This window comes from Alnus glutinosa, chromosome 6, assembly GCF_958979055.1.
Source record: "Alnus glutinosa chromosome 6, dhAlnGlut1.1, whole genome shotgun sequence".
Lineage (NCBI taxonomy): Eukaryota > Viridiplantae > Streptophyta > Magnoliopsida > Fagales > Betulaceae > Alnus > Alnus glutinosa.
In genome coordinates this window covers 12,113,950-12,186,038 of record NC_084891.1, presented here as the reverse complement: position 1 = coordinate 12,186,038, position 72,089 = coordinate 12,113,950, and the positions used below count along the sequence as shown (strand labels likewise).

The following is a 72,089-nucleotide window of genomic DNA, read 5'->3' as shown; positions in this document are numbered from 1 at the left end:
CCCTAACCCTAAACCCTAAAAAAACAACAATCCAAAACCCTAACCCTAACCCTAAACCCTAAACCCTTAAAAAAAGAATAACGCAAGCCCTAATCCTAAACCCTTAATAAAAATAAAAATAAAAAAAAACCCTAAATACTTCAAAAAAAAATATAAGTTAAAAAATAACACCTAAACCCTTAAAACACACACAAAAAAAAAAAAAAAAAAAAAAAAAAAAAAAAAAAAAAAAAAACAAACAAACAAACAAACCCTAAACCCTTAAAAAAAGAAACACGTAAACCCTAACCCTAAACCCTTAATAAAAAAAAACCATAAATCCTTCAAAAAATATAAGTTAAAAAATAACACCTAAACCCTTAAAACACAAACAAAAATCCTAACCCTAAACCCTTAAAAAAAGAAACACGTAAACCCTAACCCTAAACCCTTAATAAAAAAAAACCCTTAAAACACAAACAAAAATCCTAACCCAAAACCCTTAAAGAAAGAAACACGTAAACCCTAACCCTAAATCCTTCAAAACATATAAGTTAAAAAATAACACCTAAACCATTAAGAAAAAAAATAAAACCCTAACCATAAACCTTAAACCCTAAACCCTTAAGAAAAAAAAAATTACAAAAACCATAACCCTAAACCGTAAACCATAAAACCATAACCATAAAATTGTAACCCATGTTCTTTATTTTTTTACAAGTTTATACTGTAAGAAGTATGATTTGTCTTGGTCTCTTAACCCTATACAGAGAAATATGGACAAGTCTTGGATGTCAGCACGTAGGGGTACGACACAGTATAACGACGGGTGTAGGGCGTTTGTGGCATTTGCCGTTAGTAACTGTACGGTCGTCGATGGAAAAATTTACTGCCCATGCAAGTATTGTCGAAATAACCAGCGTCACACTCCAGATTACGTTCTTGCCCACCTGACAGGAGGTAGGGGGATGAATCTGAGATACAATTTGTGGTATATGCACGGTGAGACAACGACCGGGTCCGCTGTTCATGGTCAGTGTTCGAGTCATCATAGTGGCACAGATTCCGCTGCCTATAGCACTGAACAAGGTGAATTCACAGAACAGGGGTGTGTGGCCGTGGAACAGGATGATGACATGCACGCCATGTTGCGTGACGCCTTCGGCATGCACGATGTTGCTGAAGCCGTCAGTACGGATCCGCAACAAGTTGACGAAGGAACCTCTTGCAGGGACGCATTGAAGTACCAAGAGTTGTTAAAGACTGCCAAGAAGCCCCTTCACCCTGGTAGCAAGCATAGTAAATTGAGTGCTACTGTACACATGTAATTTTAAATTGCGTTGGAGGTATTAGTAACAAGATTTTTTCAGACATTCTCGAGTTTATCAATCAGTTGTTGCCTCCTTGCGATGAGACATTGCCAGATAATACGTATGAGGCGAAGAAGTTCCTAAGTGTCATGGGTCTAGGGTATGAGAAGATTCTGGCGTGCCGTAATGACTGTATGTTATTCTGGAAAGACAATAAAGAATTAGATTCATGTACCGTATGTGGAGAATCTAAGTGGAGAGCTGATACACATATAGATGAGGATGGTGAGGTCATATCAACGAGAAAAAAACGCCCAGTGAAGATGTTGAGGTGGTTTTCACTCATCCCACGGTTACAGAGGTTATTCATGTCTGAGCATACTACGCCCCATATGAGATGACATGCAGAAGGCTGCACTAGAGATGGCGTATTGAGGCACCCGGCCGACGGTGAGGCATGGAGATCGTTTGACATTTTACATCCAGATTTTATGGTAGAGAGTAGGAACGTCCAGCTTGGTTTGACAGCAGATGGATTTAATCCTTTTGGGAACATGAGCACATCCCACAGCACATGGTCCATAATGCTTGTGCCGTACAATTTGCCACCTTGGATGTGCATGAAACAGACGTCGTTCATCCTGTCACTGGTTATCCCTGGTCCGAGCTCACCAGGTATGGATATTGATGTTTACCTTCAGCCATTGATTGATGAGTTGCTAGAACTGTGGAATGTAGGTGTACGAACATTCGATGCTTCAAAGAAGGAAAATTTTAATATGCGATCCCACTTGATGTGGACAATAAACGACTTGCCAGCGTATGCAGATTTATCTGGTTGGCCTAACAGGGGTGTGAAGGCATGTCCTTGCTGTATGCAATCGACACGTTCTAAACACTTAAAGAATGGATGTAAATTTTGCTATATAGGGCACAGGAGATACTTGCCAACTGAACATCTGTGGCGGCTGAATAGAAGAACATTTGACGGTACTGAAGAATTAGACAGCGCGCCGATTGTGCCATGCGGAGACGAGATCCTCCAACAGTTGGACGGAGTTGCGTTTGGGGATGAGATCGCGGGTAAGAAGAAGAAACGGAAGAAGCGGAAGAAGCGGAAGAAGGGTGTGGGGAGTTCCGATGTTATATGGAAGAAGAAAAGTATTTTTTTCAGATTACCGTATTGGAAAGACAATTTGCTTCGGCACAATCTTGATGTTATGCACATAGAGAAAAATGTCATGGACAATATACTTGGCACTATTTTGGATATCAAAGGGAAAACAAACGACAACCTGGCAGCTCGGTTGGACTTGCAGGAAATGGGGTTGAGACCTAAGTTGCATCCGTTCACGGCCGCAAATGGTAAGACATATATTCCCGCTGCCTATCACACGATGTCTAGGGAGGACAAAGAAAATTTTCTGAAGGTTCTTCAAAATGTGAAGGTCCCGGACGGATACGCCTCGAACATTCCACGATGTGTTCGGCTCAAGGACCATACAATTTCTGGGTTGAAGAGCCATGATAGCCACATACTGATGCAACAGCTTCTCCCAATTGCATTGCGTAAGTCATTGCCAGATAAAGTTGTTAGACCTCTTGTGGAGATTTCAGCATTTTTTAGAAGCATATGCTCAACCAAGCTATCAGAAGAAGATATGGACCGACTGCAGGGTGACGTCTGTATCACTTTGTGCAAGCTAGAACAGGTATTTCCTCCAGGGTTTTTTACCAGCATGGTCCACTTGGTCGTGCATCTTGTGCGCGAGTGTAGACTCGGCGGACCCGTGCAGTATAGGTGGATGTACCCGGCAGAGAGGTAAAATTTGGCGTAATATGTACATATATATTTTGATTTAATTGTAACCCTAATTGACGACAATTCAAATGTCGTGTATTTGTACACACCAGGAGTCTTGGGAGTTTCAAGTCTAATGTGCGCAATAAAGAGGCTCCTGAGGGGTGCATTGTAGAGGGGTACATAGCGACCGAGCTGGTAATGTTTTGTTCAAGGTATCTGAATAACGCACCAACATTCCACAACAGACCTCAGATAAATCCTGATGGATCCAAGGGGGCGGGCACGTGAGTTACCCTGAACCGGTTGACAATGCACCAGATTCATCGTTATATTGTGTTCAACTCTGAAATGTTTCACAATTTGCGGATGTAAGTAGTGTTTATATATTTAACAGAATTCGAGTAAAATTATTAATAACAATTATTACATAATTGTATACGCTGAATGTAGGATGCACAAAGACGCGCTTAGGCGATCATGCACTAGGGCTCGCATTACAGATGCTCTTATTGAAGCACAACATCATGAGTAGTTCTGCGAATGGTACCGTGCATATGTAAGGAAATAGTGGTAATTTTGAAATTGAAAAAATTTATGCGGGTTCAATGTAATTAACCAATGTGATGTTTAATATTTGTAATTATAACATAGGTCGATGGTGTGGACGATCAACGTAGGGAGGAATTGGGCCACAACTTGGTTATGCGTTGTAGAGGGCTAAAGGAGACAGCGGTCAAGTACAACAGGTACGTGGTAAATGAGAAATTGTTTCGCACGCTCGCCCATGATGTGGGAAGGAGGATTCAGAACAGTGGCGTATGTGTTCCAACCGTTGAAGGCGAAACGTACTACGGGCTAACTAACCGATATAGTTGAGGGCGAGTACTATAACAGGACTACGTACGTCCTATTTAAGTGCAATTGGGCAGACCTCACGATGGACAGAGGATTCACAATAGACGAGTATGACCTAGTGTTTGTCAACTTCAATCACCTCGTCCACAAGGGAGAACTGATGAAGGACGAGTCGTACGTGCTTACATCTCAGGTAGATCAAGTATTCTACGTCGAAGATGGAAGGAACCCAAATTGGGTTTGTGCAGTTAGGACCAAACCGCGCAACGTGTACGACGTTGGTCAGGGGGAAGGGAGTAATGAGGCAGGTACAACCTACCATGAGTGCGTACCGCTTGTACTAGCCACTGATGACCTACCCGATACGAATGATAAATTCGAGTACGATAGGCACGACATTGATCCGATCGAAGCTCCCGTGATACAATGACTGATATATTTATTGTTCGTACAATTCACTTGAATTCAATACAAATTTTTTTTATTTGCATAAATTTCGTTGTATAATTTGCATATTCATTAAAAATATATAAAATACAAATTTTAATTAACTTGTCTACATTTGTTCACAGGGGGATGCAGATGCCGGCTGTGGGGTTGGGACATGTGCCAGCACAGGCAGCGATGCAAGGCCAGATTATGGGGTTCAGACAGATGCCAGCATCGACAGCGAGTCAGGGCCCGAGGCCTGGAGAGAGCCAGATGCCTTTATCTAGTGAGAGTCAGGTGCCACTTTCGGGTGAGAGTCAGATGCCAGATCTAGGGGGGAGCCAGAGTACCCACGAGGAGGACGTTGCGATGTTGGGTACCGATCAGTTGGCCCCCGATAGCCCCCAGGATATGCTTTCAGATGATGATCAGCAGCCTCCACCAGCGGGAGGGGTTGGCAAGGAGGTCGTAGGCGACCCAGCGACCCAGCACATAGAGATTGAGCAGATTCGGTTGATGGGTAAGTACATATTTAGACATCCTTAAAACTCATATTATGTTACCAAAAATAAATATTAAGTTTGAATGAAAAATAAATTTTATGCACAATTTGTTGATATAATTATGTTTTTTAGTGCTAACCAATTAAATGTTGTATATTTTTTTCATTAGGGTACAATCCAGACGGAACCATATATTATGAGGTGATTAGGGATCCAGAGAGAAACTGGGTGCTCCCAAGGGGGAAGAAGGTTGTGTTGCAGTACAATGCTGCTCTACAACCTGTAGGACGAGCTTGCAATCGTTTTAGGCGAGCTGATGGAAGGCTTATCAGGAGCGGGTCCTACATACATATACGGGACGAATGGGCGAGGGTAGATAAGCAGATTAAGCAGGCAATGTGGGACGCGCTCATGGTATGTTTTAAAAATCTAATTTATTTATTTATTTGAATTAAACTTAAAATTAAGTTTTTCTTGAAGTATTTAAACCTATAATGCTTAAATTGAATGTGCAGGAGTTCTATCTACCTGTATCAATAGACAAGCGCAAGGCACAACAGGAAGCGTGGAATGATATAGGTCGGAAGCACCGCTCGTGGAAGTCGAGGTTCAAAACCAAGCTACATATCCAAGACGGTGACACGCCCGAGATTATCCGTGAGAGAGTGCCGGACAATTTTTTTGCGAAGTATGACGCAGCAGATGTAGAGTTCCTACTGAGCGATTGGTGCACTGAGCATAAAAGGGTATGTAGGCTTTTAATTGTATGACAAAAAAATGTTGTGGTTTTTTAATAACAGTTCATTTAATTTTATTACTACTTTAAGTGTGTCAATGCAAACATTTTTATTTTCATGTTCAATGCGTAGGCGACCTCTGAACGGATGAAGAGGCTGCGGGAGCAGAATGACCTTCCCCATTGTACGGGATCCAAAAGTTATGCCAGATTTAATCACGAGGAGGTGTGTAAAAATATATGTTTATGTTTTTAATATTTGTTGGTAATTGTATTTCTTTTTCTTTACACTATTTTCTTGCTCTTTGTTTGTTATATATTTCAACTGGATGACGACAGACATGTACATCTGGCACGCCCCCCTCTCGCGCCGCGTCGTTCGTAAAGACCCACACAAGGAAGGACAGCACTTACTTGAACGAACGTACACGGGTCCTATGCGTATGCTACTGATCTAATTTACTAATATTTCTAAATTATGTGTGATATGTCATTATTCAGTATATGAGTTTTTCATGTTGACAACGTACAGGAGAGGATGACGCAGGGTTTATCCAGTGATCCAGCCGCCACGCAAAGCGTCTCAGCAGACACGGTGCGTTGGGCACCGAACGACGCGTACGAACAGGCGGTTGGGAGGCCTGAGTACGCGGGGAGGGTTCGGCAGGTTGGGCCGAACATTACACCTGTTCGGGGGACATGTTTCTCATACAGGCCTCGCTCACAGGGGGGACCATCTGAGGGCACGTCTCGGGATTGGGCCGAACACGCCCGGAAGGTGGAAGAAATCCAAGCGGAGTTACAGGCTGAGCAAGAGAGGAATGACGCGTTGGAGCAGCGCATGCAACAGTTCGACGCTATGGAGCAGTGCATGCGACAGTTTGAGGTCTTCATGTCCTCCATGGGAGTATCACAACCATGTCTTTGTGCTCAGTCTTCACCTGCACACGTAGGTAGTACATCGTCTGTTAATAGTGCATCTGCAGGTATGATTTATATTGTGTATAGGACAAAATTAATTTCAATTTGTTTTCATTACCCCTTTTATTTTGCAAGTAATATTATATACTTTAATTGTTTATATTATTTGCAGGTAATTTGACAACGGTTGGTACGTTGTCGCCTGTTGGACGACGGCTGAGCCAGCACTCCCCTGTCGCTACACCTTCGCCCGCTACACCATCCCTTGCGCAGCAATCGCCGGTTGGCGATAACACGCCTGAGACGGTACCTCGTGCTTCGCAGGGACGCCTTTCAGATTTGTAGATATTTTGTGTAATTATTTTTTGTTTGTAAAGATTTGCATAGTTAACAAATATGTTATTAATTATTGCTTTGTGTAATTTCGTTTTGTGATATTTTTGGGTAAAATAAATATTGCGTTATTTGTGGTCGGAAATAATAATTTTTTTAAAAAAAAAAAAAATTAATCCAAACAAATTTAAAAAGACAATAACCAAAACTAAATTGAAAAAAATTTTCAAATTGTATTTTCTTATTTAATTAAATTAAAAATACAATTAAATAATTAAATAAAAAATTTAAATAAATAAGAAAATACAATTTGAAATTTTTTTTAAAAAAAATAAAATAGACACGTGTATTGAAATACACGTGTCGAACAGCTGGACACGTGTATGTCAATACACGTGTCAAAATGTGCAGTTAGTGACTTCCACATCAGACACAAGGCGCACGCGTGGCGAAACGCACGTGGCAACCTGTTCGACACGTGTACAATGCCCGTACACGTGCCGAACTGCACGTGGCGAATTTCATCTATTTTTGTAGTGGCTTCAAGAGGGGACACGTTGCAAGAAGGCAACTTTTCTTCTAAGTATCGAAAGTGATTATGTAGCAATGATCAAAGAGGAAGATGATCCATCTGAGGTCTCTGCTAAGGACAATGCCAGTAGTGACAATTAATTTTACAATCAAACATTTAGATAATTAGCTGGTAGGATAATTTGGCCACACATATGCACCTCATCAGTAAGTTAGGCTTGCATTCTGGTAGTTGGATGCTTCATTTTGTGGAAAACAACTGATTTGGGAAAAATGAATTTATAATCTTTGACAGTCTATTGTTACATACCGTTTTAAAATGGAAGTTCTCTTTTGACTAAAATTCTAATTGACGTGACAAGATGTTTAAATATAGGGAAAATTACACTTTATCGCCCGGTGTTTCACTCAAATTGCAATTTTACCTCTAAAGTGGAAAAAGTTGCAATCGACCCCAACAAAGTTTCAAAAATTTGCAACGTAGCCATTCTGTTAGCTTTTTCTGTCTTACCTGATGAAAACTACCACATGTGCGCCGCACGTGCGCTTTTTGGACAACACTTGACAAAAAATGGCCTCATTTTTATTTAAAACATCTCGTTTTCGTAAAACACTTGAACTCGTAGTCTTCTTCCTTTTTCTTTATCCCAAAGTCTCTGAACTATTTGCTCCCCGCAACGTTAGTGTCTCAGTTGGCAACTTTGTGTGAGCAGAAGTTGAAGAGTGAAGATGACTTTGTGAATCTCTTAGACATTGGCTTTCCACTCTTCTACGCTCTCGGTTTTACCTTATAGGTAAATAATTGTACGTTTTACTTACATGTGCACAAGATCAAAACAATAGTATAGAAGCCAAATACGAGATCATTCCCACGAGGATTGGTATAAACTATGCTTAAAGATATTTTCCTAAATAAAGGATCTTGAATAAGATGACATAAAATATTAAATTGAAATAAAAAGAAGAAAATGTAGAGCTTCGATATCGACCGCTTAATTAAGGTTCACAATATGCACAATACTACAATCATAATATGATGCTTAATGTTTACTAACAACAAGGGCATGATATCTACTCCTAAAGCTATTGATTTTCTTAAGCAATAACATGGTATCTACTCTAACTCTTTTATTTCTTGAAGGATTTAACATGGTATCTACTAAGTTGTTCTTCAAGAAAGCATAAAACTATGAAAATTGGTAAACACACTCAAGCTTGAACACTCAGGTAAAACTATTGCAGTTGTCTTCATGTTGATTAATCCAAGAACCTATAATAGGGTTCTTTTGTTACTCTATTATGCTCATAACTCAGTCATCTAAATTGACATAAATAACAAATCCATACCAAAAGCATATGTTGACCTAACATAAATATGCGAGGAATTCAAAAAATTAGAATTAACCAAGTTAAGCATCAATATGTGAATTGTAGCTATGCAATTCAAAAACTTAAAGAGATATGACTAGGGCTTCAATCAAGCCCTAACTAAAGTATTATTTACACATAATTTGGATGGAAATCATCCTCATAAGAAAATAATAAAGGAAAAGAAAAACAAGAGAAAACCTCATTCTTGAACTAGCCTTTGATTCTTTCTAAAGCTTCCGTGTGATTTTCTTCAATGGTTAAATGGCTATTTGTAGGGATTAAAGGAACTCTAGAAGCCCTAAAAATCCTAGAAAAATCGTAAATAAGCCTTTTAGTGCGAGTAGAATAAGAACAACTCTTTTCCTTTTTTGAAATTTCAATCCAAGTTGAAAAATGACTCCTGCCGTATGCAGTACGCTCGCATGCGCTAGAACCCAAGGGAAGTTTCCTCGAGCATATGTGCACTCGAGTTTAGGTGATGATGCGGTCAAGTGCAGGTGCGCTCGAACCTAGGTGGTGAGGCGCTCGAGCATAGGTGTGCACGAGCCCTTGTTCTAATGCGCTCGATCCCAAGGCCTTCAGCATGCTTCTAAAGCTCTTTTAAGTCCAATTCCTACTAGAATTTCTGTATGTATCATATAAAGCCCTGAAATATGAAAACAAAGCAAATTAAAATTAAACAAATAACAACATTAAGGAATTAACTTATGCTAGTTAAGGGGTTAGAATGTGCAGCATTCGGCTCTTATCACATATAAGCCTAAAAAGAGTAGATATCTTGCCAATCTCACGGTAAAAGAAAGTTGGATTAAACTCTTTTATGATAGAATTCACTATTGTATTTAATCATGAAAAGTTCTAGATGCTACTAATTTGCAGACTATAATAATGTTTTTGTATGTGTATGACACAATCGATCGTTGTAATATACTTGTTTAATTGGGTTAGTTGAGCTTCCATGATTCTTCTGCTCTTTCAAATTGACTATATATGATTTGGATATTGATTATGAATATAAAGTGATGGAATGATTCTATTGGAATTTTGTTCATGCAGTTTCACATTCTTGAAGTTGATTTTATTTGTGTCAATCGCTTATGCTGCTGTGTAAGGGAGAGAGAGAGAGAGAGAGAGAGAGAAGAATTTTCTTCAGTTTCACATTCTCGAAGTTGATTTTATTTGTTTTAATCGCTTATGCTCCTGTGTAAGGGGGAGAGAGAGAGAGAGAGAAATTTTCTTCAGTTTCACATTCTTGAAGTTGATTTTTTTTTTTTTTTTTTTTGACATGTTCTTGAAGTTGATTTTATTTGTTTTAATCGTGAGGCCTTGTGCTGCTGTGTAAGAGAGAGAGAGAGTTCTTGTCTTTTTTTGTTTGTTTTATTTTTTGGGTGTAGACAATGATTGATTTTTTTTTTTTAATTGTAGTTGAAGGGATAAGTATGATAAAAGGAAGAAAAATATATAAGAGCATTAGTAGTAGCTTCCCTTAAACCACTTTTTGCTACTCTATCTAAATGTGAGGAGTGTTACAAAAGAGTAATGATTCTTGCACAACTCTAACTTTTTTTTTTTTTTTATATATATATATATATATATATTCAACTATTAGATTTGTTTTCCTACATTTGAGCCATAAATATTCAATGGTTGATCATACAAAAAAAATTGTTAGAGTTGCGTAAGAATTGTGCAAGAAACATTACTTGTTATAAAAACACTCCTTACACACTCACCCTCTCACATAGGGTGGCACTCACACCACATAGGCTCTACCCCATGTAAGAGGGTGGGTGTGTAAGAGATATGTAAGGAGTGTTTTTTTTTAATTTTTTCCCTTTAAATGTACTCCACAGTAGTTTTATTTATCTTTTCCTTATACTATTTAAATATTCTTTAAATTAAATGATAGGAGAAAGAGAGAGAAAAGAGAAATCTTTCAAATATTGTTTCAAATAAATGCCAGAGGAATAAGAGAGGAAAGATAAAGTATTATATTAAAATAATGTTAAGGAATCACTTTTACTTCTTTGGATCTAGAGTACAACTTTTGGTTCCCTTAATTTTTCCTTAGTTGAAGGAACAATAAAGGAATCTAATTCAATAATTTTTTTAGGAGTTTTTCCTATATCTAAAGAAGGAAATGAAATTTAAAAAAGCTCCTCCTAGTGCTCTAACGTATTTGGAGGTTTGGAGCATTACTGATGTGGTCTCAATTATTAATCTAAAATATATTTTTTTACTTTCAAACCTGCAGCTTTGAATAGTAAGCAGATGGCAATTCTGTCGCACTTATAAAGAGGTTGCGAACAAAGCCAAAAGGGCTAGCTGTAAGAATATATACAATGCAGCAAGAATTTGTTTTTTTCCTTTTATTTTTAATGCATACGCGGATTGCTTTCACAAAAGAACAGCAATATTCTACTTTTACAAGGAAGTAGCACTAGATACGCTAATGCAGTCATTTTCTATGTAACCAATACTTTTTCAGCTAATGCATGTGTTAACAAGATTTCTCAGTTTAATCTCTATTCGTTACCCTCTGTTTTTGTAACACTAAAAAAATTTCTTAGGATAACAAAGAATATTTTGGTATTAATATTGGTATTAAATTAGATCAAATATATTTGGAAAATATATTTTATGTTTAATTTTATATTCTTAGTTTAGTATAAGATAAGTGAATAGTTGGAACTAGGCTCAATGAGAAATGAATAAAAACAAATAAAATATAATAATAATAATAAATAGATAAATAATAATAGATTCCAGATTTGTATTATGCTAGAATTTGGTAAGTCCACGTCTAAGTGGATATTTTTTTTGAAGGGCACGTCTAAGTGGACTTGATTCTAGAGAAAGTCCACTTTAAGCAACTCACCAATGTTCACATAAGCACTAGAATAAATTGGATCTGCAAGGTGTTTCTTTTTCACCTTCACATTTTCACACACTGCAGCATGCACTTGTAAACTCTAGAAAGGGTAGAAAAATAATCAAACGGCACTTGTAAACTCGAGACGGAGTAGAAAAAATTCCACCGTTTCATTTCTTTTCCTAAAATTCCAGATTTATTCCAAAGGTTTGCCTATAAATAGCCAAACCAAGTGAAGCTATTTTTTCATTCTGGAAATTATTCCCTCACATACTAGAGTACTGCTAGAGTTAAAAAAGAAAAGAAAAGAAAAGAAAAGAAAAGTGAGAAATATTTAGAATAGTAATAAGCTTTGGAACTACTTGAAGTGGGAGCGTTAGGTACGTATAATTCTTTTATCTCTAATTTTTGTCAATTCTACTTAGGAAAGTGTGATTGAATATCTAGGAGAAGGATATTATATTTAATCCTATATCATTTTAGATATTACAAATGCATGGTTGTACTGCCTAAATATTATTACGTATTTTACAATAGCGCGATTGTAATGCCCAAGTAATGTCAAAAATTTTAGATAAATATTATACTAGTGTCGTAGTAATGCCCGTGTGAAAATACATGGTAAAACTACATAACCGTCATGATGTCCAAATGACATTATGACATTTTAGATATGTGTCGTTATGCTGTCTAGTTTTAGACAGAGTATAAGAAAAATAATCAATGGTCTAGATATTAGCTTTTTTAATTTAATATTAGACTAATATACTATCGCGTGTGGGCTCAATAAATTGCAATGACTTATTAAAGACAAGAATAGCGTTTAGACAATCTGCGAAGTGGTAACTACAACTACTTACTGAGAAATGATGCTGATATAGGTAATACCACAATTACGTACATAGATGTTGATATAGGTATAGAAGTGGGTGAAGATGATCCATATGCCTCTCTAGGGTATTATGAATAAGGTTTTCTTGTGCCATAATTTGTTATAGATATCCTGAAAATGTTTATCTCTTGGAGTGTACCTATACTTAGATATGTTCTAAGTATTTTTGACTTGTATTGTTTTATCATGTAAAGTACGTAAGAATCTATATAATATAGAAGTCATAATTTCAGTTCTGACGTGTTCTCTGAGGGTTATCTTATAAAAAGTTAAAAAATAAAAGAAAATAAAATTCCTGTATGAGATATATGAACTCCAAAGATATTAAGGTTGAGATAGTAGTGCTTAGTGGAGATTAGAGATTTTCACTTTCACCTTTCATCAAGTAAAGATTGGGCTTTGCAGTTTTGTTCATAATTACTATGTTTTAGTAGTCTATGTATAATGTGTTTTAATATTACGTTTATTTGTTAGTCTGTATCTTGTTCACAACTACTATGTTGTAGTGGTTTAAGTCAAGTATGTTTGATCTAATGAGTTGATAATATAAGGCGAAGTAACGATGTTATTAGAGATCAATGAATGAATAGATTGAATGAATGTGCTTGAGTGAGATGCTTGTGCTTGAAATGGAATTTCTCTGTTCGAAGTGTGATTCATCATCTCTTAGGTAGTGAGACTCTGCCAATAACCTGTTGTTGGCTAGTGAAGTTCTGTTCAACATGGGATCTATCTTTATTTTCTGTTGACCTTCATTTATTTTATGTTGCCTTTGTCCGTGCTGTCATAGGCTATAATTCTTAATGAGAAATAATACGCATACTCTCACTTCCACACTCTCAAGCATACACTCTTTGACGTGACATTAAAAATTACCATTAAATTTTGGATCTAATAAAAATTTTTAATGTCACGTTAAGAAGTGTATTGATAGTGTGACAGTGAAAGTATGTAGAATTTATCATTGGTAATTAAAAAAATTAAGAATGATATTTATCTTTTCAACTTTCGAGTCGTATTATATTTGACTTTCAACTTAAAAAAAATACATAAAGGATAGTCTAAGTAATTCTGGGGCATAAATCGAAAAAAAAAAAAAAAAAATCAGATTATACCACAAAACATACTAAAACAAGGAATAAGCCAAAGACAAGGACGTAGAAAAAGGAAGGACTCGCGGGGTCGATCCCACCTCCAATACCAGGGATGATAAGGGACAATTAGGTTTAGGGGTTTCTGGGTCGGGTTGAGTTTCTGGGTGATAAAGAGTAGGATTAACCATAACTCCAAAAGGAAAACAGTAATATAAAGATACAAAATTATGTATGTGACTTGATTAACATTGTAAATGATTCATATATATAAGCCTCCAAGTTTACATGCCAATGAGTAGGTAGGGAAGAAGACGAAGATTTGCAAATTCCATAAAGGTATCTTTGCTTGTGAAATGCTTCCAGTTCCAGACACATCTATTTGTTGGTGAAATATTTCGTTTTTTTTTTTGTCTGCATTGAGAGCTTGGAAGGCCATGCGAATATCCTATTTTAATTTCAATTTTCGTTTTTTTTTTTTTTTTTTTTTTTTTTTTTTTTTCAAGTTCGGCTACATAATAGATTTCTAAATATATATATATAAACATATTTCCATTTTAAATTTGACTCCGTTGGTTTCCACATAAATGGTTTTCTCAATATCAAACATTTTCAACTAAACTAGATGAAATTATTAACATTACAATTTCTAAAATAATGCTTACTTAATTAGTCTAAAAGTCTACTCATCCTCATCCAACTAAGCATATCCAAGGACTTCCGTGCGCTTGGAAACATGTATACAATAGACGGGCCGGCTCAAAAGATTTTGAGGCCTAGCTAAGATAACAAGTTTAAGTGATGACATTTTTTATATTTAAATATTAATTAACTTATATTACATTTTAATGTTTATTTTATATTTTTTATTTAAAAATTATTCTTCTTGCCTTTTGATAATATGACAAATTCATTTAATATTTCTTGTGACATTGTCGATATTAGGTATGATATTATCAATTTTAATTTTGAAAAAATTCTTTTTCAGAAGTAACTGTAACATGTATTATCAATAAATTTTATATGCGATACATGCATTTGGAAAAAAATCAAGTCTTTTTGTATAATTTAATATGTCAATTTGAGCAGTTTCTTCTATTTGTAAAATTTATTTTAAAACTCTTTTACTATCACTTGTTAGATACAAAATACCTTATCACTTCATTCAAGAACCTGAAATAATAAGGCTTAAAAAAATATAAAAGGTTATAAAGAGTGATTTATAAAGAATATGATATGGAAAAGAATTGTTAGACGTTGAAGATTCACTAAGAGGGTAGCTCTATCTGTAATGCACAACCCAAATAATGGAAATTTATGCACCGTAAAGACTTTTCATAGTCTTCTAAGCATTTAATTCAAATGGATGTTTGGATAAAAAATTATGCAGGTTGGAGACTAAAGACTTGCCATCTTCTTCTAAACATTTAATTGAAAAATTTATGCATGTTGGAATGTAAAAATCAGACTTTCAAAAACAGGAAACAAATGTAGAACTTTTTAAGAATTTATGTACGTGGAGACTTTTCATAAATGTGAATAATGAGACTTTCAATTAATAATTACTTCTATCATAATTGGCAGCTTTAATTAGAGAGTATTTATTAATTTTTTACCATATTCGATCCTTCATGTTTTTTTTTTTAAAAAAAAAAAACAAAAAACAAAAAACAAAATTATTATTGTATAATTATTAGTTGGGGGCTTTAGTTCACCGCCTAAAAAGCCTAAGGCTTGACTGCTTGAGTTGTCCCTGAGGATAGAGCTCCCCAACAACACGCAAAAGACGCAACCAAGGCAATCGTATTGATTATCATAATTTATAATTTTTCAATCTCTACAATAATAAATAATTTTATATTAGATAACTCCCAAAAGAATCTCAAAATTATAAAGAAAAGACAAATGAGTCAACACCACCGTACTCGTCTGCCACATGATTAGATCTCAAAGAGCTTAATGACTCAAAGTCAAATTCACCTACTGTAATCAAACTCAAACTCTGCAACCAGAACAACCAAAATGTAACATTTAGCCATACAATAAAGCAGTCAAAGTTCAATGGAAAAATAAAAGAAATCAAACATTGCCAATGTAACCATACTCGCCCTCTTTCTTAGCATTTTATAAGATTTTCAATATTAAGCTTTGTGGATTGCCGACATTGAAAGAGTAAACCCAGAGTTAGGTACGCGCGTCTATGTTGGGGTGGCGGATTGGAGAATGACTCCAATGGAGGTACTAGTCAACGGAACAGGTGGAGTGTACAATAGTGTGGGTATCCGGCCGCCATAAAACAGGTTTTACAATTGATCGAAAATGGTTTTCAAACACAACCAACCACCCCAAAATACTAAAAACAATCTACGACAACTGTTTTATTTCGAAACAAATAGAGCCAATGTTTTACAAGCGGATTGCATAATTGTTTTAAAAGTATCGAGCTTTGAATGTTCATGGATGTTCACATTGCTCAGGATTGGGAAATGCTAATGTCTTTGTATAGATAGGCAAACTGTCATTGTTTCTTCAGCAAAGACGTGCTTGTATACTAGAGCTCCGCTCGAATGCACACATGATCGAACTGATGTAGCAAAGGTACTAAGCTTCAATGTACTTAGATACGGTGTTACCTATTCCTAGAAATGCTACTGTCCTTGTATAGTTGGGCAAGACGCCATTGTTTTCTTGCTCAAGGCCTATGTGTACGCGCGTGAACCCGTAACGGAGTAATCGTGTGCACGTATGTCTGAGCTACTGATCATAAAAGTATTATTGTAGATAGGTTTATATGGAGATGTTTCCAAGGTGGGATGATTGGGACTTCGACATATGTTCACCGCTGTATAGTATGCTTTAATATTTTCTTAAAAGTCGGTGTTTACCTTATCAGCTATAAGTGTTCTCAAGAAACAGATTGAAAATAAATATTGACTTCTAAATAACCAAGCATGTGTTCGTGTGCAACAAAATATCTTAAATGGGGAAAATAAAAGAGACAAGATATTTGTTGATAAAGTGAAAACTCTGTGAAGAGAAAAACCACTTCGGGGCAGCCAAACCCAGGAATTCCACTATCCAAAGACAAAGCAAGTTACAAAGCACTAGTACTCACAAAACCTATTGCAGTAGTCATACCTTTAACTGTAACATGAAGCCCATCGTGAACGATTCCCAACCAAGTCTCCTACTTGAATGGGTCTTTGATGGATTCCTTTACCTTAGGGCTGACCCCTAAGATAGACTTCACACGAATTGTTAAGCACACAGGGGCAACGACTTGAGAGTTAGCGGATCTTCAATTCTCCCTAAACACCCTCTCTAAGCATTATGGAATTCTATGCTGAATTCTTACAATTAACAAGCCTAGAGCCCTCTATATATAGGCTTAAAGAAAACTTAATTTTGCTCAAAATCGGACTCTGGCTGTGGAGTGTCCGGACGGAAGAATGCCTCGTCCGGACAGTCTTCTGTGACAGCCTTCCAGATTAGCGAAATTTCTTCCCATATCAAGTCCATGTCCGGACAGCTTGGCCGAGCGTCCGGACGGTCTTCGCTATAACTCCTTTCTGCGCTTGTAAAGGAAACCTGGAATATTCTGGAATGCTGGACAGCATCCAGACGTGTTGCCACGTCGTCCGAACGTATTGCAGAAACTTCCCAAATAGTGTCAAGTGAAATCCAACTCCGTGTAGAAATTGGAGAAGATTGATCTAGCGTCCGGACGGTGTTGCCCTGACGTCCGAACGTCTTCAACGCTTAAGCTTCTAGACACTGCAGGGCGTCCAGACCCCTTCAAAGGCCTGTCCGGACGGTTGCACAGGAATCGGCTTCAACTGACTTGAAAAATGCAAGGGATCTTCATAGACATCTTTTAGAAACTTATGACATGGCTCGAATTAAATACTTGTCCATAATACATGAAGATTCTGAATAAGACTGATAATCCTGTTTAAATAGCAACCTTACATAAAGTGTTTTTGTCATCCAGAATGTAGCCAACATAAAATACTAACACAGATGTTTATAAAATAAGTAGTTGTTATTATAATCGTAAGACAAAAGGGAAGTCGGTTCTTTGTGAAAACTCAGTGATTATTATACTACTGAGGTCTCATTATATTTTATACTGAGACGATGAACTCATAATTTCACCTATACGGATGTGGCTACCACTACAATCGTATAGATGTTGTTTCTTTGGCTGCAGGTACACCTGAGGTGGATGATGATCCAGTAGCGTTGTTCTTGGGATATTACGACTGAAGCCTGACACAACAGTTGTGATGTATTGGACCATGGGTGTCCACTCTTTTGTATATTTGTCTATGGCTTTGTGTCATTTGTGTCACTTGTTCTTTTGTATAAGCCATTCTTTTGTTATATGATGTATATGTTGATAAGCCTTAGACAAATAGACTCATGATGGCTCTTTTGTATAAACTACAAATGATGCTACAGAAGTGCTTTTCCGCTCATATCGTGAATATGTCTATGTGTTTTCTGCTGTTAGATGTAACTCTGATTATCAAGTACATGTTATGTGGCATGTGCCATATGTTGGCTGAACGACAAGTAGATGTGCCACTGTGATGACACATTTTCATGTTTTTTTTTTTTAAAAAAAATGGATCGTCACAGAAATAGTCATCAATGATTCTAGGGGAGAAGCGGAGGGCCCATGACAATGGTAAGCATAATAAGCTAGAAGAAATCATAAAGGAAGGCTACCAGAAGAAGAGGAAGAATTTCTAGGGAAATACTGCTAATAGAGTGTTAAATGACGGCAATTTGCTGGAAGTGGAAGATATTGGAAGCAGTACCAAGATGGTGAGGAGAGTGACTGAGAGTTCAGTGACTAAGACACAATTAGGCGGAGTGGCTATGGCTAGTGACCAGCCCCACTGCTCATTATGAATCTTATAAGTTGGAATTGCCGAGGGCTTGGGAACCCTCAGACATTTCGTAACCTTTGCCAATTGGTGAAGGATAAGAGGCTCAATATTTTATTTCTCATGGAAACAAAACTTCAGAGAGATAAAATGTCGTATCTGCAGGGGAAATAGGGTTTTGATAGTTTGTTTGTGATGGATTGTATAGGTCAGAGTGGTGGCCTGGTGTTTTTTTTGGAAAGAAGATATTGATCTGGAAATCCAAAACTATTTCGTTTGACATTTTAGTGCGGTTATAAAAGAGGTGGGACAGGACTTTCAATGGAAATCAATAGGGAGGGTTTTACATTAACCTGGTAACAACTCGTGGAGGGGAAAGGTGGAGCCTTTTGCGACATTTTAAAAAAATTTCTCCGCTACCTTGGCTATGTGTAGGGGAATTTGATGAGAGCATTGAACATTTTGAAAAGCATGGTGCTGCCTTACAACCTAATAGACAAATGGAAGCCTTTAGAGAAGCTTTGGAGGAGTACCAACTCAGAGACCTGGGATTTATTGGGTCCAAATTTACCCGGTGCAACAATAGAGAGGATACTTCTTTTACAAAGGAATAACTTGATACATTAGTGGCAAATCCGAATTGGTGGGAGAAAATTAGGGAGACAAACATGTTTGTTTTGGCGGCTAGAAGCTTGGATCATTGTCCTTTGTTACTAAATATTGGAGTTGATGAGGCGGAAGATATCTGTATGAATGACACTTTTAAATTCGAAGCCACCTAGATGGTCAATGATGCCTACTCTTCAGTAATTAAAGATGCTTGGGAAGGTAGGACGTATGAGGGGGACCCACTTGATATTCTTTTGAGCAAACTTGAACAATGCAAACAACAGCTGATGAGGTGGAGCAAAAGGTGTGGTAAAAGAAAACGAGAGTCCTGGTTCAAAAAGAAAATAATGCGGATAGAGATACTGTAGAGTTGAGTGGATCCATAGACGATGGGTGAGATCAAGAAAAATCAAGCGGAGATCGATGATATGCTAGAAAGAGAAGACTTAAAGTGGAAGCAACGGGTGAGGGTGCATTGGTTACAGAATGGAGATAGGAATACAAAGTTTTTTCATATGTATGCTAGCCAAAGAAAGAAAGCAAATCGCATCTGTGAGATTACTAATGCCGATGGAGTTCGATGCGCTAGTCCAACTGATATTAGCAGCGCATTCCTAGAGTACTACCAATCTCTTTTCTCCTCGTCTGGATCGATAAGAGTGAATGCATGTCTTAAGGTACTGGAGGAGAGAGTTACACCAGAGATGAATGCTCAACTTGCTAGTGATTTTACCAAGGATAAAATCCACACTGTTATTTCTCAGATGGCACCATATAAGTCTCAAGGTTCGGATGGGTTTGCCTCGTGCTTCTTTCAGAAATATTGGCTGATGATTGTTGAGGAGGTATTTCAAGCTATCCTTTTTTGTTTCAACTCAGGACGATCTCTTGAAACCATCAATTATACCAATATTGCGCTCATTCACACGAATAATTAGAGGTGTGCGCGGGCCGGATTGGGCCGGATTTACATATTTTCCACAACCCGCCCCGCAATGAACGGGTTTGAAATTTGGAATCCGCAACCCGCATAGTGAATGGTCAACCCGCTGGACCTCGGGTAGCACGGATCGAGACGGGTTCATGCGGGTTCGAGTATTCCTTTTCTTTTTTTTATTCTTTCTTTTCTTTTCTTTTTTTTTTAAAAAAAAAATTTGGGCCCAGAACTAGGTGGGATGTGAGTCGAAGCCTTTATTTTGGGTTGGGTTGGGTACTTCTCCTTGGCAGTTCAATTGGATTGATATTCTAATTTCTAACAAAAAGACACAGACATCACAAGATACAACTGGGAATGACTTCTCGGCAATCGGAACTATAAACCCCCTATTTTCTCCTTTTATCTCTAAGGATGTTACTGCTCATCTAACACATATTAACACAAATCTTGGCCACAAAGACAATCCAATGACCCATCAACAACGACAGAAGCCCAAAAAGCATTAGCTCTACTTGCAGATAACAACCAAAATTCCAAAAGCTTCAAGAAATAATAATAATAATTATAGGATGGGGGGCAATCAGAACAACACCAGATTTTGCTTATCAGATTCGTCCTGAACACCAACGGACTTCATTTCCCCAGACTCATCATCCGAATCAAATCTTTTCTCCTCAATCTCGTGCTCGCTACCACCAAAACCCTCCTCTTCGAGAATCTCACCTTTCTCCACGTCTTCATCAAGATGAGTAATGTTAACAGCCATTAGAGGAGGAGGAGGAGGAGGAAGGTTGATATCCTCACCCTCGCGCTCACTCTTCTCTTCGTGCTTCTTGCTGCGGTGCTGGTGATGGAGGTGTCGGTGACGGAGGATGCACGGCGCTGATGGGAAATGTGCGGCGCTGCCTGGGACTCTTGCTCTTCCTCTTCTTATTTTAGGTTTTTGTTTTGGGGCAATATGGTTGATGGATGGGTGGTTGCTTGGTTGGGATTCAGATTTGATATTTCAGATTCTAGGCTAAATTTCAAGTTCGGGGTGGGGCGGGTTTGCGGATTGGGAAATACCAATTTCCGCAATCCGCCCCATAAGGCACAGGTCTTCATATTTAGTACCCGCTAGTTACAAAAACTAGGTAATATCTGAAAATTTCGGGTCTGATTGGGACGGGTTGGGGCAGATTTGTGGGTGCAGGTGGGTTCTGCCCACCCTACAAATAATCGTCTCAGGTAATGGACTTTAGGCTAATTAGTTTATGTATTGTGATTTACAAAATTGTGTCTAAAGTTCTAGACAATAGACTAAAAAGAGTTTTTTCCCCATATTATTTCTCCTGATCAAAGTGCCTTTGTTGCGGGGAGACATATTACTGACAATATTCTAGTTGCCTATGAGATTTTGCACACAATGAATACCAATTTGAAAGGGAAAAAGGGTTTCATGACTCTAGATCTTGATATGAGCAAGGCATATGATCGAGTTGAATGGAGTTTTCTTGTTGGGGTAATGAGCAGATTGGGATTTGAGAGTAGATGGATTAACTTAATTTTGAAGTTTATCAGTTCAGTGTCGTATTCAGTCCTGATCAATGGAGAGCTAACGTTCCGTGATCTAGAAAGTTTTAACAAAAGCATTGTTGGCGAATCCTTCAGAACCCTGAGTCTCTCTTTGTGAAAATCTTAAAAGCTAAGTATTTCCAGCAAGGTCCATTCCTCGATGCCAAGCTAGGTAGCAAACGTTTTATATTTGGAGGAGTATTTGTTATGGTAAATAACTTCTTAAGGTGGGACTAGTGTGGCAAGTTGGGAATAGTGAACAAATTCAGATCTGGAAGGATAAATAGCTCCCTCATATTGTGGCACATCAAGACCTAATTCTTGGTGGAGGATCTAATAATGATGCACAAGTAGCAGAACTCATTGACTAGGAATCTAAAAGGTGGAAGTTGCATTTGGTTCGTGAGTTATTTGGAGTGGATATTGTAGTTGCTATCACCCAAATCCCTATTGGTTCCATCCATAATAGTGACAGATAGATTTGGAGTGCTACTGCGAATGGTAAGTTTACAGTGAGAAGTGCCTACCATTTAATGAAATAGATAGTAGAACCTATTAAGGGCGAATGTTCACGCACTGGCCAGCATAGTCTACTATGGAAAAAGGATGAATACTCCTCATGTGGTGAAGGTTCGTATGTGGCGGGCATGTCATAATACCTTGGCTATGAAAGCAAATATTTTTGGAGGAAAATCAGTGAGGATCCATTATGTCCTTTATGCAGTGTAGAGGTAGAGACTTCGAGGCATGTCCTATGGGGATGTCCAACGACAAAGGCTACATGGAGCATGTGTGGTAGGAAAATCCAAAAAAAGGTCTATTGAGCACGAGGCATTTGTTTCTATTGTGGAAGAGCTTAATCGACATTTGGATAATTAATGAGTGCCAAATATTACATATGTGGACCCCTTAATTTGCATTCGCTAAGCCTTTAGTTTCGCTATTTTCTAATATTTTTGGTTAGTTTTAGTATCTTAGTATTTTGCAAGTTATTTAGAGAAAATGACGGTCTTTATGTGAAATTGCAAAGAAGCGGAATTATTGGCAGCACCGAATATCATCTTTTTCTTTCCATAATAAGTGCAGCATCGACTTGAGCTTTTGTATTTTTTTCTCTTCTTGTAGTCACGTGTATGTGTAGCACAAAATTTGGAGAGTTATACGTGAATCCCTTGAGTGATTTCTTCCCATACTTAGCAAACCTGATCACGCATGCATGCTTTCTCTCCAAAACTGGGCACCGACTTGCACCAAACCTGGCGCGCAAAAGGAGAGACACCACGTTTCTTTCCTGATTCGGCACCCTTACAAGATTCTTGGCAGCATAGAGTTTCCCTTAATAAGGAAATAGAAGCACCAAAAAAAGGAAAAGACCTAGCAAATTAGTCTATATATATGAGTCTTTTCTCTTGTAAAAAAGGGTAGATGGTAGCAGAATTTCAGAGTCCTTGCTTTTGAAACGTTTTCTTCTTGTAAGTCTTTTTAATTTTGATGTTTTTAATACAAGTTAGTATGTTATTTTTAGTCATGAGAGGCTAAACCCTCAACTAAGATTGAGGGTGAGGCCTCACATATGATTAGCAATACTATTCTCATGTGATGTAATATTTTTCAATTTTAATGAGTTTGATTTTCCAATTGTTTTACTTCAACTCAATTTTGTAGAATGATTCTTGGACATCTTTTGTGATTCAAAGATACATTTAATGATTTAAGATAGTTTCATAAAATTGTTTGTGCTTGGTTTTCTTTGTTAAAAAAAAATTAGATATCCTTTGTGATTTATTCTACGGATACAATTGATATTTTGATTTAAATTGGATATCTTGTTGTGATTTATTGATACATTTGATGATTTGATTTAAATTGGATTTCTTTTGTGATTTATGTAAAGAAAGGATACATGTGATGTTTTTGATTAAATATTTGAAGCAAGAGTAAAACATACTTAAGAATTTATTGTAAAAACTTTGGAAAATATTATTGATCATGGGGATATGTTGCTATGAATTTGTGAGTGCTAATTCTGATACTTTATTGCTTTTTTTTACTTGATTACATTCACTTTAATTTTGTTTATGCTTTTGATTTTATTCACAAATACAATCTCTCAATTTTTTTTGGAACTAGTGATTAGATTGATTTAGTCATAAATTTTGTTTTCAAAAACACAATTCGTTGTGGGATCAACCTTGCACTTGCAATCCATTAACTACAAACAATTCATGCACTTGCAAGTACAATTAAAATTCACATCAATAATGATGACATGGATCTCGTGGTGGTAGTAGCTCGAAGTTTGTGGCTACAACAGAATGCAGTGGTTTTTGGGCAACCTGTTAGCTCCCCTTCCATAGTGGCAAGTAAGGCTGTTGAATCACTGGAGGCTTTTCGAAGCACCAAAGCTCGACAATATTCAAAAGAAGCAACGACAGTTTCTAGGAACATCAGGTGGCAACCCCCTTTGAATGGTTTCTTTTAAGGTAAATTGGGATGCGGTCGTGGATAAAGAAAACAGTAAGATGGGTGTTGGTGTAGTAGTCCGAGATAGTATGGGAGAGGTGTTGGCATCTTTGTCCACACCCAAAGACCATATCATTGCTCCTGATATTGCAGAAGCTATGGCGGCACTGCGCGCTGCAATTTTCCGTAGAGAATTGGGACTATAGAGGGTGATGCTAAAAAGTGATACTCTCTAAATAGTGCAAGCATTGTATAAAGAAGGAAGAAATTGGAACAGATATAGACATCTTATTAAGAATATTAGATGGGCATTGAAATGATTGTCCAAATGGAATGACAACCATGTCAAGCGTAACTTAAATGGAGCGGTCCACCGCCTAGCGAATGAAGCCTTACCCATGTCTTGGAAGAAATCGTTCTAATAAAGAAAGTCTCCCATTGTATTTTGGATATTATTTATTTTCAGCGATGTGTTTAATATGTTTCTTGAATAATAGATTCGCTGGATTCATCTTTATTAAAAATAAAAATAAAAAATAAAAAATAAAAAAGGGATGCGCGTCCTAGTGGAAGTCTTCTCTAACCCGGTTTCCCCAATAAAATGATGATTATGGTTTGAATTTAATAAACTTTAGGCACAGAAAGCGTAAAACAAAGACAGCGTGATTTTACCCCGGTGTTGACGACACGTACTTTCTGAAGAAGCTAATAAGCATTTTCTTGTCGTACTAATAACGCGGTGCGAGAACCGCGTAAATCTGAAATAGCTTGTTTTCTTTTTCTTATAAATCTACCCGATCCTCGTCTTTTTCCTATCGTTCTTTCCAATCTTGCAGTTAGGGTTCGTTTGGCCTTACTCTCTCTCTGCCTCAATTTGATTCTTGAGCTAGGGAGGGGGGGTTTGTTGAATAAGGGGGCTGGACTATTAATTACAACAAAAAGAACTTGGCTCTGATGGAGGTTATTGGGGACGCCCTTCGCCAAGCGTTCATGCCGAAGCACGAGTACGAGACCCTCCGGGATGAGGACAAGGCGTGGGGCAAGCTTCAGAGACCTCTCGTAACGGCTTCCATGGCTGTCATTTGGCTCCTGGTGATTATCTGTACCACTATCAGTTTGAACATCGTTTTCCCTAGCGACAGTGGGAAGAGGCCGTTTTGCAGCGACGAGAGGCTTCAGCCTCTGTCTATGAACGCCAAAGGAGGCGTAGGCGGAGATTCCGATCTGTTTCCGGGCGCCTATTATCTCACCGACCAGGAGACTGTGGATTACTACTTGACGGTTGTCTTCTTTCCCTCCATGCTCATTTTCTTGCTCTCGGCTCTCTATCTTGTTACAGGTAAAGGCAAATTTTCGGCTTTTGTGTCTCGTTTATTACCCTTCTTCGAGTTTTTTTTTTTTTTCGAATGATCATATTATTTCAATTCTGGGAGCTTCATTCTGTTTATATTGGAACATCCCTCTCCTTTTCTATTAATTCTAGGTTTTCATTCCATTTTAAGAAGAGTCGTATATAATATCAGATATAGCTGCAAATTTAGGGTTATATGAGAAATAGGATACGAAGCTCTTACGTTATTGATCTTGGTATGCGCTGTTTATAGTATTTGAGAAGTTGCAAGATCCTCAAGTACGGAGGATTTAGTGTCTATAATTAGATCTTGATGCCAGAAATTAGTCCTTTGCGGTTAGTAATTTTTTACAGTTAACAGAATTAACCATACTAGATGCATTTTAGACCAAATAGTTGATTTGTGCACTATAGCATGAGGACATGCTGTCTGTGCAACATCCTAGATTCAGATCATAATTACTAGAAAGGGAATCCAGCTCAAAATATTTTTATGGCTTATATGTTAGATTGAGAAACGGCTGGGAGCCCAATTGGAAACTTTTGGGTTACCTTCTAAAAAACTTTTCTTCTAAACAAAGAGGAAACTGTTAAGTAGTTAGCTTGGAAAACTGAGTTGGAAACTTTGTAAAAGAGCTCATGCTAGGTGAAAGACATACTTGGATTTTCATTAAATATGAAGTTTCATGGAAATAGTGAAAGGGGATAACTCTCTTCTTGTGTTTTAAGTCAAGAAAGCACTAAACTCTCCAAACTACTAATACAATTAAAAGCAATTTCAAATAAGTTTTTGAAGTATTTCCTCAGCATGTTAGAAAGGACTAGTGCATCTTTAGAAGTCAGTGAAAATGTGATTATGAAATTGTATCTTTCTCTCTGGCTAGAGACCTAGAATTTTTGTAAAAATATATGAAGTTTAGTTGTGTGTTTTTATTGAAGTGTTATCTTTATAGTCTTTTGCTCTTTGTTTCAGATATTGGGTTTTCAAAATTGATGATTGAAGTATTTAAAGTCACTGCTCTGCAGTGTAAACTGACATTTGTGAAAAGAATGAAGGGTCAAACACCTTTTACTGTTTGCTCAATGTATTTATCTATGGGTGTCTGTTACTTGCAGCAATCTTGTTTACCTGAAAGAAACTGTTACGTACCTAGGGTAATTAGAATTAGGTTATAAATTAGGTAAGTGTCATATTATCATTTAAGAAAATAATAGGTTTATTAGTATGGTATTAGTCGTATAATAAATTAATTAGGAAAATGAGGAGTCTTGCTCATAAAGCAAGAATCCCGAGATTAAGGGATTTATATCCCATTATATTAGGTTTTTATTACGAAGAAATAAAGGAATTATTTATTCCTTTAGGGTTAGTAATATTTATGTAATATTTATTTAATTATTGTTTCCGTAGTTCAAGCTTTGTAACCCTATAAATAGGGTATTGAAGAATGAAATAAAAAAAGAAGAAAAATTATAATTCAGCTCTCGTAATTGATTAGGAGTTTTTTAGGGTTTCCCGAATAACCCTAACCTTAGGAGGCCCAGGGTACCTCGAATACCCTACTATCCCACGCACCCTCCATCCCCAATTATCCACCGTTCATCCCCCATTACGCAGGACCGTAACAGAAACTTGCAGTATTTTATTGCGTATTAGTTCTGATCCTTCAGTTGTACCCCATCCAATATAAAAATCGTGTTCCGCATCAATGTTAATTTGGTTGCTCTGGGATCAATTCCTAGGAATGTTGTTTCATTGGATACTTTTTCGCATAGGTTCCAAATGGTTTATTTGTATTATAGCCATGTAATCTACTGCTTTCTGTACATTTAATGATTTTATGTTTTCTCATAGTTCTGATTTTGCTGTAGGAATCATTGTTGCTTTTGCTGCTCCAAAAAGGCATGAGTGCTTGAAGGTAGTCGAAAATAATTACTGTGCTTCAAAAAGAGGTGTGTTCTCTCCTTTTTTTTTTGTCAATTATTGAAGATGTCAAACAAATTTGTTTTTTTCAAATATAGTGGGAGTGATCCTTTCTATTGTATTTTAGGAATAGCTGCACTTGTTATTGGGATGTTGCAATGAACTCTTCTTAAAATCCTTGCTAGATTGTTCTCATCTCTAATCCTGATTATGGTTTAAAAGCTGAATATATAAACAATTTAGCCCACCAAATGTTGGTCTGTGAAGTATTTCTCCCTGAAGTGGCTCTGTTATGCTTTGTTTGGTTGCCAACATGAGTGTGAAGAACAGAAAATAGTAGGGTCTTTCAGCTTCTAGGTAGTCCAGACACATTTGTCTGGTTGATTTGAGGCAGATTTAGATGAATAATCCACAAATTTTTGGCTTGGAACTACAGAGTTTATATTTTGTATCTTCTTGCATTTGGAATAGGAATATGAGGTATTTTGTTACAATTTTTGATTAAGCCTTGCTAGTATATCATTAGGATTCTGTTTTGTCTTATATAATTTTTCTTCTAGTAATAAAAATCAAACAGTCTACTTGGATTGAATTACATGTTGATTACAGAAAATCATCTGCAACTGGATTTTCAAAAGTTAAAGCCAGAGACATCCTTCCTCTTTGTTTGCATTTTTTTTCTATTACTTTTTGTGCAAGAAAATGAAAAGGAAATTAATATAATCATAACCACGGACATGTTTCTTGTACAATTTACTCAGTTTTCATCATATCTTGTTCATATCTGATAGGCTAAAAGACTTGGATATTGCATGAACACCTCAAATAAGTGGAGGATTTGAAGCTTCTTTGTTGTAATCTACAGGTGGGGTTCGTTGTCTGTCTGTGTTGAATATCGTCTTTGCCATCATCTTTGGTCTTCTTGCATTATTTCTTGGATCAACCCTCCTCACATTAGGGAACAGCTGCTCTGTACCCCTGTTTTGGTGCTATGAGATCGCATCGTGGGGGCTGGTTATTCTATATGGGGGAACTGCATTCTTACTAAGAAGGAAAGCAGCTGTGATTCTTGATGAGGGAGACTTTAGTGGTCGAAACCTTGGGCTGGAAATGTTGGAAGCGAATCCCTTGGAAGTCACACCAGAGGTGGAAAGGCGTGTTAATGAAGGGTTCAAGGTATGGATGGGGTCATCCCTCCTATCCTCTGATGAAGAAGATGAACCTGACAGTTACCAGGAAGGGCCTCATGCTATTCGCACCAATTCTAACAGGCAAAGAGTGTGATCTTCAAGTTAGACGTTCTGAATAACACATCTTCCTTGCAATTTCTTAATGACTTGAGCACTGGGAGTGGATGGAGTTTTGGATTATGCACAAGCTTCTTGAACTGATGTCATGCAACGAGTTAATGCTATTTGGCTGGGGATGAAGTCCATTGTAGAAGGTGTCATTCCATTTGTCAACTTAGGTAATGTAGCTTGTGAATAACTAACGACTTTTCTTCTTTTTCTTCTTTTTCTTCTTTTTTTGGAGGGCGATAGGAAAAGGAAAAGGGGGCTCCAAGTCATGGACAAGCAAGACTTAGTTACCCTTGCTGAGTTTTGTATCTAGTTTGGAAGATCACTTATTACTGATAAATACTTGGAACTTGACATATTTGTGCTTCTGTCCCAACATGTCAAGAATTTATAGTTGTGTCGTCACAGAAATGTGGCTTGGTTATCACTTATCAAAAAAAAAGAAAGAAAAAAAAAGAAATGTGGCTTGGTTATCAATTAATTGGTCTTAGGACAGTGCGCGGAGCTAGCTTTGTTTAGCTTGCAGCATGGTGTTGTGAATATTTTGTCCGGCTGCGAATATAGGTGGTGGTGAATGGTGATGGTATACATGCACCGAGGTTTTGTGATTAATTTAGAATGATTTCCTTACTATGGATGTGCATCATCTTCAGTCGACAGAGCTCAAGGTAAAATGCCCCTCCGGCAGAGCATCTCTTTTTCAAGGAATTGTTAGTGGGTAGGATGTTCAACTCACCGTTTGTTGCTTAAAGGATTGAGTTTTCTTTCGATGCCATTCGCTATTTCTTACTAAATATTAGATTCTCGACTTCAAGTTTGTTGTTTTGTTGTATTTCTGTATTATTTTTTTTAATGTATTTTCTGTTGTTTTTTTTGTTTTGGGTTTATGTCTCCTTGTATTTTCTTGGTCTTATCCAGTTGTGGAGACCTCTTATCCAATCTTTGTGTTGGTCCCTCTCTCTTCTTCAATCCCTACTTCGGACTTAGATAGTGCATTTACCGCTTCAGCCTCTTTCTAATAGTTATTTTTAAGTGGGGGTGCAGATATTTGTGCCCTTTTTGTTTCTGTAACTGCTTCGTGCAACCCCGTGAGATGATTGGGTCACTTGTTTGATCAATTTCTTAACATTTGTTTGTATTTTTGCATTGTTTTCTTTCGATTTGAGTATGTTGTTGGGAAACTTACCCTTTTTTCGGTTTTAGTTCTCCTACTCTCTTTTCCTTTTGAATTAGGAGTGGTAAGGATCTTCTCATAGAATTATTTTTCCTATTTAATTAGAAAAATTTTTTAAAAACAAAAAATTACAAAAATAGCTATGACACAAGGGATAATCATCACTTTTAATTTTATTATGCTTTTCCCCCATTCATATGTGTTTTTTTCCTCCTTTTTCTTTTAGGATTTGAATGCGCTAATCTATGAGATCAGAGGATTGAAACGAATAGGGTAGAACTTTGAGCAAAATATAATGGAGGACGTGATTCTTGATAGAGTTAAATGGCAAACAAGAATTCATGTAAAAACATTGTTGATACAGATGACTGCACTCTGGTAATCCGGCCAAGTATACCTGCAAAGACGAGTAAAAGCAAAACATGGGTAACTAGTCGGAGAATGCCGGCAGTAAGCACTCCAATACTTAAGTCAATAAGGTAATCTCAGGATAAGTAGGAGGGCTATTAGAGAAAGGGTGAATAGTGTGTGTAGCTCATCTTTATAGAATTGTCATAAGTAAGGCAAGTGGGCTTGATTTGGAAAACATCAGAGGTCAAGGGTCCAGTATGGGAGGTGGCTGATTCCTATGAATGCCTTTCCTTCTGAATAATACCCAAGTGGATCACTACCTTGTAGAGTCAATCCTTCCTTATATAAGTCTGAATAGGCAAGGTCGTTAGTGAGGGATACTTTTCCGTCAGTCAGAGTTCCCTTATTTGGGGAGTTCCATGCTGACGCGACAACACTCGGCTCATCCGATGGACAAACGTGCCTCTATGGCCCCAAGGCAAATAGGCCTTAACCGGCTTTAATGGCCCCCAATGAACTTGTGATGTTTTATATTGCCAAACACTAATTTTAGATTCTAGTCCAAGCAGTCCGTGAGATGCGTTGACAACAAGAGCACATTTGATATATAAATAGTTATTTCACTGAGAAAAAAGAATAGCGTTTTTTTGGGAATAGAATAGTTATTCATATTCTTTCTTTTTTTTTTTCTCTTTTTTTGTATGCAAGTAGTTATTCATATTCTTTAATTTGATTGTAAGACTTGTAAAACACTGGATTTGTATTGTATTCTTTGCTTAGTACAGTGAAATATATATATATATAGTGGAGTACCAAATATCATATACTATTTACAAGCAGAACGTGTTGTATTTTTCCATCAATAAAAATTGATTCCAAATTTTTTTTTTTCAAGAATCATATGATGTTGTATTTTTCCATCAATAAAAACCAATTCCAAAGTTTTCTTTTTCAAGAAATGCTAGCATCACAAAATTTTGCAAAATTTCACAACAAATTTCATCGATAGTTTTCATATTCCCATATGTTATGCTTCAAAGTTCAGTCAAGCTGTCGTATTTATCTTCTCGTTTGCAAAATATCATCTGTTTCTTCTATGCTTAAGAGTTCATTAGGTACACAATTTCGCCAACCTAAAGTGTGATCTTATATAAAATTGCAAAAACTGTATTATTTGAGATGCGTTTTAAAAATTTTGATATTTGAGGATGTTGACAAAATTGTTTTTTTCAAATCCCAAGCAAATTGGTGCGTTTTTCAAAAAGCACGGTTTTAAAGGCTAAATTATAATTTTAAATTTCAAACTACAACTTTACCAAACGCTTGACTACGTTTTTAAAAATTATAATTTCAAATTGCATGTTTTGAAATCACAAACCCAATCAGATAGAAAATCAAGAATCATACATTTGATATGAAGAACACAAATAAAAGGCCAAAAACATACATATAAAATAGAATATTAAAGAGACAAGAAAATTATTAAATATGTCAAAATCCAACTTTTGAATGACAAAGGACAGCGATCACAAAAGACAAACTGAACATTGAGTCACCAATTGACATTCAAACTCTTTATATTATATGCTCTTCTCAAGTGTATAGTCCTGATGTGATGTTGACTGAATCAATAATAAAAATAATTACTTGTGATAAGATAAATTTTTATAGGATAGGTCTATGTAAGAGTGTCAAACCTCAATAATTGTTGGTTGTTGTTAAGTTGTTAAAATTAACTTTAATATAATTCAGAAAATATATTTGAATTTTGTTTTTCAATTTAAATTAAATTAAAAAAAATGTAATTGAAGTTGTAAAATAATCAGAAAAAGCATAGGGGATTAATCTCACCTCTAACCTCATCATAATAGTAAATTGCATTTAACATGAGAATTTCACGTACATGAATATTATGACTCGTGTGTATGTGTGTGTCAAGCACCCAACGATATTGTCAAGAAAATTCTTTTATTAAGAAATAAGTATAGTTCATCTTTCGGTAAGGTATGAATGCTCTACCTAAACTAGAATGTAGAACAATTCATTCTCCCTAAGTATGGGCTATCAAATATCTTAATTGAGAGCTCCTTCTGTTCGGTCAGGGCAGAAAACATTGGTTTTATGCCCACCAATAAGAGATTGACACATCAGCCTATAACAAGAAAAATAATTGTTTACAAAACATTGAATCTAATCCCTTTTTTTTTTCCTTTTTTTTTTTTTTTTTTAGTAGGAAAAAAAAAAAAAAAAAAAAAAAAAAAAAAAAAGAACTCCCAACCACAGCCACCCTAGACGCCGCCATTGCCGCCGCCGCCACTACTCCACGCTGAAAACCGTTGTGCGGCCACTTTCCAGTGGCCGCACGGCCGCCCCATGCACCTGGGGTAGCTGCGCAGCCCAGTGGCAGCCACCCCCAATTCCGGCATGGCAGCGGCGGCTGGCTGGGATCTTTTTCTTTTTTTTTTAAAGACTAAAAGAGTGAAAATGAGGGTTTAGATCTAGTGTTTTGTTAGGTTTGTTAATATTTACTTTTCTTGTTTAATGATGACGTGTTAATTTCTCATTGGAGGGCAAAAACCAAGAGGTTTTTGCCACTGCCTGATTGAAGTTATTCCCATCCTAATTAGTTTACACGTAATCAAGGGATAATCATAACTCATATTTCGGCAAGGCAAAATTGATTTACCTAAATTAAACTAAGGTGTAAAGCAATTTATTTTTTCTAGTCATGGCCTATCGAACCCTCTTGATTTTGTCTCCATTAAAACCATTATAAAACCATCGTTCACATAATCACAGAAAATATAAACATTGAATTCAATCAAAATAAATAATTTTCTAAGACAAAATAAAAAATTTATCAAAATCGAATATAAACAATAAAAATAATCTCAAAATTAAACAACTAATATTCATGTTCATAAAATTTCTAAAAGAAAACACAATTATACCATTACAACTTGAAAATAGCTACATCAATACCCTACAGAAGATTTAGCTGCTCATGGAGATGCTAAAAATCATATTTGTCGGAGAGAAATCTATCATAAATCGCTACTGGAAAATCTTCATTTTTTTCTCCAAAACCTTAGCGCCTCTAATCCTCTCGATTTCTATTCTTTAATGTAAACTAATCTCTATATCCTCTAATCTGGACGAGTCTAGGCTATTTATAAAAAGTACAAGTGAAATCTTTCACGGATTTGTACATTGATAAACGTTGAATATTGCATATTCAAACTCTTTAATTTGCATTTTTTTAACTCCTTAGCTTCTTTGTAATATAATGTTTTACAGTGTTTTAAGGCATTTTCAAGTTTCTAAGGAAAAAGACAAATAAGCCATCAGTTTTGAACTTCAAACAAAGTTTTCTGCCAAGGCATCACGCTCAAGTGCAAAAACAAATGAGCTCGAGCACACCTGTGCTCACGCGCAAGGCCAAACGATGCTCGAGCACAAGAATCCAACCAGCCAGCAGAGTGACCTTGAGTGCACCAAAATTTCGAGATCGAGCACAACTGAACTCGAGCGCAATCGACAAATGGGATTGAGCGCACTTTGCGGCGCCGAAATGCATAACTGCTGCAGAAATTCTGAGAAAAAAGAATAAAAGAATAAAAACAGTTGCACTAGCGAATCCAGACTTCCTGCATTGCAGAAATAGAGTAGAAGATTCCTTTCTTCATGAGAAGGAAATCTAATTTTTCCTTTAAATAGATGATTAATGTACATTTTAGTGAGAGTTGGAGAAAGAGTGAAAAAGAGAGAATTTTCAGTTTTCTTAGTTTTTTTTAGTCTCTCTCATCAAGAACTCGTGGACAGCAACTCTTGGACGGATTTCTCTTCAATCAAAATGCATTCCAGCACCTCCATGAGTAGCTAAACTCTGCATAGGGTTTTGATGTAACCCTTTCCAAGTATCATTAATGGCTTAAATTGTATTTTTCTTTGAGATTTTCTGCATAGGCATGATAATTGTATAACTTAGAGGATTACAACTCTTATAATTGATTTTAATGATTATATGCAATCTTGATGAAATACTTATCTTGTCTTAGAAAGCTTTTTATCTTGATTGAACTCAAATCATCATTATTTTCTATGATTACAAGAATGATGGTTATGCAATGATATTCTTTGACATGCAAGCAAAAGACTTTGATAGCTCATGCCTAGGGTATACAAATCATACTACACTTTAGTTTAGTGTAATGTAGGTAGATGAATTGTGCTAACCAAAGATGCGTTATGCTTAATTCTTGATTGTTTGTAACCAAGTTGATAAATTTGATAATCCATTCTAATCAAAGATGGATTACACTTATTTTTTGATGATGGTATTTTTTTGACAAATTGTTATGTGCTTGACAAACACACATAAGTAATATCATACATTGAATGAATTTTTCTTGTTAAATATGATAGCCATTGCTACAATGAAATTATTGATTAAGCTCATCAGACATGATACACTATTTATCCTGACAATAACAAGATGTACTAGGATCTAAAGAAAAAATTTTGGTGATGTGGCATTGTGACGTCCCACATCGCCTGGGTATGGGAATGAGTATATGCTTATATGTATATTCGCACCCTTCTTAACACAACGGGTTTTCAAATCGTGATGACCATGAACATATCAGAACTCCGCAGTTAAGTGTGCATCTGCGAGAGTAGTACCAGGATAGGTGACCTCCTGTGAAGTATGGTTTGGGAGAGCCAAAAGCGGACAATATTGTGTTATTGGGGGTGGATCGTTACAAATGGTATCAGAGTCATTATTCAACCTGAGATGGGGGGAGCGTGCACAAGCTTATAAGGGTCACTAGTTGGCACTTGGTGGGACCCCAAGAATTGGGTGATCCCATGAGGGTTGCCAACGAGGACGCTGTTTCCCAAGAAGGGGTGATTGTGACGTCTCACATCGCCTGGGTGTGGGAATGGGTATATGCTTATATGTATATTCGCATCATTCTTAACACAACACGTTTTAAAGCTATGATGGTCATGAACCTATCAGAACTCCGCAGTTAAGCGTGCTTCTACGAGAGTAGTACCAGGATGAGTGATCTCTTGGGAAGTCTGGTTTGAGGGAGACAAAAGCGGACAATATTGTGTCATTGGGGATGGGTCGTTACAGGCATGAAATGGAATATTGCTGAGTTCATTTCACAATGTCCTTCGTGTCAACTTGTGACAGTTGAACACCAAAGGCCAATTGGGCAAAGTCAGCCTCTCGAAGTGCCAATGTGAAAATTAGATCAAATAGCTATGGATTTTGTCATTGGTCTACCAAGAGCGCCAAGTGGATAAGATACCATATGGGTGATCGTAGACAGGCTCACGAAGAGTGCCCACTTCCTCCCATCAAGATACAGATTCTATGGACAAGTTGGCAGAGACCTATGTGCGAGAGATAGTAAGGTTATATGGAGTGCTTGTTTCCATAGTGTCGGAATGTGATTTGCGATTCACATCGAAGTTTTGAGAGAGATTACAAGATGCAATGGGAACCAGGTTGAACTTTAGCTCAGCGTACCATCCGCAAATTGATGACTAATCTGAGAGGACCATCCAAAACCTCAAAGATATGCTAAGGTTGTGCGTATTGGATTTCAAAGATAGTTGGATACGGTACTTGCTTTTAGTCGAGTTTGCTTACAATAACAGTTTTCAAGCAACTATTGGCATAGCTTTGTATGAAGCTTTGTATGGGTGCAAGTGTAGATTGTTGTTGTATTAGGATAGAGTTAGCGAAAGACAACTAATTGGCCTAGAAATGATCGAAGACCCAAAAGAAAAGGTCACGCTCGTCTGAAAACGAAAGTCGACAGAAGACTTATGCAGATAAGCATCACCGCAAGCTTGAATTTGAAGTTGGAGACCTTGTGTACCTCAAGGTGTCACCTATGTGTGGAGTTATGCGTTTTTGCAATAAGAGCAAGCTTAGTCCAAGGTATGTTGGACCCTTCCAAGTGTTGAAGTACGTGATCCAATTGGCATACAAAGTGGAAATGTCTCCTAGCTTGGCAAGTATTCACGATGCATTCCATGTCTCTCAGTTGCGGAAGTGTGTTCATGATACATTGCACGTCATTAGCTACGAGCCTCTTGATATTCAAGTAAACTTGACATATGAAGAGCTTTCTGTGCAAGTGTTGGATTGTAAGGAACAACAATTGAGAACCAAGACCATTCCATTAGTCAAAGTTTTATGGCAAAACCATGGAGTAGACTAAGCCTCATGGAAGCATGAGCATGAGATTTGGGATCGATACCCCCATTTGTTCGAGTAAACCCAAGTATGAATACTTTGTCATACCATTTTAATGCATTCCTCTAGATATACAACATGTTTGTGAACTTGATTATCTATCTAGAATTTAAAATTTAAATTTAGGTAGGAGGGATGTAATGTTCAAGACATTAATTAAGTGTTTAAAAAAATATCTTGAATTAGACTAATTATGCGAATAATTAGGTAAAATGAGGAAAAAAGAACACTTCAAAAACATTTAGAGTTGGAATTCTGAGTTGGGTGTTCGGACGGTTCAGGCAGTAGGGTCCTGCAGCTGACGTGTCCGGACGGCTAGTTGACAGATCTTCTCGAGAGTTTAAGTTTCATTCGCATCCAGACCGGGTCACCCCCGAGAGTTAGATACGCGATTTCAGACACGTGTATCCAGACAGCTTACTTACCTATCCTAATAGGCCTGGGGTAGAAATTGACTGAGCAAGTTTTCAGCTCATTTTCTCTCCTTTCTCCCTCACTCTCACGATTTCTCTCCATTCTCTCTCCTAGGATTTGCCTATAAACCCTAGATTCTAGAATTTTAAAGCCTCCAAACATGAATTTGACATCGAAAACGTGATCCTTGAATTGAAATTGTTGTTTGCACCAATCAGTTTGAGGTAAATCCGAAAATCCTAACTTTTCTTGTATTCGTGATTTGTCTTTGAGAGTGTGAGCTTAACCTCTCAAATTTCTCTAGGTATTTCTTGTTTAGAGGTGTTCTAAACGATCTCTAAGCGTTGGGTTTCGTTTTGGTGATAAATCAAGGTAAGACCTAAAAACCCTAGTTTTGATTAAGTGTTTAAGTTGTGATTTTTAGTGTCAAACCCTAATATTTCTTTATAGGTTAATAATGTTAGCCTTTGGGTTGTCAAATGGAACCCTTGAAGTTTATGGGCTTTCCATGGTTCATGGCTCTCTAAGTAAATCAAGAACCTATGTGGGAATTAGAGTTAGAAAATAAATGGGTTAGTTTTAATGTGTCAAGCAATGTGAAATGCAGTTGTGCATTGCCAGGCATACTTCGGGGATACCTTCCTAAGCCAGTTATCAAGCAGCCAAAATGAGTATTTAACTCACTGATAAAAGATACTAAACTTTGTGGTTTTAATGATGTTATAAAATGTTATAATTGTTTTAATTCGAGCTGATAGTATTTTAGAATGATATATGCATGAAAATGCTTTCAATACTTTCAATTATGTTGAAATATGATTGGATAATGGTTTATAGGCTTTAATATATGAGTATAAAAATGTGGATTGAGTTATATTTTTTATGAGCTTTATGATGTGAAAAATTGAATTGACTTCTGAAAATAAAGTGTGTGCATAAGTGTCAACAAAAATTAAAGTACAGCGGAAAGTAAATGACATACAGATTTTTGTTGACGAAGTGGAAACTCAGTTAAGAGAAAAACCACTCCGGGGCAGCCAAACCCAGGAATTCCACTATTCAGAAGACATAGCTAGATACAAGACAGTAGCACTCATATGTACCGATGCAGTGGTCGTACATTGATCTCTGACGTGTAACCCAACACGAACGCTTCCCAACCAGGTTCACCTACCTGAAGGGGTCTTCAATGGAACTCCTTACCTTAGAGCCGACCTTTAAGATAGACTTCGGTTTACAGCACAACACATTTGTAAAACGGCTTCAGAGGGATTGATGACTTCTCTGAGCTCTAATGGAATTCACACCGAATTCTTGTAGTTCTCAGTGCCCAGGGGCCTCTATTTATAGGCTGGGGGCTCAAATGAGCGTCAGGCAAAATATACCTGGGCACCGTTCGGACGATGGACATGGGCCGTCCGGACGGACAACTGTGCGACAAGATTTTCCGAAAATTTCGCGGAGAAATCTTTCCTGTTTAAGGACATCGTCCGGACGGGATGGCACATCGTCCGGACGGTCGCACGTCCGTTGCAAGTAATTTCCTTATAAGGCTCTCGAGCGTCCCGACCATGGGAGATGAGCATCCGGACGGCTATTCTTCAACACGCAATTTCCATATCGGTAATGCGCACATCCAGACCATGATAGCCAGTCGTCCGGACGGTTGAAGTCGAATCGGCAATTTCCTTCTTTGATGCACGCGCGTCCGGACCACAGTTGTCAGACGTCCGGACGGTCATATTTGAATTGCGATTCTTGCCTTACGGAGACGTGCGTCCAGACGGGATACCACATCGTCCGGACGGTTGATTGATCTTCCCTTTCTTGGAACTTGGAAAGAAATCAGAAACTGATCGAGTATTGGGAGGCGTCCAGACATGCTGCTGAAATGTCCGGACGGATGGAAGCTGGCACAGAAACTTCTCGATACAGTATGGGGTCCGGACGGAATGAACACTTCGTCCGGACGGATGATGCTGATCTGTCTAGCATCCGAACGAGATGACACGTCGTCCGAATGAATGGAACAGTGGACAGATGGGCGTCCAGATGGGATGGCTCGATTGTCCGGATGGCTGACAGGGAACTTGAATTCTTCTGACTTGCAGACTCTGAATAGTGGAATCCCTGTTTACAGCATCTTTACACTTAAGTGATTTTGTCCAAACACAGAATGAGGCCAAAATACTAACATGATGAGTTAAGAATTCGTGTCATATTGAAAAAATATGAAAAGCATATGATAAGAAGAGTTGCATAAGTGTGAAAGCATGTACATGCACATATGGCACAAGATCACGAGCATGTTACGAAATCATGAACGTTGAATAAAGACCTTGGGTTCAAGTCCCACGGACATTAAGGTGTAAGATCATGGGTTAAAGTCCCACTAGCATCAGGAAACAAGACCAGGGGTTCAGGTCCCTCAGGCACTATGAAACCATGAAACAAAACTAGAGCATTTATAGCATCATGATGATGTGTGACATGTTTTAATGAAGTATTTCATGCTAGACATACTAATATGCTTATGAGTCTCAATGGAAAAGAACATTTGTATATTTTTATCCGCCTAGTTTGCATATGATGATTTATGAGATGTTAAGTTTGGGAGTGTACGTATACTTGTATTCCACAAAGGTTTAGAAGACTTGTATATGTGTATGGCCGAGATGTGATGTCGACTGTTTTTACGTTATGTTATGTTTGGGAGTGCACGTATACTTGTATTCCACAAATGTTTAGAAGACTTGTATACGTATATGGCTGAGATATGATGTCAATTGTTTTATGTGATGTTATGCTTGGATGTGCCTGTATACTTGTAATCAAAAAAGTTTGGAAAACTTGTATGCTAGTATAGCCGAGTTATGATGTCATTCACTTCATGCTTAGACGTACTTCTATGCTAGAACGTCCCAAAGGATTGGAAGGCCTGTATATGGGTATAGTTGAGTCACATGTTATATATGTACATTAAAGGCTTTATGGGTTTGAAATATGTCAGTGTTTACCTTATCAGTTACGAAATTTTTTAAGAAAATGAATAGTTTACTAAAGGGTAACTGTTAATGTAAATGTATGGTAGACAAAATAAATGTCAACTCAGTGCAAAACTTAGTGAATTATATACTAATGAACTCAATAATCCACCTATGTGAACGTGGCAACCTCCACGATCGCATAGATGTAGATGCTTCGGATGCAGGTGCTGCTAGCGTTGTTGAGGAACCCATGGCTCTATATTTGGCATATTACGATTGGAGCTCATCGCAACAATTGTATTTGATAGACTTATGGATAGTCCACCTTTTTGTATAGACATTTTGTATATGGCACGTGTCGGATGTGATACTTTTGTATAGCTATTCTTTTGTTATGTAATTAATACATTAATAAACTTTAATTACATAGATAGTCAAATGGCTCTAATGTTGCAATTACCCTATTAGTTAACGAAGTTAAGTTTTCGATGCAATGTGTATTATCTCTACTATATTATGCATATGTTAATGAGGTGTATTAAGTTGACGCGACCACCCCTATTTGGCTTGGGGGTTGTTTTAGCCACCCCCTATGGCAAGTATAGGGGTGGCCCAACTTACCTTTTTTTTTTTTGTTGCATTTTTTGGCCTTTTGGGGGTGGTCAAACCACCCTCATGAGCCATGGGGGTGGTTCGCCCACCCCCAGACTGAGCATAGGGGGTGGCCGAAACCACCCCTAGGCCAAACGGGGGTGGCCGCACCACCCCTATTTTGCCATTTAAGGGTAGCCGAACCACCCCGAATGGCCTTGGGGGTGGCTCAGCTGCCCCTATAGGTCAAAATGGGGGAGGCCAGCCACCCCCATTGGCCCAAAGGGGTGGCTCAAGCCACCCTTTTGGGTTTTTTTTTTTTTTAAAAAAAAAAAATTCTTGATTTTTTTTTTTTATATATATTATTATTATTTTAATAAGGTATATGGCACGTGTCAAGTTTTGATTGGTTTAATGTGGAATTCTGTTAGTTTTTTTTTTACTGCAGATTGACGGAGGTACTATTTGGGTATATGCCCATAAACGAGGTACTAATTGTGATCGAAAGTGAAAGTGAGTGGGAAAAGAATAAACTTGTTAAAATCTAGGGGGCAAAAAAAAAAAGGGTCATCACAATATGTATGCTTAAATGCCTACTATTGAGGCAATTAGGTGGTCTTTAGTTTTGAGGACTGACTTGAGATAAGTAAGTATTATTAGTTTATGTAATGATATTTATTTATGCTTGTACTTTTTATGGTTTAAGTTTGTAATGACATTATGATGTGAAATGGAAACTTTGATATGTATTTTATGAGTGAGTTTGTGGTGAAAAAAAAAAAAATACTCAAATTTCCGTTGCATGAGTTTTAGTAAGAGCTAACATCACATGGAAAGTGCCAATCTAAAAAATTGTCATTTAAAAAAAAAATTGTTTTTGTTTTTTCAAATTTAGGGGTATTTTTATTTTATTGAAAAAATTTTAAGGTCATTTTTGTCGGCCTTGGGGGACATTAACAATTTTTTTTTTTTTAGTTTGGGGGACATTGTCAATTAGGTAGTAGTTTGAGAAGAGTATGTATTTTTTTATTTTTTTATTTTTTTTGCATATATACATATTTCTCTCCAACTACCACCTAATTGACAATGTTCCCCTAAACTACAAAAAAAAAAAAAAAAAAAAAAGGTAAATGTCCCCCTAAGGCTAGCAAAAGGACAAAAATGACCTTACAATTTTTTCAATAAAACAAAATACCCCTAAATTTGAAAAAAGAAAAAAATAATAATTTAAAAAGAAAAATGAAATTTTTTATTTAAACGATTTTTTAAAAAATTCTTTTAAAAACATTTTTTTTTTTTAAAAAAAAGTTTTTTCTTTTTTATTTATTTATTAAGGGTACTTTCGTCATTGAGAAAATATTGACAATTTTTTGTAGTTTAGGAAGACATTGTCCAAATTGAAAGTTTAGGAGAGACATGATCTATTGAATAGTAGTTTGAGAGAGGTACGTAGACTTAAAATCTAAATTAAAACTAACCATCCAAAACCGTGTTCTTCGACCATCAATGTGGATTACCTTCACCGGAGGATCTCAATTTAGAAAGTTGGAACAGCTGGAGGAGCAATACGAAGCATATGAGTATTGATCCGGTTGCAGAGCTTGCATGGATGGCATGGGTAACTTCTGTCCTTCAAGGGATGTAGTTATATGCATTTCAAGAATATTGTGCAAACGTTCAATCACCTCTCATGTACCTCAAAACACATAACCCCAAAATGGTTGTCAATCGTACTGAAAGAGGCTAGTGAGGGTGAGTTAAAAAGAGTAAATAGGCTATTAGGAAGAAAAAAAAAACAAAAATAGATGAAGAAGTAGGCATCCACCAATGCAGTTCAAGCGAGACTTCTCTCTCATGGTGACCCAAATATACAGAAGATTCACTAGGCTGGGAAAGGGGTTCTAATGGGCAGAAGAGGTGATGGTTGTTTTCTCCAAAGTCAAAAAAGAGATCTGACAGTAGTAGCTTCAGATTTGAATCAAGCTACACGAAAAAAATAAATAAAGGGAAAACGGTATCATTGGTCCCTGTGGTTGGCTCTAATTACAAATCACTCCATGTGGTAACAAAATTAAATGGGGGATCCCTCTGGTAAACCATAATAACAAATAGGTCCTTGAACGTGTTTTCTGTCAGCCATTTTAACAGTTGTCGTTACCCCACCACGTCAGAACCAATTAGAGGCCGACATGTGTAATTTTTTTTAAAAAAAATATTAACAAAAATTTTTGATTTAACATGTCGGTTTTGGGTTGTACACGTATGACACACGTGTCATTTTTTTGCCACGTCAGCTACAGTAACTTTCTAGGGTTTTCTTTTTTTCTTTTTCCCCCCAAACTTAACCCCCCCTTCTTCCGCCTTCCATCCTCACGTGTTGATGGCCACTACGTCTCCGCTCTACACCTTCTCCTTCCCCAGTGCCTAGATCATATTTGCGCCCAGGTCGTACACTGTCTCTGTGGACTTTAGGGTTAGCTTACCGGTCTTAGAGGCTGCTCCGGCGACGGCGGGGCGGTTGATCTGGATCTCCACAACCTCTCCCTCGATGACCTCGGTCTCCTCCTAGATGCACACGCCGATGGCCTTGCGGAAGGCTTGGGTTAGGGCTTTAGTCTTCAACATCTCCAGCGAGAAGAGCCCGCTGCTGGGGAGCATGGCGAACGGGGTCTCTTGGCCAAGCGACTTGGCCAGGCCAAGCGACTTGGCCAGGCCCATGGAGATGGCAGTCTTGCCGGTTTTAGGCTGACCTGCCAGGAGGATCGCTCGACTAGTGATCTTGCCTTCCTTGATCATATGGAGGATGAAGCCGGCAGCCTTGCAGGCTGCAGTCTGGCCCACCATGCCATCCGAGACTTGGCGGGGCTCGAGGGCCGAATCTAAACCCAGGCCACAGATGTAGGAGTGTGTGCCTATGCGCTTTATCCGCGTTAGGTCTCGGCTTTTTGAGAGTTTCAGCTCCACCATGGCTCTTCCGTATAACGGTGGCGGTGGGAGACTAGTGGTACTAGAGGGAAAGAGAGCTCATTATGGTTTTAGGGGTTTTCTAGATTTTGAATGTGAAGCCAATCTTTCTTTCTTCTCTTTTTAGTAAACTGAGTTGGCCACTGCGCTAGAAAGTTACTGTAGCTGACGTGGAAAAAAAATTACACGTGTTGGCTTCTAATTGGTTCTAACGTGGCGGGGTAACGACAACTCTTAAAATGGTTGACAGAAAATACGTTCAGGAACCTATTTGTTATTATGGTTTACCAGAGGGATCCCCCATTTAATTTTGTTACTACAGGGAGTGATTTGCAATTAGGGCTAACCACATTGGCCAATAGTACAATTTTCTCAAAAAAAAAAAAAAAAAAAAAGCGCTAGCTCATTTGTTCATTCTTCGTAATCGTCGTTGTAGTGCAGGTGGGAGACAATTGGAGGTAAAGGCAGGAAGTGGGTTTTATTGTAGAGAGCCAAACACACCGTAAGCATGGAAAAAGGGCATCTGGAATCGAACGGCACTTAGAAAAATGAGGAAAATTGAATGGTGACTATTTATCTCAAAACGCGTGAGATGGTGTATGCGGTTTCACCATGCAAAATTAGGAAAATGATTATTACACTCACATTGCACAACTCAAGCACTCACACCAGACACAAGAAAGTAGGACCCAGTGTGTGGGTCCCACTTCCTTATATTTGGTGTGAGTGCTGGAGTTGTGGAGTGTGAGTGTAACAATTACTCCTCGCAAAATTAATGGTATTCTTGAGAGACACGTGGCGTTACTACACTGGGGGTGTACAGTGATATCACATGGCCAAGCGATGTGAGATGTTGCAAAAGTGGGCGGGAATTCAGAATGTAAGCTGGTAAAGCTAGTGCAGATAATCGGGGTGCAGGCATGCTGACGAGAAGCTCAGTCTATCTTATTAATTTTTTTCATCAACAACCGTTTGATATGAGATTGCTTCATCCAATGGTTGCTTTATGTGGTTCACCTTAACGTTTTGTAAGCCCAACACATACAATGCAAATGACCTCTAGAGACTAGGAAAACGAGAAAGCTGACCCATCGTCCCGTGACCTGTGCAGGTGGGAAGGTGTTCGGTGTGGGAAACTTTTATCTCTACATTTCAGTTGACGTACAGATTGGAACGTGCACGTTAAATCTAACTAGTCTCTGCATCCAACGGTTTTTACTGCAATATATCTACAAACGTCGTGTAAATAGAACACACACAGTAAAATTTATAAGTAAGGATGCGTTAGAATTCTAAAAAGTACTCTGAAAATTTGAATCATATTCTATTCAATCGGGTTGAGTTGGATAAAAACGGGTAGAATAAAATCGGTTTCTAAATTCTAATCGATAAAAAAAAAGTGTTAAATACAAAATTGTCCTACTTAATATGCAAACTTTATTTTTTACTTTAATTATTGTTATTTGAATCAGACCTGTTCTAAAAAAGTCGAGGCATTTCGAATTGTTTGTTGACACGGACAAAGTCAAGGCAAACCTCTGAAATTATTTCAATATTGGACCTTGGACATATAATAGTTCCGAATCGAATCTCTTTAGAAAGAAGATCTTTTGTCTCATGGTAGCCTGCTCCTGTTCCCTTACGAAACTTTCATTATTGGGTTAGCCATACACTTCACATGTTTCTAGCGATTCACATGGTATCATCAAATAATACAAGTCTTGGATAAGAATCTATAACGCACTAGAACGCCCTTGTTGACGATCCTCCATCTATCTTGACCGGGAAGAGGGGTGAGGCCCTTGCGGAAGCCCTGCCCGCCCTTCTCTATTTTGAGGGATCCCTCATATTTAGGATTCCAGGCTTCCCGGACTCGTAACAGACGGCTAGGAACAAGAATAGGGTCAATAGTCTCTGCCGTTGCAGGTCCTTCTCCTGTAGCGGAGACGACCCTCTTTTTTTTTTAGTTTTGTTTGTTCACCGCGGCACGAAATCATGAAGAAGCTGGAATAACTCAGAAAGAGAGTGGCGCCTAGCCGTTGAGAGTGTCTGTTGTCTTTGTAGAGGAACAGTACGATCTTGGACAGTTATTTTAATTTTTATCATATGTAATACTTATGGTATGAAAAAAGATAAAAATAGTACATTCATCTATTTTTCCATCCAAAATTGACAAAAATTCACGTTAATGCCACGTGGTACTATTCAAAATGCGACATGTGGCTACGCTATTTTTTTTTTTTTTTTTTTTAAAAAAAATTTTAAGGCTTTTTTTAAAAAAAATTATAGGGGTGGCTGAACCATCCCCTTTTGGGCCACATGGGGTGGTTGACCACTAGGGCTGGCAATTTTGGCACGACCCGATAATCCGACACGAACACTACACAAAATTAGGGGATTTGGGTATACCTTAAACGGGTTTGGGTTTTATGACCCGTTTAACTCAGCTTGACGGGTCGGGTGGCGGGTCACTCGTGGGTGACCCGCCAAACACGATTAAGTTATTAACCTTTTTTTTTTTTTTTTTTTAATAAAAAAGGGGGGAAATAGAAAACACAATTTGTGATTTTCTCATTTTCTGTTTTAGTCTATTCCCTCGAAAACACAAAGTGACAAACACTGTAAACACTAAACACAGAAAAGTTCAAAAATCAAAACCCTAACTTTTTCCCAAAAGTTCATTTTTTCCTTCAGCTGCCGCCCGCGGTTTTGCTACACAAACCTCCCATGGCTCTCCTAATCTATATATAAGGGACATCCCCTCTATCATTTGCTTCATCATCAAGCACATATATCCTTATTGGATCATCAGTTTTGTTAGTCACACAAGGTTAATTTGTTGAATTCATTGTTTTCAAGTTGAAGAGCAAATTAAGAAGCGAGTTGTGAAGAGTATATAGAAGATGAGTCAAACAAGTAGAGCCTTTGTGGCAGCCAGTGTTGGAGTTGTGGAGGCCATGAAAGACCAGTTGGGGATCTGCAGGTGGAATCATGTCATCAGATCAGCGCAGCAAAATGCCAAGAACCATCTCAGGTCCATGTCTTAGGCCAAGAGCCTTTCTCCTTCAACTTCTGCAATGGTTATGAGCAAAGCAAGAGAGGAGAAACTGAGGCGGTCAGAGGAGTCTTTGAGGACGGTCATGTACTTGAGCTGTTGGGGTCCCAAGACTCCCAATTGAATTGAGGCACAAGTCATCCAATCTTCGTTTTTTAGTCTTGGAGGAATGACGGATTAGTAGTAGAAATTTGAGTTTCCAGAGTGAAAAATTGAATTGACTTCTAAAAGTAAAGTGTGTGCAACAAGTGTCAATAAAAATTAAAGTACAACAGAAAGTAAATGACACAAAGATTTTTGTTAACGAAGTGGAAACTCAATTAAGAGAAAAACCACTCCGGGGCAGCCAAACCCAGGAATTCCACTATTCAGAAGACAAAGCTAGATACAAGACAGTAACACTCACATGTACTGATGCAGTGGTCGTACCTTGATCTCTGACGTGTAACCCAACACGAACGCTTCCCAACCAGGTTCACCTACCTGAAGGGGTCTTCAATGGAACTCCTTACCTTAGAGCCGACTTCTAAGATAGACTTCGGTTTACAGCACAGCACACTTGAAAAACGGCTTCAGAGGAGATATCACGTCTCTGAGCTCTAGTAGAATTCACACCGAATTCTTGCAGCTCTAAGTGCCCAAGGGCCCCTATTTATAGGCTGGGGGTCAGAATGGGCGTCAGGCAAAATATGCATGGGAGCCGTCCGGACGGTGGACCATGGCCGTCCGGACGGACAACTGTGCGACAGGATTTTTCGAAATTTTCGCGAAGAAATCTTTCCTATATAAGAACATCGTCTGGACGGACGCACGTCCGCTGCAAGTAATTTCCATAATAGGCTTAGCGCGTCCGGACCATGGGGCAGGAGCGTCCGGACGACTAAACTTCAACACGCAATTTCCATATCTGATGCGCGTGCGTTCGGACCTTGGGAGAGGAGCGTCCGGATGGCTAAACTTCAACACCCAATTTCCATATCTGATGTGCGTGCGTCCGGACCATGAGAGGGAGACGTCCGGACGGTTGAAGTCGAATCGGCAGTTACCATATACGATGCACCAGCGTCCGGACCACAACTATCAGATGTCCGGACGGTTCATTTTGAACTGCGATTCTTGCCTTACGGAGATACGCGTCTGGACGGGATACCACATTGTCCGAACGGTTGATTGATCTTCCCTTTCTTGAACTTGGAAAGAATCAGTGAACCTTTCGAGAACTGATAGGCGTCCGGACATGTTGCTAAAACGTCCGGACGGAGCAAGTTTGCACAGAAGCTTCTCGATACGATGTAGGTGTCCAGACGGAGAAAACACATCGTCCGGACAGATGATGCTTGTCTGTCTGATGTCCGGACGGAATGACACGTCGTTCAGACGGATGGAACAGTAGACAGATGGGCGTCCGAACGGGATGACACATCGTCCGGACGGCTGAAAGAGAACTTGAAATTCTTCTGACTTGCAGGCAGAATCTTCTGACATCACTCTAAAAGTGGAATCCCTATTAACCGCATCATTACACATAAGTGATTTTGTCCAAACACAGAATAAGGCCAAAATACTAATACAGAGTTGTAGGGAAAATATTATTATTATTTTTTTATTTTTTTTAAAAATCACTTTTAATCTAAACGGGTTGTGTCGACCCGATTCGACTCATTATGTTAAACGGGTTTCACGGGTCGTGTCGGGTGACCCGTGAAATTATCGTGTTCGTGTCGTGTTTAGAGTCCCGACCTGTTAACATAAATGGGTCATGTTCGTATTTAGGCTAAACGGGTCGTGTCGGGTGACTCGTTTTGCCAGCCCTACTGGCAACCCCCATTTGGCCTGGGAGAGGTTCGGGCTGGTCTGAGGGTGGCCGAACCACTCCCGTGGCCTTTGAGCCAGCCTCAAGGCAAATTTATTTATTTATTTTTTTAATTTTTTTTTTAATTTTTTTTTTTTTGTCTTTCCCGTTTGACCATTGGGGGTGTCCGAACCACCCACAAGAGCCACCCCTACATTTTTTTTTTTTTTTAATAAAAGCCTTAAATTTTTTTTAAAAAAAAAATTGTGTGGCCATATGTTGCATTTTGAATGGTGCCACGTAGCGCCAACGTAGATTTCCGTAAGTTTTAAATAGAGAGAGGTACCATTTCCATATTTTACCATACCACATGTACCATCTATGATAAAAATTAAAACTTAAGGGATAAAAAATAAAGTTGCAAACCACATGGGGTGAGCAGATATTTAACCCTAAAAAAAACCCAAACATGTTATTGAAATATAATAAAATATAATCCAAATTTTGGTGTTACCCAAACATACCCTAAGACATGGAAATATGGGATAAACGGGTTTACTGGATCAAACTTGTGTTATGAGGCCGTAAGGCATTGGGCATTTAAAGGCTCAACAACAGAGTCCAAATTCCAGAACCCAATAACAGATTGATCCGTTTCTCCCGCGGTAAACCCTAGCTTCACTATCTCCTCTCTTCTTCGTCTCCTCTCTCTCTCTCGCCATCGGTGCCATATCGCTAGGTCATAGCCGTTGTAGCAAGCAATGGCGAACTACGACTACGACGACGCACCGGCCAACTCGGCGGCCCCACCGTCATCCCAATCCCAAGCCCAAGACTCGGTGCTCGGATACGACCCGAACTTCGTGCCGGACTCGGTAAAGTCTTTTGTGGTGCACCTGTACAGGCACATCCGGGAGAAGAACGTGTACGAGATCCACCAGATGTACGAGACGTCGTTCCAGACGCTGTCGGAGCGGCTCTTCAAGGACACGCCCTGGCCATCCGTGGACGCCGTGGCCCACTACGTCGACAACGACCACGTCTTCTGCCTGCTCTACCGTGAGATGTGGTTCCGCCACTTGTACGCCAGGCTCTCTCCCACGCTCAAGCAGAGGATCGACTCCTGGGACAACTACTGCAGCCTCTTCCAGGTCGTGCTTCACGGGGTCGTTAACATGCAGCTGCCCAACCAGTGGCTCTGGGACATGGTTGATGAGTTTGTCTACCAGTTTCAGAGCTTTTGCCAATACAGGGCTAAGATGAAGAACAAGACCGAGCAGGAGATTGCGCTTCTCAAGCAGTTTGACCAGGTTTGTAACTATGCTCTGAGAATAATAGGTTATAGGAATGCAAACCCAATTGAAGGCATCTTTTGAATATTGGTGAATCAATTGGAACGAAAACAGCAGGCTATTAGAGCCTAAACTTTTGTTGCCAATAAAAACACATCTCATGGTCATATATGCGTGCTTCTTTATGTTCCATTATGATTTCTTTTCCCCCCCCACCTTAACATTAGGGGCTGAAATTAGAGTGATTGTTTCTATTACAGGCCTGGAATGTGTATGGTGTACTGAACTACTTGCAAGCGCTTGTGGAGAGGTCCATGATCATTCAGATTCTTGAGCAGGAGAAGGAAGGTCTGGAACAGTTTACTGCGACGGATGGGTATGATTACAGTGGTGGGAGTAATGTTTTGAAGGTGTTGGGGTATTTCAGCATGGTGGGATTGCTGCGAGTTCATTGCCTTTTGGGTGATTATCATACTGGTTTAAAGTGCTTACTTCCCATTGACATTAGTCAACAAGGTGTTTACACGAGTGTAATCGGAAGTCACATTACCACCATATATCATTATGGGTTTGCCAATCTTATGTTGCGGAGGTACGTGAACTTATTGCCTTCTCCATTAAGTCTTTTGCTGTTTTGTCTTTGCATCTATGACTATTTTAATGTCTTTTGGGTCTGCTGTTGTTTCTTGTCTAACGATGTAAAACTTTCTTTTTTTAATAATGTTCTGTTTCATTATCCGTTTTTTAGCTTTGCCATTGTACTTCTATTGTTTCTTTATTAATTTTTCAAATTAAATTTTCTATTCCCATTAGTGTCGTTTTAGTTTCTTTTAAGCTTGATAACATAAGTTGTGGATGTTAGCCCTATTTCCCAGATTCAGCAGTATTGATCCTTACATGATTTGGAATGTATGCATTGCAGACAGTTTAGAGCGGCAAGCATGTAAAAAAAAAAAGAATAATTTTGTCTTATGGGAAATTGTGATTGCTTATGATCTTGAAATCAAAATTCTGAGGTTGGAAACACTACTTGCAGACAAGGAATGATTTTCTAGGTGGTTATATTGGGACAAAAAAAAACCTAGGTTGTAGTTCTTGCCTCAACTGGAACATCGTGACCTACTTGCTAGCCTATATAAGAGCAGAGGAAGGGCTGGGGTTTAATAAATTAGGATGCAAGAGAAGTTGGAAGCATTTGCTCTTGAGGTCTCGAGGGACACCCCTTTGTTTTGTATATCATTTGTGGAGCTGTTTTATGTTTTAGTGCAAATACCTGCAAGATTTGATTTGATGGGAGCCATAATTTTATGGTGAATAAGAGAATTAGGATTTTTTTTTTATAAGTAATAAATTTTATTAAAAAAGTGTAAAGGTGCCCCTAAGTACACAATAGTATACAAGGGAGCAACCAAACTAGCCCAAAAAGAAAGTGACCTAACAAACACGCAAGACACTAAAAACTCAAAAACATAAAAGACCTAAGACCCACGAGGCACTCAACACTACATCATGTGAGCCTTGCCTTTCCGACACCAGGAGGTTGCATAATCATCACCATAATTGATGGAGCTTTTCAAATTCAACTTCTCCCTCCTCCCTTTAGTCTTTTGACGTGCAACCGTAGATTCCCGATGAAAATCCTCTTCGTTAACGCTGGCATCCAAGATAGCCAAAAGCGGAGCCTTTTCCTTTTCATCGAGCGGATAAACACCCAAAGGGGAAGGAGAAACACCATCCTCCCCATCCCAGACCTTGCCCTGATCCCACACAACAACCTCTTTAGATGGACTAAAACCAACCGGCCACGTCTGAGACTCGACCAGACAGTTCACCCTAAGGACCTCACCCTTTTCAGCTGATGGAGAGATGCAACGACCCAAATGAGAGGGAGTCTCTACCACCTCATCTTCCTTAACAACTAGGGTCGATGGCGACACGACCGGTACTTTAGGCGAAACTTCTTTGTCGGACTCGAGTTGAGAAAACCCCTCCGTAAGAAACCCCTCGCTGGAGGAGTTCGCTTAATGACATCCTTTACAGAAGCTACCTCGTCAACAAGGGGTGGCACCCGAGAGCTTTGCACTAGCTTAGACTCCAAAGGAAGCTTTGACTCAGGAGTGGCACTCGAGAGAGGAAAAGGAATCCCATCGGCAAAATCTAATCTCATTGCTGCAACGGAATCGGAAAATAAATGCTCATCCATTTGAGCAACTCGACCTTCCCTAGACTTCCTATAATACTTCTGGAACAGCTTTGAGGTCGATGCCATTGGACAAGAAAGATGAAGCCTCCTCTCTCCAACTCAGCAACCCATGAGGAAGAACCACCGGGGAAAAGGTCAACTGAAGCTGGAGCAGACCCCTTAGACTTGAGAGAAGCTTCCAAAGACACTGTAGCTGATTCTTGCTTAAGCAGAGATGTCAAAGGAGGACCGGAACTCACAGGGACAAGCCTATCCTGATCAGTGGAAACCTAAACGTCGTTACCCAACCGGTGGTCCTTCGAGAACATCTTAGTCCCAACCTTTGGCAACCCCAACACCGAGCCATCTACCGGGATAGACTCAAAACCTTCCTCTGTTAGGATCACAAGTGAAGAAATCTCATCGGAAGCTCCATGAGTTCATGCCACCGAAGGTCCACCCACAGAGACTTTTGAGTTGAAGGGAAGATCTGAAAAAAACCTTAAAGCCTTGACCCAAAGACTTGCAAACTGGTTTAAGATGGATAATGGGTTTCTTACTGATATTCTTAGGCTTGAACCCATTGAACTTAGAACCCAACCCAACTAACCGGCCGAGACATCCTCTGACCCGATCCATCACTAATCGAGAAAGCTCTAGAAACACCTTCAACCAGTAAATGACGGAACTGCCCTTCGTCTCTATCTCTATCGTCTTCTTCGCTGCAACACTGGTAAGCACCACCGACGACCCAGAGATATCAAGCTCGTAGCAGTTCACCGCCGTTCGTACCTTTTCACCGCCGTATGCCAACACTGATGGAAGCAAATCGAGAGGAGTCATGAACACCGGCTTCGACCGCGCCGTCTTCTCATCAACTTTGTCCACTAAGTGTTGTACTGCCGCGTAGGAGCGACCGGATAGAAGACCCCCCTTCTGTTTCCCCTCCGAAACAGGCACCTTAGAAACTAGAGGCCACTCCTTTGCTTCGAGGAAAGCTAGCATCTGCCATAACTCACCCACAACCTAAGACCAACCCCAACCTTCACGGCCTTCCGGGAGCCAATTGGCCCTTTTCGACCACCCTCAGCGTAGGCTACCACCTTGAGGTAGCGGCCGGCCTTGTTACCACCCCCTCGGACTATCAAGGCTTTCACATCCTCCTGAAAATACTTGACGAAATCCTTCTTCACTGGGGCTGTCAATGCCTCCTCAATGGTGGCCATCAACCAAGCTGCTCCTTGGAGACCCAAAAAGATGAACCCACAGAACCCCTTCTTCCTCTCCTCTAGGCGAAGTTCAGCTGCTTCTGCCTTCTCCAAAAAGGAGAAGCCTTTAGCTTCCACAGTGAAGCAACGCTCCATCTCTACCTAGATTGAAGAGCTGGATGGTTGAGATGGTGAGGGAGACCGCTGAGACTACACCGGGGGAGCCATGGCCGACCGGAAGTGAGCCCAAGTAACGGATCTCGCAGAGAAGTGACGGCTGTTTTTTATCAATAAGAAATGGATTAGGATTATGAGAAGATTTAAAGTTGTTTATTGGGAAGTGTGGTTTGCAGGAAATTTTTCAAAGGAATCTGAGCTTTACTTGGCAAATGTGATCAATTGCCGAATGCATTGGTTCACTTGTCTCTTAATGGTTTCCTAGAGGCTCTTGATAAATTGTTGCCCTATTATTTTAGAATTTGAAACTTTAATATAAAGCTCATCAACCCCCCCCTTTTTTCAAAACACCCACCAACAATGAAAAGGAGGAAAAAAGAGTGGAATGATTATCAGTTATAGACAGAAAGCACACAAATAAAATAAAGTTACTTTCAGTTAAAATGCTCTTGTTCGTGCCTTTGTAAATATGTAAATTTGCATGTAATATCTCTATATGATTTTTTTTCCCCTGGACAATGAGATCTAGTTCAAATAGCATTTTCTCCCTTCATAATAATAATAGAGGGTAAGGTTGTGGGTTTAAGACCTATTGGGTGTATGTGTTACCACTAAAAAAAGATTCCTAAGATTTTTCTCTCTTTATCTGCATATTGAGCTCAACACCTATTGTTACTTTTCTTGAAGGTATGTGGAGGCGATTCGTGAATTCAATAAGATTCTTTTGTACATTTACAAGACCAAGCAATATCATCAAAAGTCTCCACAGTATGAGCAGATACTGAAGAAGAATGAGCAGATGTATGCCTTGCTGGCAATTTGCCTTTCACTTTGTCCCCAAGTAAAACTTGTTGAGGAAACTGTGAACTCTCAGCTGAGGGAGAAGTATGGTGAAAAGATGATCAGAATGCAAAGATATGATGATGAGGCATTTGCTATTTATGATGAGCTCTTCTCATATGCATGCCCTAAGTTCATTACCCCTTCGGCTCCAAGTTTTGAGGAGCCTCTTGTAAATTACAACCAGGTATTTACTTTCCTCTATTTGTGCCTATACTTGGAAAAGATTTGGGCTCAAGTGTGCATCTTGTTTAGTGTTTTTTTTTAATAACTTTTTTCTACAGTTATCAACAGCTTATTTTTGAGATAAGAAATGAAGATATTTGTTTGATAGAAGTTGTCATTTGTTCAACTCATGAAAACAAATCTTAATGTTTTAATTATTGCTATTAGTCATTAACAGTATATAGTATAAATTGGCAATTATGTTTAGTTGCAGGAATCTTTGAACCCTTTAACTTGGGGTGAGCACCAAACCCTTGGATCGGTTTTCACTGGATTCCAATGCTCGAACCAATGGTGTTGATGGGTAAAATTAAAACCAAACCGATCAACCTTAGAAATTGAGTCAAGCTTAACTGAGTGCTATTAGTTGGTTGGCTAGGTTAGGTTTTCAAGTTTCACTACCCGCATGGGCCCATCATGTGGAGCAGCTTGTGTTGGGGCCTTAATTTTTGCCTTTGAATCTAACCTCAAGTAAGCCAATCGACCTGGCCTCTTTGAGGTGAATCCTTTGTCGACCCTAAGCTTGAACCCATGAGGAGGAGCTCTAGAAGCTCAAAATCCTTGCTGGTGGGCCCGAAGTTTACTCAGATCTTGTTGATCTCAATGGCATTACCTTTGCCCTCAAACCCTTTCGCCCACTTTTTTTCCTTATTTCATTCTTTATTTATTTATTTAAAGTAATCGAAATTTGATTAAAAAGCGCAAAAGCACGACTTAGGTATATATGAAGTATATAAGAGAAATACTTAGTTAGAAAGAGAAAAATCATGAAACCTAAGAAAATTAAGAAAGTCTAAAGTAACTGCCCAATGGTAAAAAGTATTGAAAAAGAAAGACTTTAGATTCACCATCGTCTTTTCGCTGTCTTCAAAACTTGTATAATTTATTTCCCTCCAAATATACCACGAAAGGTAGGACAATACCATCTTCTATACTATTGCACTCTGAGGACTGCCACTCAACCCTCTCAAACAAGCGAAAAGGTCAATCATTCCTAGGCATAACCTGGGTTAGCCCAACACGACTAAGGATAGAACTCCATAAGGCACTAGCAATCTCATAGTGGAGAAAAAGATGATTCACAGACTATCCACACCTCTTACACATACAACAATAATGACACGCCGCTTCCTTAGGTTATTCATGGTGAGGATCTTCCTTAGGGTGGCCGACCAAACAAAGAATGACACTCTCATGTGACCTTATTTTGTGAAATACTCTTCCGAGGACAGTGAGTACCATCATGGGGACAAGGACGTTATAGAATGATCTAACATCGAACAACCCTCTCTTCAAAGGGGCCTCAACAAAGCTTGTCTTCACCTCGTTGGCTCACTCTAGAGTACAACAAATTGAAGAATGAGGCAAAGACATTTACCTTCCAATCATGAGTCGCTTTGATAAAGCTTATGTTCCACTTTTCTGATGGGAGCCGCCAAATAGCTCCAAATGGTCCGCCACGAAAAAGCATCAATAACACGAGCTACACTATACAAATCTGGGATAGCTTCCTTGAGGGCCTGATTCCCACACCACGTGTCATACCAAAACCTAATCTTGGCCCCGTCTCCCACCTCAAATCTGGTATATCTAGCAAACTCCCTTCAATCCCTCATGATATTTTTCCATAACACCACCTTATACGACCCATAAACCTCATTAGAACACTGCCCACGATGATATTGCCTTCACCTTTGACATCGCCTAATTGTTGTAAGACTTGACTGATGATAACAATGACAATGAGTACAGTTAGTCGGTGTAAATCTAATTATGGTGAAGCCAGCAGTGCTGTTGTTTGTCTGAGGGGACAAAGTTGCTCAGTGGTTGTTCGGAGGATAAAGTTGCTGTAGTTTTTTTTTTATTGTTTTCAGGGGGCTTCCATGGTTTAACCATCACTTTGTGGAAGCATGCGTCTGCAATTAAATGGATGATTAGAATGCCTTCTTTACTCGTTTGTGGGAATATTTTGCTAGTTCTTTTGAGGTAGTGATGGTCCTCATTGTCTTCCTGTCCTTCCACATTGTGGTGTTACCTAAAATTAAAGCTTATTTTGACAGGGTTATTTACTTATTCTATACGTTGGTTCCATGTTGATCTCTCTCTGATTTTAGCAAATGCATTTATTTCTTGCAGGATGCCTATAGACTTCAGTTGAAACTGTTTCTTTATGAAGTGAAGCAACAGCAGTTATTATCAGGTGTCAGGACCTTCTTGAAAGTGTATTCAACCATCTCCCTTGGGAAGCTTGCAAATTACATGGAAGTTGATGAACCTACATTGAGGTATTTCAATGAGGAGTTTGGTTTTGGCTCAAAATCTGTCTCTTTGTGTGATAATATGTAAAGGTGATATCCTGAGCTTTTTCCTGCTTTGCCTTGCAGGACTATCTTGATGACATACAAGCACAAGACACATGCTGTTGATGGTGATGGAAAAATTGTATCCAATGCTGATGTGGATTTCTACCTTGACGATGTATGGCTGTTTGTTTCTTTCAGTTATTTTTTAATTCCTTTTAGTTTGGCACCTGGGAAACTTATATAGGTCAGGAATCGACCAAAGGCATGTTTGTGTTCTTGAATTTGTCATATGGCTCTAAAGACAATTTTGAGCTATTGTTCATGGAACTTTTGTGAAATAACTTTGTAGCCTAACTTGATGCAATAGTTGTCAGCTGTAGTTATCTCCTTATCCTTCACTTTCTTGTATCAACCCATGCATTTCAAAGAAAACGTAAAAAAGAAAAAAAGGCACCTAAATGCAATGAAACTGTGGGTGATTCTGATTTTGCCTTCTCCTTTGCTCGGTGATACTGCCTCTTTTGCTATGTGTTTTATGTATATCAATGTTTTGGATCAAGTTAATGCAAATAAGCTAAGCATACAGGAATATCTAAAATCAAATTAGATTAGGTTATTAAAAACCAGAAAAAATTATTAGAAGAGCTACTATTCCTAAGGGTGCTGTAATTCACAGTTTCTTATTGCTGCAGGACATGATCCATGTTGTTGAATCCAAACCAGCTAAGAGATATGGGGATTACTTCTTGCGTCAAATTGTCAAGGTATGCCAATTCTTTGCTGTTAAGCTACTTTCTCTAGCACTCCAACATCTGGGTGGTTTTTTAATGTAATCTTCCATGATGTTTTCTTTGGTAACAGCTGGAAGGGGTGATCAATGATTTGGACAGGATAAAGCTTGATTGAGTTGTGCCCATCACCTTCTAGGGTTGGCCCCGTGGTCTTTCCGGTTGTTCTTTTCAATTATTATAGTACTTGGAAAAGCTTTTCCTTCTTACTTATTTATCATTTTCCTGCTTTTTTGAATTAGTGGAGATGGTTAGTTATTAAATATGTGATTTAAATCAGCTGCTCTTTTCTTGAACTTTGAAGTTTATTGGTAAGAAAAAAGGATTAATCCTGCCGTATGAGGTGCACGGAATAGGATTCTCTTCATTTTAAGTGAATTGGAAGCATTTCATGGTTGATATCAAATTTTACAATTAAATAGTGTATATATTGTCACACACCATGCATATTGTAAGATTCAACAAAATAAAATTTCAACTAGAAAATGGTTCTTCTCAATTTCACTTGAAATGAAGAGGATGTTATTTCAAGGATGACAGAGGTGGTTGTCCGGTTAGATTTAACAAAACAAAATTTCAACTAGAAAACAGTTTTTTCTTAATTTCACTTGAAATGAAGAGGATGCTATTCCAAGGATGATAGAGGTGGTTGTCTTGTGATGCCTGCATGCTACTTCTATCAAATTGTACTTGAGGTGGTGTTTTTGTATCATTAGTAATATGTTTAGGGACCCATTGAGAGTCAAACTATATCCCTCCAGTTGGGGTTAATTTTTGAGAATTGATTTATAATTAACTTAATGTGGTATCGAAATCAATTCATAAATTTTTGGGTGTTTTGTCAGAATTTGATTATAGGAAGTGATTTGTATTTTTAGCATATCTTAGGGACTTGGTTTATTTTGATACCATGGAGAGTTAATTGAAAATCAGATAAATCATGTGTACTGATTTTACATTTTTTTCATAAAAGAAATCAACGTTTTAAACTTGAATTGGCTTCGTCGGTTGTGTTTTTGGGTGAAATAAAAAGATCGACGTGAAAGCTGAGAGAGAGTTAGTGTAGTTTGCAGACAAAAAATCAGTTGTTCGAAAATTATCTCTCCATTTTGGCTCTGCCTGCTCTACATCCCTCTCTCCAAACTGAAAAGTGATTTTACAGAAACTCAAACTATATATCCCCCTCTTTACATTATTATTGGTTTCTATATTCACGTCAGTATGCCTGCTTCCTGACACAACTTGCTCCAAACGAAATAGGGCATTCCAGCGTAGAACCAACAAGCCACCATCTCCGCTTTAAACCTTATTTTTGGGAAAAAATAATAATAAAAAAGCCTCCTAACTAATGGCCGATTTTAAAATAGTCTAATGAATTTTCAAGTATTCTAAATTGACTTATCAAACTATTAAAGTGCGCCAAAAAAGCTTTGGTAGTCCCTTAAAAAAAACCTTTGGTAGTTATATTACTATATAATAACCTTGCTAATTGCCATATTTTTATTAAAAAATAATAAAAATTTAAAAATCAAGAAACAAATATTATAAAAAAACTTATATATATATATATATATATATATATATTTATGAAGGGTGGCTCGAGCCACCCCTTTGGGCCAATGGGGGTGACCGGTCACCCCCATTTTGGATATTTATCTCTTTTTTTTCTTTAATTGACGTGGCTTTGAGACCGTCTCTGTGTGGAAGTGTAAAACATTTCTCTATTGAATTTGCCGAGGCTATTCATTTTTCAAAAATTTCAGTAAGGCATGGTAATATATTGTACCAGCCAAAAAAGAAAAGAAAAAAGGAAGCATTAATTACAATTCAACACAAAATGCTCACAAAAAATGAGTACTTTTTTTTTTTTGGTAGGGACTACCCACTTTTATGAATCACCTACATCTGGCTCAACATTTAGATATTTACTTTTATTATTCCATTTAAATTTTTTTATTTTTACTATTTCTAAAAATGAGAGAATCATATTTAATATTTTATTAGTTTTTTATTTTTTATTTTTTTAATACATCGTTAAATTACCGTACTAGGCAAATTTTTGCTTGGCATTGTAGCAGCTAGTCAAAATAACTAGCTGAATGTGGAGTTTTTTTTTTAAGTATTTTTTGTTCTAAAATAAATTAAAAAAAACTGTTTAACTATTTTAACAAGATCAAAGTGGATTAAATTTATGCATGATGTTTCAAATAGATTTTTATGAGTGGCCATGCTGTGTTTGAATGCATGAATCTGAATATGCAGAAGTCAATTCCCCTCCGAAAATGATGATGTTTAAGCGTATGATGGAAAAGGGACATGTATTAATTTGTGGATGAGGTTTTAATTATGAAATTGATTATTAATTTGTCTTTTTTTGTTTTCGAATCGAATCAGTTTTATCGTTTGCGAAACACTTGTTTCTCATCAAATGCTTGTTTCGTCCCTTTCCATTAAACCAAAAGAAAAATGGTTGAGACCCACCATGTGAGAGAGCATTCAAGTCACGTCCCATTGATATCATGTAATCCCGGCCATGGCTCTTTTTTGTTCCCCCCCAATCTTTTCCTTTGTATTGATATTATCCCCCCTACTTAATTAATTCCTTATATAATTAATTATAGGGAAAATTACAGTTGAACCCTCCAAACCGTTAGCCTTTTTGCAAGTAGTCCCACGAATTATCAACGCTTGCACTCTGGCATTCAAAACTACCAAAACGTTTCAAAAATGCCAATTTTGTCGAAATATGCCTATAATATACATGTAATGTGTCATTTTCCAATTAAAAAAATAATAAAAATTAAATTTAAAAATAAAAAAAATAAAATTTTAGTTTATTTTATTTTTTTTAGTTTATTATTATTATTTTTTATTTCTAATTTTTTTTTTTAATTTTTTTAATTGAAAAATGACATGTGGTAAGGTTATAAGCATATTTCAACAAAATGGGTTTTTTTGAATCGTTTTGGTAGTTTGGGAGGCTAGAGTCTAAGCATTAGCAGTTTGTGAGACTACTTGCAAAATGGCTGGCAGTTTGCGTAGCTAAATTATAATTTTTCCCTAAGTAAAATATATATATAAAAAAAAAAACGGTCTCAATTATATGTTTTGAATGGTAGGTGAGGTGGAAATGGTTTTTTGCATTTCCCAATTGACCTGCCCGAATCTAACACATACTAAAGCGGACACACCAACCCCCGGCACGCAGGCATCTACAGACTACAGCTAAGTATGAAACTTGAGCGGGCAGAAGAAGGGGACAGGACCAGGTCATTGGGCAACCGGAAATGGTACGTTGCACCAGGTGCTTCCTCCACCGTTCCATGAGGGTAGTCAACCTGATTGTCAATATTTTCGGGATTGGGATGATCATTTACTCCCTTTGGCTGTTGAAGAAGTGGCAAGATGGGATTGCCCAGCTGCCTGCTCCTCATTCATCTTTGCCTAGACCCTGGTATTTTATTTATTTATTTCTTATATGTTTTCTTTTGCATATATATATATATATATATCTCAGACAAAAATTATATATTCTTGTTTATGATCAGGTTTATATACACATGTTTAGCAGTGGGAATTGCTGTCTCCCTGAGCACGCTCTCTGGTCACATGGTTGCTAATTGTATCACCAATTATACACTTTGCATAGTATCCTTTTTAATATCTTGTGTCTCATTAATTCATTTTCTCCCATAATTTAGAAAAAAGATTTGACCCATCCTTGACCAGTTTGTATTTCAGTACATTGTCTCCATATGCTCTCTTCTTTTCCTAGAAGTTGCTGTGATTGTCACTATTTTCTTCAGGATGGATTGGGAACGAGTATGCTTTCTTAAAAACCCACTTAATTCCCTTCTCAATTGTCATACTTTGGTGTATTTGCTGTTACTGTATTTGGTTTTCTCTTTTGACAGCAAATTGGCGAGTACATTGATGAGCACCATAAAAAGTTCAAGAGTTTTGTGATCTTCCATCTAAAGATGTGTCGCTTCATTCTAATCATGATTTTGGTGCCACAGGTACACTATTTGAATCAACGAGATTTTGGGAGATTAATATTCAATTCTCAATTCTGAAAAGAAAACTAGGTACTATTATTACTTCAATTTTTGTTGCAGATCAATGTAATTGTGATAGCTATTTTTCTTTGGGCCATTGGTACCGTGCCAACCAGTCACTGCAGCTATCTGGATATATCTGACTTCAATCATTCCTTTCTTTTGAGACCCAACTCGCCTATACACCATGACACAAGCCGAATATGTAGACATTGTAAATTCTTGTGCACTGAGCGAAGCTTTTTATCGTGGATTAAGGACCTTCTTAGAATGCGATTTTGGGGAACAATCACTAATACTTGATTTGTTGTTTACAAAATTATTACCTCCCTGGTCCCTAGCCAGCTGCTTCTGTGAAGTTGGGACGGACTTGGGAGGGAGGTCAAAAGAAAGCAATAAAAAAGCGTTTCACCATTATTAGTTCTTCCTGCTCTATAAATGTCACACTAAATGTTTACTTTGAACATTCAAAAGTCATGTTGGGAGACAGTCAATTGCAAGTGTCCCTTTAATGTATTTTTAGAATGCTTATATAATATATAATGGATTTATTTGGCATCTTAATTGTTGGGAAAATTATCATTCCCAAAGCTGGGCTGGGGGCCCAGTTGGTCTGATCGACCCGGCTCGACCCGCTCGGTCACCAACATCTCAGATACTTATTATAGAGTCCCGAGACACAATCGTCTCGGAGTACAAACATCTCGGGATCACCCCGCCTCGGATTTGCTCTCAGGATATATTCAATGGTCTCGGGGAGTCCTCCTCGGGGTCATCTTGAAACTGTTTAAATATCACTTGAAGACTATGACCGGGATTTATGGGATAAGGTTGACCACGTAAATTCCCAAAAAGCTGCAAAAGAACTCTATCCCGAGTTCCCCGTGATAGAGCCTTATCCCACAAAATATGGGATAAAATGATGTTGTCTATCTAAAATTAGCTAGCAGAAGTGTCCTACTCAAACTGGACTCCCAGGAAGGTAAGTATGATCTCATGCAATCTAGGGATTAGAATCCTAATGAAACTACATCAGTGCACTCCAGTAATCTTAGAACTGTGTGCCTATAAATAGACTGCTACCCTAGGTATAAAACGACTCTCTGATCTCTGAGTTCATTCTGCTCTCAATACTCCCAAATTTGTCTACAAAAACTTATTAGGCATCGGAGTGAGAACGGTTGGCACCCTTGACGAGCTGTTTATTCTTTTGTAGATTTCTTGATAGCGAATCATAAGGCAACAAGTCATGATACTAAAAACTGTATCAATAGTTTGGCACCGTTTGTGGGAACGTTTTGTTTCTCTCAAAGAAAAATTCATGATGGTGAATACACGCTGCAATAATATTGAAGATGGGCAATCTTCAAATCCAGAAATCACAATAGCTGCTCTCAACGAGCGAATCGCCTAGATTGAAAAAAAATATGGACAAATTGACCGCACAAAATGCTACATTACAAGCCGCTCGCAACCCAGAGGGCTCTCTCCACAACGCCTCGACACCTCTCCATAATACTGAGCACTCTCGCACACCGACGGTTGTTCCACCCATTGTGAATCTCGAGAACAAGGAGGAGAATAGCCACATTGATGCTTGGCTAAGAGAAGAAGGGAATCCTTCCAATCGTGAGGAAGGATCTAGTGAGAGAATTATTTGTAGGGAGCCCAATCTCGAGAATCTCTCCTAGACCAAGACCGAAAAGAAGATGACGGACATGATCAATAAGCTGGAACAAAGATGTGATATGCTATCCAAGGTGGTCCAGCGGCAAGATAGGGGAAAGGCTTCCTTGGTGGACAATCTCTTGCTTCCTGAAGACCTCCTGAAGACCGCTTCACCATTCAAAGACAAAGTGGCCAAGTTTCTCCTTTCTGAGAAATTCAAGGTTCCGGATTCCCGACCTACACTAGAGTCGAAGATCCGATTGAGCACTTGGATAATTTTCGAGCTCACACGGATCTCCACCGAACACCAGATGCCGTAGCATGCCAGGCCTTTCCTCTTACTCTATCAGGGAATGCCCGGGTTTGGTTCGAAAACTTCCCCCAAAGTTTATCAATGACTTTGATGGTCTCGAAAAGGTGTTCCTAACCCAGTTTCTAGCTGGAAGAGTGCGAAGGAAGCCCGCTGGATCCCTGATGTCTTTGCACCAGGAACCCAATGAGTCGTTGAAGGACTACTTCAGAAGATTCAACCTAGAGAAGCTTGGCACAGAGAGTGCCATTGATGATTTCATCTATGGTTCCCTATACGAGGGAATCAGAAAGGATGGGCCCTTGATGGCGGATCTAGCTCGGAAACCACCACAAGACTTGCATGGGTTTGTGGATAAAGCAGAAGAATTCATAAACCAGGAGGAAACCACTCCAGGCCCTCCTAGTACCCGACCAATCTGTTAGTTTTTGTGTTGGTTGCATTCTGTTGGATAAAATCACTTCTATGTAATGTTGCTGCTTTCACAGGGATGCTGTTTTATTTAGAGTCTACACTTCAGTTATGAGCTTCAAGAAGACTCTGTGCAGAATTCAAATCAATCAGTTTAGTTCCCTTGCATTCGTCCGGATGACATGGTATTTCGCCCGGATGCTCTTTAGTCAGCAACATCTGTCCGGACGACGAGAACTTTCCTTCCGGACGCTTATTAGTGTCTAGAAACTTCGAACTGTTCAAGATTGCATCCGTCCGGAAGTAATGGCAAATCGTCCCGCCGCTATTCAGAGTTCGAGAAGAATCCAGCGTTCAAGTGCATCCGTCAGGACGACGTGGCAATACCGTCCGGGCTCCATTCAGTGTTTGACAAGCATTAGGGTTTCTGCCTCAAGACACATTTATGGGAAGACGGCTGCAACCATTTGGACGATGTGTGATCCCGTTCGGACAATGTCCTCCATAAGGCAAGTCGTGCATACAAAGTTCAACCATCCGGACGTTAGTCTTCATGGTCCGGACGATCAAGCATCATATATGGAAATTGCATGCACCAGTTCAACCGTTCGGACATCAGCCTTCAGGGTTCGGATGCTCAAAGCCTTATTATGGTAATTACGTGCAGCCGAAGTGCAACTGTCTAGACGCTAAGGAAACACAGTTCGGACGCGGCCTTGTTATGGAAGCTTTCAACGCTATTTTGGAAAGGCGGTTGCAGTTGACCGTTCGGACGCTCGGTCAAGCAGTCCAGACACCCTCCGGTATTTTGATCATAATGTTTTACTCAAATATCGGATTGGGATGAAATCGGCATCATTGGAAAGCTAACGAAAAATGATGCAACTTGATGGTCTGGACGGCAAATAGAAATGTCCAGACGGCCCCCGTCCGGACGGAAACATCAAGCTTCCGGACGGCCCTGCCAAAATTTGAGAATTTTTCAGAATTGCTTTTCAGACATGGAAACAATTGCCCATCCGGACGCCCATGGATGCCGTCCGGACGCGCGTGTCAGAGACTCCAATTCTGACCTGATTTAGGACTTCTAAAACATAAAAATAAGAGACTCTAGGCAGGCACTTTACACAGAATTCGTGGTGAATTCCTTATAGCTTAGAGAGGGTGTTTAGGGAGATATTGAAGATCTGCTAGCTCTCTAGCTTTTGCCAGTGTGTGATTTGATCAGTTGTGAAATCTATTTTAGGAGTTGGCCCTAAAGTAAAGGATTCCATTGAAGACCCATTCAGGTAGGAGACCTGGTTGGGAGGCGTTCGTGTTAGGCTACACGTTAGAGTGCAAGGTACGACCACTGCATCAGGGGTATGTGAGTGCTACTACTTTGTAACTAGCTTTGTTTTCTGAATAGTGGATATTCTGGGTTTGGCTGCTCTGGAATGATTTTTTTCTTAATTGAGTTTCCACTTCGTCAACAAAATATTTGTCTCCTTCAATTCCGTTTAATATTTTGTTGCACACTGTTCACACACACACACACTTGTTAAAATTAGAAGTCCAATAATTTTCAATTGGTGTTAGAGCAGGTACACTCTATTAAGGATTTATTTCCTGAGTGTGATCCTTATCTCTTGTGACTTCTATTTTTTGATTACACCTTTTATCATGGATTTCTCTTAGTTATCTGAAGAAAATTATGATATTGAGCTCTCTAAAGTTTTTGCTAAATTGGATAAAATTGTTTCTCTAAAAGAGCTCAAAAAGGTGAAGCAAGAAAAAGAGTATTTGATTGTTCAGTTATCTGAATCATGTGTTTTGATTGACTCTTTGAGATCTGGGAATACCATACTATTTGACATCATTGATACACTTGAGAATAAATTAAAAGAATCTAAACATTTCTTGAAAAAATTCTCAAGTAATAATTTAAAAAGCATGCTTTGTATTCACTCAGATGTTTCTAACAAGCTTGATTTAATTGTTGATAATTTGCGTGCTTCTACTTCACATGTTTCTGATTCTGAATTAGATTTTATTATTATTAAACCTGTGATAGTAGACACTTCTTGTTTGGATAATTCTGAAAATTCTTGCTTGAATAATTGTGTGAAGCCAAAATCCAAAGATACAGGTACACAAGCTCATGCTAAGTTTGTCCCTACCTATCATAATTGTGGAAAGATTGGTCATATTAGACCAAATTGTTATTTGTTGAAATCCCATAGGCCTTGGATTAAGTAGGATGCTCTGAGGAAAAGTGAAATTGAAGATTCTTCCTTATCTAAATATGTCCTTCCTCATAGAAGACATATAAAAGGTAAGGGCAATGTTATTTGTATGAATGCTAATCATAATTCTGCAGAGAATGTCAAGAAGCATTCAAACAAAAGAAGCTTGTCCACCTTTTATCACTACGGCATCACCGGTCACATCTGACCCAAATGTCCACAGCTCCAGGCTCAAAAGTCGAAGGTTCAGAAGAAGCTGCCAACAAGAGCTACATCAGGCACTCTACCTCCTACGGCTCTTCAGGCTCCATGGCATCAGCAGAAGTTTGTTCCTGCCAATCAGAGTAGCAAACCAAAGAAGAACAAATCAATGCGCTACAAGAGAAAGCCGCAGAAGCCCAATGGCAGCCATGGCTATGAAGGATTGATGAGCCTAATACAAGGTATGCTAAGGAGTATGGCCAACATGGACATGACCCTCAAACCATCTCCACGGGTCAAGCAGGTATGGGTTAAGAGTGATGAGACTATTCACCCTTTGAGGGGGAGTGGACTTACCTAATAAAGGTGAAGTCTCACCATGCCTAGGATTTTGGTTCTTAAATCCTAGTGCATGTCAGGTATGTTTGTATTGCATCGTTTATGAAAATTGAAATTGACTTCGAAAATAAACAACAAGTGTGTGCACAAAGTGTTAACAAAAATAATAATGCAGAAATTAAATGACACAGAGATTTTTGTTGATGAAGTGGAAACTCAATTAAGAGAAAAACCACTCCGAGGCAGCCAAACCCAGGATATCCACTATTCAGAAGACAAAGCTAGATACAAGATAGTAACACTCACATATACCCGATGTAGTGGTCGTACCTTGCTCTCTAACATGTAACCCAACACGAACGCTTCCCAACTAGGTCTCCTACCTGAATGGGTCTTTAATGGAATCCTTTACCTTAGGGCCAACCCTTAAGATAGACTTCAGTTGTAGCGCAGCAACAAGACACTTGCAATGGCTTCAGAGGAAACTAAATCAGCTCAAAAATCTTCAAAATAACTTCTCTGAGCACTTGTGGAATTCAATACCGAATTCTGGCAGTTCTCAATGCCCAGGGGCCTCTATTTATAGGCTAAGGTGCAGAATGGGCGACTGCTGTAATATGTATGGATGCCGTCCAGACGGTGAACCTGGGCCATCCGGATGGACAACAAGGCTACAAAATTTTCCGAGATTTTCACTGAAAATCTTTCCTGTTTATTCATATGTTTCAAACAGAATGCAGATATTCCTTTAGGGATGACTGTTAAAGCACGTCAGGCGGCTGCTTTTCTGTCTTGCTATTTCTAAACCTCTCTCCATGTGGATAGGTTTGGCTTTACCTTACATGCTGGGAATAGATGTCATTTCCTCTTCCATAAGCATTTCTTTGTTGTTTTTCTGTCTCATTTTTCAACAAAAAAAAAAAAAAAAAAAAATTGGGGGAGAAGATGTAGAATTTTATTTTTTCTTTTTATTGCTTTTCAGATATTGCATGTGTTTTTGCCTAATACCTCAGTTCATTGTGCATTGATTAAATATGCATATATATGATTGAGAGTTTATGCATGATATCTGCTAAGTTTTCGTGTTGCATCTTAATGATAGATAGTTACTTTCCTCATGCGATGAAAATGTGCACTATCCAAGGCTCCCCTAAGGTACATCATTTTCCTCTTTGACTTCTTGCTTCTGGAAATTCTAATAAGAGAGATGTTTTTGATTAGATGGTCAATTTGACCAACATGCTAGTTGAACCTAGAGCCTAAATTTTTTAGCATTCTCTCTAGGTTGTAGCACCAACTAGAATCAAGTAGTAACTCTTTAGTTTTCTGTGCTATATGCTTATATTCACTGCTTCTGTGTTGAAATAAGCCTTGTCCTTCATGGTGCAAGTAAAATTTTAGCTTGTCCTTCATGGTATAAGTAAAACAATTAGGTGCTGCATCTTAGGGGGAGTGTATAAGATGAGGGTGGCTAGGCCCTAGTAATTAATAAGGTTTGACTTTTGACTGATCTTTCATTGATTTTCTCTCTTGTTTAGAAAATCTAGTTGCTTTTTGTCATATTAGTTAAATTCATACCTTTTGGGAAAAGTCTTCACACACACACACACACACACACACACACACACACATACACACACACACACACGCACAAGCATTGCATGAGTTGAGTAATCTATTTAAAATTTTTATCTGTAGGGAAATTTGTGCTTATTGAATACTTAACTCTCATTTATATCTTTGCATATTTTTGCAATGCTATTTGACTGTTTTATCAGTTGATTATTCATGCGTGTTCTAAAGCTAACTTTAGGAAAAAATATTTTTCTGCAAATTTTTCTCCAGTTTTAGATTTTCAGTGTGAAGCGTCCGGATGGACCTATTCTTACGTCCGGACGAGCGCAGTCTTGTCGTACGCTGTCCTAGCTGTAGCCATTCGGATGGTTACGTGATATGTCCAGACGGGATCTCTACAGGTTTAAGATTTGTGTCTCTTTCTCTGCCGTACACATATCTTTGCATTTTTATTGATTTATCATGGCATGTTGTGTGTTTTTCTTGTGGATTTCTCTTGAGATTTTGGCATTCTTTGCACATCTCTTCTCATCCCATGATCTTCATTGTGTCTTTCGTTATTCTTTTAAGTTTTTGTGCTTTTAGAATATTGGAATATTTGTTGGGATATTTTCTTGAGATAGTGTGTATGAAAATCCTATTCTGTCTGTGTGTTGGGTTGATATTGATATATCTAGGTCATTTAGATTGCGATCTTTGTTTTTGCAATACTTGGGCATCCAATTGATAGCTGTCATAATACCACTTTCTTTTTGGGACTAATAGGAGTTAATATTTCTTTGTGGCGTTATTTTTGAAAATATTTATGTTTAAATCCTTTCAGGAATATGTCGTCCAGCAGCTCCCAGCACAATATCTAGCAGATGGATCCTTTGGAAAACTGACCGTTGTTGAAGTTGGATGTTCAAATTCCAAAGGTCTCAGGATTAAGATGAGCCTTTTCTCCTAGCTCATGCAGAGCCTTCTGTAGCATTCCCTCGAATCTTTATCAGTTAGAGGATTAGTGGTGAATCTCCTCAGTTATCTTGCAGACCAGTTGCTTAGAGGATGTCATTCTGCGGATAACCAGTTTCAGGCTTTACAAATTCAAGAGATTGAAGATTTTTCAGTCCATGGTTCCCGACTTCCTGAGCTAGAAGCCGAAGTAGTACTAATCCAGCTTTTATACGGATTTCTCTTCGCTACTTGATTTCAGTGGATCAGCGGGATTTGGTATTTGGAGGATTTTTGTTCCTCTCTTTTCGGCCACTTGTGGACTCTTCTCTATTTTCCTATTGTTTAGGATTTTAGAACGTTTTTGTTTGTGGATTTTATATACTCTGTTTACTCTTGTCCTGTTGAGGCATCAAGGGAGAGTATTTTATTACTGTGGTCTTTCTAAACTCTGTTTACCCTTTGTCCCTTTGAGACAAAAAATGGGGAGTATATATTTGTTTGTTTTGGATCAGAAATGTATTTTTAACCTGGTTAAGTGATTTTTGTCCCAGAATGGCCAAAAGACGAGTTTGTTAGTTTTTGCGTTGGCTGCATTCTGTTGGACAAAATCACTTCTATGTACTGTTGCTGCTTTCACAGGGATGCTGTTTTATTCAAAGTCTACACTTCAGTTATGAGCTTCAAGAAGACTCTGTGCAGAATTCAAATCAGTCAGTTCAGTTCACTTGCATCCGTTCGGACGACGTGGTATTCCGTCTGGACGCTCTTTAGTCAGCAACATCCGTCAGGATGACGAGAACTTTCTGTCTTGACGCCCATCAATGTTTAGAAACTTTGAACTATTCAAGATTGCATTCGTTCGGACATAATGGCAAATCGTCCGGCCGCTATTCAGAGTTCGAGAAGAATTCAGCGTTCAAGTGTATCCATCAGGACGACGTGGCAATACCGTCCGAACGCCATTCAGTGTTTGACAAGCATTAGGGTTTTTACCTCAAGACACAGTTATGGGAAGACAGCTGCAACCGTCCGGACGATGTCCTCCATAAGGCAAGTCGTGCATACAAAGTTCAACCGTTCAGACGTCAGTTTTCATGGTCCGGACGATCAAGCATCATATATGGAAATTGTGTGCACCAGTTCAACCGTCCGGACATCAGCCTTCAGGGTCTGGACGCTCAAAGCCTTATTATAGTAATTACGTGCAGCTGAAGTGCAACCGTCCGGACGCAGCCTTGTTATGGAAGCTTTCAGCACTATTTTGGAAAGGTGGTTGTAGTTGACCGTCTGGACGCTCGGTCAAGCCGTTCAGATACCCTCCAGTATTTTGATCATAATTTTCTACTAAAATATCGGATTGGGACGAAATTGGTATCATTGGAAACCTAATGAAAAATGTTGCAACTTGATGGTCTGGACGGCAAATAGAAACATCCGGACGGCCCCCGTCCAGACGAAAACATCAAGCATTCGGACGGCCTTGCCAAAATTTGTGAATTTTTTAGAATTGCTTTTCGGACAAAGAAACAGTTGCCCGTCCGAACGTCCATGGCTGCCGTCCGGACGCGTGTGCCAGAGACTCCGATTCTTATCTGATTTAGGACTTCTAAAACCTATAAATAAGAGGCTCTAGGCATGCACTTTACACAAAATTCGGTAGTGAATTCCTTATAGCTGAGAGAGGGTGTTTAGGGAGATATTGAAGATCTACTAGCTCTCTCGCTTTTGCCAGTGTGTGATTTGATCAGCTGTGAAGTCTATCTTAGGGGTTGGCCCTAAGGTAATGGATTCCATTGAAGACCCATTGATGAGTACCAAATATTGTATATTTGGACCCCTTGATTTACATTAGTTAGACCTTTAGCCTTGCTATTTTCTGATGTTTTTGTTAGTTTTTGTGTTTTTGTGTTTTATAGCTCAATAAGAGAGGAATGACAAAATTTCATGTGGAAATACTTGGAAATTCGGAAGTCCTAAAAAGTCGATCGATCGAAATTTTGCCCGAAGTCGATCGATCGAATAAAAGTAGATCGATTGAAATTTCCCAGAACTTACTTTTGCAGAAGCGTGCCAGAACACCCAATCAGGAGCTTCTCCATGACAAAAAGCAGTTCTCCCTCTGATTTTGGCAGCAGAACACGCTGGTTTCGTGACCTTGGTTGTCTCTAGCAAGAGAGGAACCCTAGAGGGGGTTAGAGGAGTCATTTTACATGGGTTTCTAACCATAATTTCCTTCTATAAAGCCATAGCCATGCCTCCTTGTTGAGGGAGTTCAAAGAGCAGTAGATAGGTTTAATTTTGTGCATTTTGTAGTTCATTTCAGTAGCTCTTTTCTTCAGACATTTGTCTTTGTAAAGTTTTTCTTCAATTTTCATGTTTGTTCTTCAAGTTTTTGTGGTGTTCTTAGTCATGGGAGGCTAGAACTCTCAACTAAGGTTGAGGATGAAACCTCTCCATTGATGACACTCACACTCTTGTAGTCCTACTTGCACATTTAATGCTATATCATTATGTTATTCAAGTTCCATTCATTTAAATGCTTTATATTTTGCAATGAATGTGGTTAGTGGTAGAAATAGGACATTTAATGTGTTTCAGCCGATGAATACATTGTTTTATCGGTTTGAAAGATGATATCCATTGTGATTTATTCTTTGAATGGATACAATGGATGATTTGATTTCAAATAGGTACTCTTTGTGATTTATCTTTAAGTTGGATTCATTTAATGGTTCTAAGGTTGATGGTTAAGAGACTTGAATAACACCCTAAGCTTAATGTTCTTTTGATGTTCAAGTGGAAACCAAGAGTGTGAGTTTTTGGAGATGGTTTGGTGAATTCCTTAGCCTTAGTCCCTTTTTACATATTTCATTTCTTCCTATTTACTTAGCATTTTTGGTGCATGTTTAACCCTCAAACTCTTGGAACTAGGTTAGAATGAGGTTGATTAAGCAAGACACTGAGATTTTTGACCATTTCCCTATGGATTCGACCTCGCACTTGCACACACTATATTGCAAACGATTCGTGCGCTTGCGAGTACTTTAAAATTTGCACAACAAGTTTTTGGCGCCGTTGCCGGGGAGATCGG

The 72,089-nt window shown here is 38.5% G+C and overlaps 3 protein-coding genes, 1 long non-coding RNA gene and 2 pseudogenes across 4 annotated transcripts; 5 read left to right on the top strand and 1 right to left on the bottom strand.

Moving 5' to 3' along the window:
* The first annotated feature begins 24,825 nt into the window (after positions 1-24,825).
* On the top strand, positions 24,826-29,793 carry LOC133870823 (uncharacterized). The gene is made up of 3 exons (XM_062308051.1): positions 24,826-25,421; positions 27,306-27,386; positions 28,223-29,793. The coding sequence occupies exons 1-3, from the start codon at positions 25,037-25,039 to the stop codon at positions 28,639-28,641; spliced, it is 885 nt and encodes a 294-aa protein (XP_062164035.1). The 5' UTR covers positions 24,826-25,036; the 3' UTR covers positions 28,642-29,793.
* Positions 29,794-42,819: 13,026 nt separating this feature from the next.
* LOC133871528 (uncharacterized) lies at positions 42,820-43,416 on the bottom strand (annotated as a pseudogene).
* Positions 43,417-46,277: 2,861 nt separating this feature from the next.
* On the top strand, positions 46,278-46,592 carry LOC133871527 (uncharacterized; annotated as a pseudogene).
* A 2,291-nt stretch (positions 46,593-48,883) lies between these two features.
* Positions 48,884-57,554, top strand: LOC133870822 (uncharacterized). The gene is made up of 7 exons (XM_062308050.1): positions 48,884-49,570; positions 49,813-50,144; positions 53,807-54,146; positions 56,321-56,469; positions 56,569-56,662; positions 57,180-57,251; positions 57,349-57,554. Exons 1-7 carry the CDS (start codon positions 49,022-49,024, stop codon positions 57,391-57,393), a joined length of 1,581 nt encoding a protein of 526 aa, XP_062164034.1. The 5' UTR covers positions 48,884-49,021; the 3' UTR covers positions 57,394-57,554.
* A 2,915-nt stretch (positions 57,555-60,469) lies between these two features.
* Positions 60,470-61,750, top strand: LOC133870824 (tetraspanin-19-like). Its single transcript, XM_062308052.1, has 5 exons — positions 60,470-60,729; positions 60,824-60,923; positions 61,017-61,097; positions 61,190-61,294; positions 61,394-61,750. The coding sequence occupies exons 1-5, from the start codon at positions 60,563-60,565 to the stop codon at positions 61,634-61,636; spliced, it is 696 nt and encodes a 231-aa protein (XP_062164036.1). The 5' UTR covers positions 60,470-60,562; the 3' UTR covers positions 61,637-61,750.
* Positions 61,751-61,923: 173 nt separating this feature from the next.
* On the top strand, positions 61,924-69,411 carry LOC133870825 (uncharacterized). The gene is made up of 3 exons (XR_009900794.1): positions 61,924-67,642; positions 68,333-68,463; positions 68,886-69,411. It is a non-coding gene; the product is annotated as an uncharacterized LOC133870825 (long non-coding RNA).
* Positions 69,412-72,089: the final 2,678 nt, after the last annotated feature.

Coding starts and splice junctions, on each gene's coding strand:
- LOC133870824 (XM_062308052.1), top strand. CDS start 60,563: ATGGTACGTTGCACCAGGTGCTTCCTCCACCGTTCCATGAGGGTAGTC. Junction 60,730..60,823: donor TCATCTTTGCCTAGACCCTG/GTATTTTATTTA, acceptor GTTTATGATCAG/GTTTATATACACATGTTTAG. Junction 61,295..61,393: donor TCATGATTTTGGTGCCACAG/GTACACTATTTG, acceptor TTTTTGTTGCAG/ATCAATGTAATTGTGATAGC.
- LOC133870822 (XM_062308050.1), top strand. CDS start 49,022: ATGGCGAACTACGACTACGACGACGCACCGGCCAACTCGGCGGCCCCA. Junction 56,470..56,568: donor GTTGATGAACCTACATTGAG/GTATTTCAATGA, acceptor TTTGCCTTGCAG/GACTATCTTGATGACATACA. Junction 57,252..57,348: donor TCTTGCGTCAAATTGTCAAG/GTATGCCAATTC, acceptor CTTTGGTAACAG/CTGGAAGGGGTGATCAATGA.
- LOC133870823 (XM_062308051.1), top strand. CDS start 25,037: ATGGAGGTTATTGGGGACGCCCTTCGCCAAGCGTTCATGCCGAAGCAC. Junction 25,422..27,305: donor GGCTCTCTATCTTGTTACAG/GTAAAGGCAAAT, acceptor ATTTTGCTGTAG/GAATCATTGTTGCTTTTGCT. Junction 27,387..28,222: donor TTACTGTGCTTCAAAAAGAG/GTGTGTTCTCTC, acceptor TGTAATCTACAG/GTGGGGTTCGTTGTCTGTCT.